The sequence below is a fragment of the Vigna unguiculata genome, chromosome 5 (genome assembly GCF_004118075.2).
Source record: "Vigna unguiculata cultivar IT97K-499-35 chromosome 5, ASM411807v1, whole genome shotgun sequence".
NCBI lineage: Eukaryota > Viridiplantae > Streptophyta > Magnoliopsida > Fabales > Fabaceae > Vigna > Vigna unguiculata.
The window spans coordinates 13,129,892-13,198,941 of record NC_040283.1 but is presented as its reverse complement, the minus strand read 5'-3'; the positions used below and the strand labels follow the sequence as shown (position 1 = coordinate 13,198,941).

At 31.0% G+C, this 69,050-nt stretch overlaps 4 protein-coding genes and 1 long non-coding RNA gene across 8 annotated transcripts; all 5 read left to right on the top strand.

The window, feature by feature from the left end:
- Nucleotides 1–6,278: 6,278 nt before the first annotated feature.
- Nucleotides 6,279–6,490, top strand: LOC114185443. The gene is made up of 2 exons (XR_003604792.1): nucleotides 6,279–6,341; nucleotides 6,433–6,490. It is a non-coding gene; the product is annotated as an uncharacterized LOC114185443 (long non-coding RNA).
- Nucleotides 6,491–7,135: 645 nt separating this feature from the next.
- On the top strand, nucleotides 7,136–8,469 carry LOC114184372. The gene is made up of 7 exons (XM_028071684.1): nucleotides 7,136–7,144; nucleotides 7,229–7,386; nucleotides 7,465–7,588; nucleotides 7,669–7,839; nucleotides 7,929–7,988; nucleotides 8,089–8,148; nucleotides 8,234–8,469. Exons 1-7 carry the CDS (start codon nucleotides 7,136–7,138, stop codon nucleotides 8,402–8,404), a joined length of 753 nt encoding a protein of 250 aa, XP_027927485.1. The 3' UTR covers nucleotides 8,405–8,469.
- Nucleotides 8,470–10,819: 2,350 nt separating this feature from the next.
- LOC114184371 lies at nucleotides 10,820–16,119 on the top strand. The gene is given in 8 exon segments (XM_028071683.1): nucleotides 10,820–11,255; nucleotides 11,511–11,543; nucleotides 11,546–11,942; nucleotides 12,023–12,936; nucleotides 13,020–14,240; nucleotides 14,331–14,535; nucleotides 14,580–15,454; nucleotides 15,542–16,119. Coding segments are annotated over 8 exon segments (4,659 nt in total).
- A 6,043-nt stretch (nucleotides 16,120–22,162) lies between these two features.
- On the top strand, nucleotides 22,163–27,146 carry LOC114185440 (pentatricopeptide repeat-containing protein At5g65560-like). 3 transcript variants are annotated; one of them, XM_028073160.1, is made up of 3 exons: nucleotides 22,163–25,283; nucleotides 26,147–26,227; nucleotides 26,676–27,146. In XM_028073160.1, exon 1 carries the CDS (start codon nucleotides 22,389–22,391, stop codon nucleotides 25,077–25,079), a length of 2,691 nt encoding a protein of 896 aa, XP_027928961.1. In that variant the 5' UTR covers nucleotides 22,163–22,388; the 3' UTR covers nucleotides 25,080–25,283; nucleotides 26,147–26,227; nucleotides 26,676–27,146. The 3 variants fall into 3 exon arrangements, with proteins under 3 accessions (XP_027928961.1, XP_027928962.1, XP_027928963.1); XM_028073161.1 differs by having other exon boundaries at nucleotides 26,673–27,146; XM_028073162.1 differs by having other exon boundaries at nucleotides 26,654–27,146.
- A 21,879-nt stretch (nucleotides 27,147–49,025) lies between these two features.
- On the top strand, nucleotides 49,026–52,687 carry LOC114185761. Of its 2 annotated transcripts, XR_003604889.1 has the most exons (4): nucleotides 49,026–49,194; nucleotides 49,274–49,371; nucleotides 52,110–52,319; nucleotides 52,407–52,687. XR_003604889.1 is itself a non-coding variant. In XM_028073666.1 (3 exons), exons 1-2 carry the CDS (start codon nucleotides 49,081–49,083, stop codon nucleotides 49,367–49,369), a joined length of 210 nt encoding a protein of 69 aa, XP_027929467.1. In that variant the 5' UTR covers nucleotides 49,026–49,080; the 3' UTR covers nucleotides 49,370–49,371; nucleotides 50,169–50,428. The 2 variants fall into 2 exon arrangements, 1 of the variants encoding a protein (XP_027929467.1); XM_028073666.1 differs by lacking the exons at nucleotides 52,110–52,319; nucleotides 52,407–52,687 and adding an exon at nucleotides 50,169–50,428.
- Nucleotides 52,688–69,050: the final 16,363 nt, after the last annotated feature.

The window sequence follows — 69,050 nt, the reverse complement described above, 5'->3', positions numbered from 1 at the left end:
CCCTTTCGCCTGAGCGAAGGTCCTTGGCTTGAGCGAGACTGATGTGGGGTTTTGCTCTATGACTGTTCTTTCCATGTGTTTTGGTTGTTAATTGTATGCTTGACCTGGATTACCCTATTTTAAGTATGAAGTATATGAATATGCATGTGAGATCTGATTATATGGGCTGAAATGTTGAGCTAACATGATTTTGGCATGAACTGAGTATGGAATGGTTGGTTATAAAAGTGACATGGGATTGGTATGAGAATGAATGTTATTGTTGATAAGTGGAACATGTTGTTGGTATGTTTAGGGCGTAATCCCACGATAGTTTCGTGGTGGTACCTCATTGGTTAGGGCGTAATTCCATGAATCTCTAGGTGAGATTTCATGGTGGTGCCTTAGTTGGTGAGGACATAATTTCATGACCTATGTTAGCGGAAGTTCATGGTGGTGCCCCATCTATATAGTTTAGTAAGGATTGCATCCTGACACTCTAGAAAGTTAGTTAGTCTCACATAGAGCGTACTGACTCGAGTGGTGAGAGTAGTAGGAGGCATGAAACCCATTAAGGGCTAACCTTGTGTGTGGGGGATAAGACACTAGAACATTTAGCTCGGTAGAGCAGTAAAAGCCACCACAAGTGCAAGCATTCGCTGAACTCGACTAATTATATGTATCTGGATGGGTCGTGTCTTAAGTCTTAATGTATTGTTTGTGAGTCATAACATGATTGGTTGATATATGCATTAGAATATGAAATTGTAAGTGACTGTATGATAAATCATGTTTGCTCTAGCTTACCTTTTCTGTTTGTTTGTGTTATTTGTGTGGTTCTCTCTTTTTGCGATGATCATCAATTTATTGATGTGAGCAGATGCGAGAACTCCCCGTGGTCATCAGGGTGATGGAGGTTTCGCTGCATAGCCATCTGGGCTGGATTTCTGTTCACCTGAGTTTCTTTTAGGGTTATGGCCCATGTATTTTCTTGTCTTTGGGCTTTATTTTGAAATATTGTTGATCTACTATTACACTTGGTTACTGGCATCGTTGTGTGCCTTAGGTCATTTCTTGTTTTTCTTTGGACAATTGTAAGGAATAGTGTTCATACTCCAAGACCTTGCTTCGATTACTATTTTGTGTAATGTTTCATTTAATTATGTTATATTTTAAATGGGACGTTACATTATATACATAATTAGTATAGCCATTAATTTGCCTAATTCAATGATTGTGTGTCCACTACCATTACATAAAACTCTTGCTATGTAATGTTTATACGTTTGAAAAATTTTCTTGTAAAATTTATTAAAATTAGTTTAAAAGAACTATTTATTTTCATGCAATAGTTTTGTTAGAATTTTATATCAATTAGATATAATGATTAAATTATAAAATTTATAGTGTACGAAAACATTAGTCAGGTTTTTAATATAATGTTTTTGAATTCGAGCAAAATGTTCAAGCTTTTCTGTCATGAACTCTTAAGTTAAGCTTTAATTTAGAAGAAAACGTCTGAAAAAATGGTGGCATAGGAAAAGTTGAACAAAATTTTTCTAAAGTGTTATCATAAATTCTATGTAGGTGAAAGATACCATTTAGATTTTGATAGAAGGAGAAGGGGGTTAACCCGGCCCTAATCCTGTCTCACCCTTTTACCAGGAGCTTTTGGGGCTGGGAACTTTGGAAAAGTCCCCTAATGTATGAGCCAATAAAATGGGACCTAGCTCTGTGTGGGTCGGGGCCAGTCCTAAGATTACTAATAAAGTTGACAGTTCTAAACAGGTGACAAAACTTTAATAAAAACAAAAATATGTAAGAAAAATCAATAAAAGATAAGAAAACATGTAGTACACATACAATTTGTAATATATAAAAAAAATGAGGATAATTGTGTAAAAGTACAATTTACACCTCTCAATACTATCACTTGAGCAAAGATATTGAAAGAATGTGATTTTGCAATTATAAAGTCGAAACTCCACACAAATTCTTCAAAGTGAATGTGTGACTTCCACGTTTGCTCATCCCTAAAAAATGTATTGATATTAGTGTATTAAAAATATTTTTAATATTTTTTAAAACTTAAAATCAGTGTAATGTTTATTAATGTATTTTGAAAATTCATTAAAAAATAACACTAAAAGTTAAATAGAAAATTCAAACTCATACATGAGTCTCAATAAGAAACTAAAATTTAATTATTTTTATAGTTTATGGACACTTATAATGTGGAGTTGATTTTGTATGTTAGTTTTTCCTTAGTTTTTCCTGATGATAAAGGACAATATATATTTGCTTAAAAAAACTAGGCTTAAATGGTCTTTTCATCCTAGTTTTGGACGACTTTTTTCACTTTGGTTCTACTTTTGAAAATGTTTTCAGTTTGGTCCTACCTTTCGTAATTTGTTTTCAATCAACTCCTTTTCCTTAACTCCATCTAAATCGTTAACGGAACAATGCTAGCGTGGTGATTTTGTGTGACGTGTCTGTTTGCACTGTGCTGACCATTTAATTGAAATTGCGGATTCTTTTTAGGGTTTAAGTTGGATTAAATTGGGTTTAGAGTTGTTTATGTCGAATTGTGGATTTGGGGGTCAAATTGGGGATTTTGTCGTTGCTCTTTGAAATTGTGGAATTTGGCCTTTCAGATCAATTTCTGGCATCCAATTTCGTTGCTCATCTTTGGACAATCATTGCGGAGGGAAAAAAGTTTTCATTGCGGAGGTATGTCCTGCTTTAAGGTATTATTTTTGGTCAGTATTGATTGGGTTTAGTGTTAATGATTAGGGTTTTGTTTATGCATTCCATGGAATATTTTAAATTGTAGTTGCTTTTTCGGTGGTGCATTGTTTATTGTTTTCGTTGGTGACCCACCATTTTTAATTGCTTGTGTTGTCGCTATTTGTGGTGGGGTGGGTTTCATGGTTAGTTGTCGGTTTGTCGGTTGTAGATGGAGTATTTGTTCCCCATTTAAACATTGTTTACCATTTGCAGGTTTTTTTCTATTTTTTTGTGTGTTTCCAATGTTTGATGAAAGGTTTGAGGTTGTGGTCCACCACCGTGGTGAATTTACTGAAAATGAGTGGTGTAAGTATGTTGGTGGAGAAACTACTCATTGGTCATGCGATTCTGACCGCTGGAGTTATTTCGAAATATTGGGGTCTCTTAAGGAAATGGGGTATCATAGCATAAAGAGGTTGTGTTATTGTGTTGAGATGTTGTTGCACTCCTTGAATGATGACAGGGGTGCACTTAATATGCTTCATATCGCAAGGCATTATGGTGAAGTGCATATGTTTGTTGTGCATGGAGTTGATGAAGCCCAGGTAGAGGATAATATAGTGGAACTTGAAGGAGATGCTGGGAGACCTATAGAGAGTGGTGGAAGCAGTCATGTTGTTAGTGAATTTGAGGTACTAGGAACTAAGATTGTAGTCTGATCTGCTCCACCCTGAAAATGTAAGGTCTGCTCCACTTGAAGATGCTAGGAACCAAGAGACTGAAATTGGATCAGACGAAGGTGAAGTGGTTGACAGTTTAAGGAGGTGCGCTTCTCCTGCTCCTGTGATTGTAGCTGACGATGTTGTGGGTGAAGGTATTGGGCATTTGGAAGAAGAAGTGGGAGTTCAGAATGTGGGTACAAGTGAAGAAGAAGTGGGATTTGAGAATGTGGGTACAAGTGAAGAAGTGGGAGTTTAGGAGATATACAACTCCATAGTTCTTCCTGCCAATGGTCAACTTTTTTGGGAAACAACTGTCTTTCCTGATGTTCTACCACCACTTAAAAGAAGACTGCCAGGGAGACCAAAGAAGAAGAGAAAGTTGGAAGCTTGGGAACTTAGAAAAGATAACACCCAAATGAGGCCAGGTGGTCATAGAAAGAGATGTTCAGTTTGTCGCGCACTTGGGCACAAGAGGAACAATTGTCTAGTACTTCTTGTCCATGGCTGTGAAGAACGTCCCACTGAAGCTGCAACACCACAACCAAATCAACCCACACAAAGTGAACCACCACCAAGTCAACCACATGCAACACCCACTCCACTTGCAGCACCCACTCCACTTGTAGCACCAACCCCACCAGCAGCAGCACCAACCCCACCAGCACTAGGACCACCACCCAACACTGCAGTACAATAACCCAGCCAACCAACTTATGGAATTAGAAAGATGAGGCCAAAAATGCAAATAAGAAGGCCACCACGTCCATCATGAGATTACTGAATGTATTTTGGGGGAGGGGAATATTTTGTTATGTATTATGAATGTGATAATTGGAAATCAGGATGTACTTTAAGAATTTTTGGATTTTGATCACTGATATTTTGATGGAAGGCTTAAAAGCCTTAATTAGTAATGCATTATGATTTGCACTTTTCAGAATTTTATCTGCCTTCTTCATTTTCAAATTGTTCGTTCTTCAGTTCATTCAAATTACACAAAAAATTACAAACAATTTTAAACAACTGAGAATATGTAATCTACTTTAAAACTAAGAAAACAAACTACTAGGGATGTTACCTTAATACCCCTATCTGATGCGCTGACACGTGTCCAATTAAATGGCTTTTTCGTCAATTTGGTGCCCTTTATGAATGGTTTGAGCAGCTGAAGACGGAATTCCAAATTTGTCCCTGTTTTCTGGTCCGTAGTTTAATTGGCTTAGGTTATTTCGTAATTTTGCATAGTTTTTAATGCATCTGAGACTGATTTGACGAGCTTTCATTTCCAGTGCAGGCCTTCTACTTGGTTTGAATGCGGAAGCTTGCTGTGGAAGGAAGTTTCACAGATAAATGTGGAAGAAGTTGTGTATTTATATTGTGTTTGTTGTTTTCCATTTCTTTCTTCGTTTACTGTCTTTGCCTTACTCCAGGTATTTTTGTATTTTTTCTGTGTTGCAGTGTTTTTGTTCATCATGGAATGTTGCTTGGATAGAAGTTTACGTGAAAAATATGAAGATGCTTTGTTTTTTCTCTGTATTTCTGTTTATTTTGGTTTGTTTAATGTTTATGGGTAATGATAGAATGTGTTCTGTTCAACTTTACGTGATAAATATCGAAGAAGTTTTTTGTGTTCTGTTCAAATTGTGTTTTTTTGTTTAACTTTTTTTCCAGTTTATTTTTTTGTGTTTGGATTGTTGTTTTTCTGTGTTTATGTTCATCATGGAATGATATTTGGAAAGAATTTTATATTTTATGTGCTCTGTGTTAAGATTGTTTTTCTGTGTTTCAGTGTTTTTGTTCATCATGGAATGTTGCTTGGACAGAAGTTTACGTGAAAAATATGAAGATGCTTTGTTTTTTCTCTGTATTTCTGTTTATTTTGGTTTGTTTAATGTTTATGGGTAATGATAGAATGTGTTCTGTTCAACTTTACGTGATAAATATCGAAGAAGTTTTTTGTGTTCTGTTCAAATTGTGTTTTTTTGTTTAACTTTTTTTCCAGTTTATTTTTTTGTGTTTGGATTGTTGTTTTTCTGTGTTTATGTTCATCATGGAATGATATTTGGAAAGAAGTTTATATTTTCTGTGCTCTGTGTTAAGATTGTTTTTTTTCCGGTCATTGTTTTCGTTTTGGTTTTAATTAGTTTGATAATTTTATTTTGTCGTTTATCGCTTCTATAGTTCTTTGTTGTTTTTTATTTAGTTTTATTTTTCTGATGTTAGTTTATTTACTCCAGTTTATATTTTTGTTCTTGAATTTCCAATTTATTTACTGTTTAAATTTTTAATATGTAGTTTATTTACTCCAGTTTATATTTTTGTTCTTGGTTTTTTGTATTTTCATATTTTTAATATGTAGTTAATGGTTGGTTTTTACGTAGGCTACATCAGGAAGTTTGACTGATTTTATGGTGTTTTTAGGAAGTGCAATGGCGAAGAAGTTGGATATGATTAAAGATATTGATGGTAAGAGGGAAACTCTGAAGTTGGGAGTTAGAGTTGTTGATCATTGGTATGTTCAGTCCCGTGATTCTACTCTTCAATTGGAGATGATTCTGATGGATGAAAATGTAAGTATTTGTTCATTAAACATTTGAGTTAGTTTTTGGATGTCTTATGTATTTTAATTTGTTCTGTTGATTTTTTATTGTAGGCGGACAAAATACATTGCATTGTTCGCAGGGAAGAGTTTGATTTATGGGATAGCAAGTTGATTGAGGGAGAAACATATATCATGCACAATTTCAAGATACTGAAAAATGAAGGGCAGTATAGGGTATGTGAGCATCCTTACAAGTTACTGTTTATTGGTGCTACATCCGTGAAGTTGCAAGCTATTGCTAAACTTCGCTTACAACTTTAAAAGTATAAAAGATATTGTTAGTGGCAATTTTATTCCTGACTTGCTTATAGGTATGACAAATATAATAACTGTTTTATTTTTATTTAGAAAAATTTCGTATGATTTTCATACTAACTGTATTTTATATATTATGTCATTGAGACTTGATTGGTGTCGTTGAGAATGTGAGAATTAAGCCTCAGTTTAAAAGTGTAGAGTCAAAAAACGTGGTGTTTACTTTGGTGGATCTCAGGTAAATTAATATAATTGTACTGTATTATTATGTTAATATTTTGATTTATTTGAACTGAAAAATTTGTATTTTTGCAGTGGTACTGCTATTTGTTGTACATTGTGGGATGAATATTGCAAGAAGTTTATATAGAGGTACAATGACGTAGCTAATTCGGAAAAGCTTGTGGTTGTCATTACTCAAGCAAAAATCAAACCAGCTGCAGGTATAAATCTTTATGAAATCTCTTCTTCGTTGATTGTGATTTTGATTTTTTCTAACATTGGTTTTCATATGTAGGTGAATGGCCAGTTTCTGTTTCTAATACGTGGAATGGTACAAAGTTGATAATGGAAAGTGATTTTCCTCAAATAGTTGATTTTAAGAAATGAATGAAGGAGTAAGTTATCTGAATATTAAGCCATCTTAATTATTTGTCTGGTAGTGGAGTTATTTTACATACTATCAAAAAACTATAGTTGATTTTGTATGTTTTATTTGACTTGCAGAATTGATCCAGATGAATTAATATTGAGTCAGTGTGCAAGTCAATTGACTCAGTCTTCCCAATATATTGATGCTGAACGTTTTGTATATAAATGTTTAGTAAAAAGTTTGTCTTAAATCCCATTAATGAAGAAGGTATGAAAGCAAGTGTTGTGAAATACTTTATTTCATTTGTTTTTTCTTATTGTATTTTAACTTAAATTTTTTCTTTTGATATAGGAAGTTGTATGTGTGACTGTTGCAACAACTGTTAAGTTTAACTTAGATAATGAAGGGTGGTATTATTTGGTTTGCAACAATTGCAACAAAAGGACTTATGAAGCAGTTTCTTTCAAGTGCACTTATTGTGATAGAGATAATGCATTACCTGTTTTCAAGTTAGTATATTGTTTTATTGTATTTTTCATTTTGTGATGTATGTTAGTTGTTAATTGCAATTTTTGTGTACTTTGCAGGTATAGGCTCCAGGTCCAGGTCTGTGATGATTCAAACAATTATGCTAACTTTGTTGTATGGGACCAAGAATGTAGCAACATTATTGGGTTGTCTGCTGCTGATTTGCAGAAACAAATGATTGAGGTCTACAAATTTATACTTTCATCGTATATATTTTCTGCTTTCAGTGTTGTTTATATTTGCATTGTTGTTAATTACAATAGGCTGGTGAAGATGATCCCCTTTGCTTTCCTGATGCATTGGATGTAATGCTAGGCTGTACATTTGCTTTTAAAGTTCGAACGCAACCAAGAACTAAGTGTGCATCTGTCATTAAAGTTTCAAATGTTTCAGAAATAGTGGCACATGTTAAAAGTCTTATTCCTCCACTTCAAGTAAATATTATTTTGAAATGATTTATGTATTTCTTTCCATATGAAATACATATAAATGTAAAATAATTTTATTTTATTTGTATATGTAGATTGGTGATGGTACTGATAAATGCAGTATGGATTTGGTTTCTGAGAGTTCCAGTGTTATGGTAAGTATATTAAGATGCAGTTTTGATTTTTTGTTATTCTGAATCACAATTTTTAAGTATATATTACATAAATTGATATGTGGTTTTATTTGTTTTGTAGGTTTCAGAATTACGTGGGAAAGCTATTTGTAATTTGGCTGCAGACACTGATACTGATATAGTATATTCTTATTCCATTATCTTTAATCATAATTAAAACCATAGAGTATTTTTACATGATCAATTTTCTATTCTTAATTTTGTAGATGAGTTTGAGTGCAACTGGTGATAATGAGTCGGATTATGTTGTAATTGGAACTCCAGGAAAGAGGTTATTGCCATGTAATGAAAATTGGAATGAATCTTCTCAGGACATCGATTCTGCTCAACTATCCAGCACTAAGATGAAGAAGCTTATTAAGAAGGAGAAAACTTAAATTAAGTTGTTCTGATTTGTATATGTTTGATGTATATAATTTTGGGTGCTTTGGAACAGTTATGGTTAAGCACTTTTTTAGCCATATATATTCTGTAAGTTGGGTTCAATTACATTGTCCTTCATATTTTGTGTGTTTTGTTTGATGTTAGACTCATTCTCGAATATATGAATGAACCATCTTTTATTATTATATAATGAGCGATTGATAAAATTATAGCTACCAATATTCAAACAAAGGATATACATGATTGATAATAAAGGAAATTAGATTAAGTAGATCTGCACATACAGAAACATATAGTCTTGCAAAAAGCAAATAAAAAAAAGCCCGTAAACTATTATCAAACTTAAGTCATAAATATTCGTAGTTACATTAAGTGATTAAAACATGAATTGTCCTTGAACGGTTTTTGTCAACTCCAAACATCACTTTGTTTCCAGCTTCAACTCCATTATCAATGCAGAACTGGTTCCATCCTTGAGTGATGTAGCATCCCATACCCGATCTGTTACTCCATCTGATATTACATTCCCATAAATCACCATTTTCATTGCTGAGGTTATAGATTTTTTGACTCTTTACCAAGGTTACATCAGCAAATTGTGCATCCAAGTACTGTAAAAGAAATTCACAATATGTTAAGTAATTCTCTAAATTCATGTAACATATACATTTCAGAAGGAATGAAACTTACCAGTGATGATGAGCGGATATCGTATTCAGTCAATGTTTTTTCTGTTGAAAAGTAAAATGCATTTTCATCGTTGCTTTCCATTGTACTACTGCATTCATCTGTTGATTTGGTGATGTAAGTGATTTCATCACCAGCCAAATCAAATATCCTTACTATGAATTTGTTATCTCCCATGTAAGTTAGCCTCAGTACATGATCATTTTTTATATCATAGTATTTAATAAACTGTGGAATTCCCTTTGTAATAAAACGCATATGCAAGAATCCTCTTGAAATGATAATTTGGTGGATGTTTCCTACTGGGTCAATCATCTCAAAGTTATCAGACGCAAATGTTGGACCCCAAAACCGTGAGAATGCATCAGCAAGGGTTATAGATTCCTGTACCATAAATAAATTATCTTTATGTTTATACTGAAATAATTATAAACCAGTTACATATGAATTATATGTATCGATAATGTTATCTGTTGTATGGATAATTTGACATTGAAACAGTTGAAGAATCTGGGCAATGGGATTTCTGGGTGGACATGTGTCGGATTTTTTGGGGCAGGGTATTGGATTTCAGTCATGTCAGTGTCAAAAATCCTTAAGTCAAATACTCTGTTTCCTAAGTATTTTATTGCAACAAAATAGTTTTCTTTGAACTTGTAAAAACTTGTTATTTCATAACCTCCACAAAAGAAGTTTTCAGGCACTGAAGTTTGACCTATGCGGATAACTATCTTATTTCCTCTTGGGTCCACTAAGTAGTTTAGATTGTGTCTAACTTCCTTTGACCAGTAAACAACGAAACCAGGGTCAAATTGAATGTATTCCTGCAATATGTATGAAGTAGAGGAATGAAAAATTATGGATGTACTACGCTCTGTGATTTTATTTGTGCAGATAATAAAATAGGAAAAAAACAGTCTAAAGAATGGGTTCCAGTTTGTAATATTATGTCCACAGAATGTATATTATAATTGCTCCTATGCATAAATCAAACTTATACTGAAGTTTTGCATTTGCCTTCTCACATCAATGGTTGAAAACAGATGGTACTAACTTTAAACCAAAAAAATTAAAAAACTTACCTTAGTTGGATTAAAGATTGAAACCCAAAATGGATGGCAGTACATCATAGCATTCCGGGAAGATGAAGCCATTGGAATAGATTTGAGAAATGCAGTGCAGAATGATTGGACAATGGAAAGTGAAGAAGTCGAAGGACATGACATAAATATTAAACTTTAAAAAAAAATTACCGTTTCAAATGACGGTTGGTAATGAAATGTCAGTGTAATTAATACTCTGACCTTTTAATTATTTAGTTTAAGTTTTAAATACGAAAAAAATATGAAGCACTCATTGCATATACTAATTTCATTAAATTGACACGACAATATATGAAATAGATTTATGTGCAAAAAAATCCTATCTTTTTTTTATTTGGCGCCATTTTAATTGACTAATTGCAATAACTACAGCATAAACATCTAAGTTATGTGGTCTGCAATGAAGGGATGATAATTTGCAGTAGCAACAAAAATAATGAAACTACTCCAATGCCTACAAAAATAAAAAAGTTAAACTACACTGCGTTGAGGTTTGTTTATTGTTGTTCAAAACTATAGTTATACATTGTAGAATATGTTTTTATTATTTATTTGATTTGAATCCAATGGTGTGAAATAAATTCTGAAGTGATTGTGCTGTATGTTAAAAACGCAGGAATGGAGGCTAATAAAAAAATATTGAAGATTGCTTGTGCCCAAGCAAGATTGAAGCGAAAAATGATTTTGAAAGAAAACAGGATCAATAAGAAATGTGTTAAAGAGTGTGGTATATTTTCTAAAAGCCAACATGGTAGAACATTGTGTACTCCACTGTCTGATGTTACAACTCAATTTTTGTCTGGAGGAAGACTTAACACTTCTGGAAGAGTACAATGTCATAAAAATAGAGATGCAGTTCCAGATAGTAATGCTTCTCATCGACAAAACCTATTGCCTAGGTTTGAGATTGTTTTTTCAGAGCAGGAAAAAGATAATCAGTGCTCATTGAATAAGAGTAGTAGTCAACATTCTTCCTTAACTGCATCTCATTTTCATATGGGTGAAGAAATAAGTCAACCATGTACTAATGCAGACAATCCAGACAATGGCCAAGGTATTAATTAATTTATCTACTACCAAATGGATATATTGTTTAATTCTGACTGTTTTCAATTATCACAGTTCAACAGATGGTTAAAATGCAAAAAAATCAACATATAAAGCAAAAAACATATACAACTTCGGACTCTGACTATTCCATACAATTTGACGAAAGATAAGATACTATTAATTACATCTTGACTTTACTATATTTAGTTTTTTTATAAATGTTTTCTAAAATCGAGATACACATTCAGTTGCTATGCAGATATAGGTGACCCAATTTATACGTGCCCCTATTGCAAACATGCATGTGGTATGAAGAAAGGATAGACAAGCATAAACATTCTGCAATTCCAAAGTTTAATTTGTGCTGTGAAAATGGAAAAGTGCAGTTACCTCTATTGAAGGATGCTCCTACTGTTTTGAAGCAATTATTGTTTGATTCCAATAGCATAGAAGGAAAAAATTTCCAACAACATATTCGTACATATAATATGATGTTTGCTTTTACATCACCAGGTGCCAAAGTTGATAACAGCTATAACAATGGTCATGGTCCACCCAATCTGAGGATCCAAGGCCAAGCTTGCCATAGAATAGGTAGTTTGCTCCCGCTTGCAGGACAAATTCCTAAGTTTGCCCAACTATATATTTATGATATTGAAAATGAAACACACAACAGAATCCAATCCTTAAGGTACGTGAAGCTAAAGTTTGTTTAAAACAGCAATTTGATATTTTGGATGTTGTATTAATTAAGATTCTATTAATTTTCAGCAATGACAACAAAATTGACGTGGATATTGTAGACAAATTAACAAAAATGTTAGATGAATTCAATGTTCATGCCAAATCATTCCGAGTTGCTAGAGACCGTTACAGAGAACAACCTTTCCATGATCTTAAATTAAGGCTAATTGCTGATAGGAATAAGGATGGAAGGTTATATAATATTCCTACCGTTTCAGAAGTAGCAGCACTAATTGTTGGTGACGTTGACAGTGCTTCCCCAAGAGATATCATAATGGAAAATAGAAGTGGAAAACTGCAGAGAATTAACGAACTTCACACGAGTTACCTAGGCTTCCAATATCCTTTACTATTTCCATATGGGGAAGATGGTTATAGGCATGATGTTAATCATCGAGTCACAAGTACTTCAAAAAACATGAAGAGAAATCGCTTGACAATAAGGGAATGGTTCTGCTTCCGGATTCAGAGTAGAGAATTAGAAGCACAGACACTACTAAGATTTAGGCGATTGTTTCAACAATTTGTTGTTGATGGATACACTATGCTAGAGTCTGAAAGGTTATCATTCATAAGAAATAACCAGTCCAAGCTTAGAGTGGACAAGTACGATAACCTCTTCCAATCAAAATCAAGTACTCAAGAAGAAGGATCTACAAAAGGCAAAAGAGTTGTACTACCTTCCACTTTTGTTGGTGGAACGCGATTTATGGAACAACTTTATTTTGACGGAATGGCCATTTGTAGTCATGTTGGTTTTCCAGATTTGTTTGTTACTTTTACATGCAATCCGAAGTGGCCTGAAATACACAAAATTTTATCACATCAAAATTTATCTGCATCTGATAGACCAAACTTGGTTGCAAGGGTTTTCCGAATCAAATTTGATCATCTTCTAGCAGATCTTACGAAGAATCATTTGTTGGGCAGGGTCATTGGATGTATATTCCCTTTTTCCTATTATTTGATAACGTAAATTTTTTTTTGTTCGTTCATATACTAATGGAATGAATTTACAATGCAGACATGTATACTATTGAATTCCAAAAGCATGGTCTACCTCATGCTCATCTGCTTCTCTTTTTGCACCAAAATGACAAATATCCAAGCGCTGATGATATTGATAAAGTAATATCAGCTGAAATTTCGTGCCCAATTGCAAATCCTAAACTATATGAATGTGTGAAGGATCATATGATTCATGGTCCCTGTGGAGTAGTAAATAAATCCCTTCCTTGCATGAAGAATGGTAAATGCTCACGCTTTTATCCTAAAAAATTTCAGAGTAGTACAACTATTTCAGAAGATGGATTTCCACAATATCGAAGAAGAGACAATGGGGTCTGCGTGGTCAAGAATCATGTTTCTTTAGACAATCAATATGTGGTTCCATATAATCCTAAATTGTTACTTAAATATGAAGGTCACATCAATGTTGAATGGTGCAACAAAAGTACTTCAATTAAGTACTTATTCAAATACATCAACAAGGGTTATGACAGAATTACAGCGGCTATAGTTAATAATACCAATGCAACTCATCTTCATCACCAGTCAGGAGATGAAATTAAACAATATCTTGATTGTAGATACATATCACCATCTGAGGCATGTTGGAGAATATTTTCATTTCCTATGCATGGCAGGAATCCAGCTGTTGAACGTTTATTTTTTCATCTTCCCGGAGAACAATCAGTGTACTTTAAAGACGACGAGTTTATTGATGAAGTCATAGGAAAAGCAACTGTAGCAGAATCAATGTTTACAAGTTGGATGGAATGTAATAAAAAGTATGAATTGGCAAGAACTTTGACATACCCAGAGATTGTGTCAAAATTTGTCTATGTCAAGAAAGACAGATGTTGGAAACCCAGGAAAATAGGAAACACAATTGGAAGACTTATTTGGGTTCCACCATCAACAGGTGAATTATACTATCTAAGGAGGATGCTCACTGTTGTCAAAGGTCCTTTATGTTATGAAGATATCAGAACGGTGGATAATATATTATATTCAACCTTTAGAGAAGCATGTGAAACCTTGGGATTTTTGGCAGATGATAAGGAATATGTAGAAGCAATCAAAGAAGCCAAAGATTGGGGCAGTGGAAATTATCTAAGGAAACTTTTCGTGACAATGCTATTGTCCAATAGTGTCAACAAACCACTAGATCTATGGGAAAAAACTTGGAAATGGCTATCTGATGACATATTATATAGGGAAAGAATAAAAGCTGGCAATCCAGGTATGTCTGTCTTAAAATTATAAACTTATAAGAGAAATAAGTTACTGAAATAACAGAAATGAATACTTAAGTAACTGAATTTTAATGCAGAACTGCAATTATCACTTGATATATTGCGAAACTTGACGTTATTCCATATTGAAGAGATACTACAAAGTAATAGAAGAAGCCTAAAACAATTCCCAACAATGCCATATCCAGATGGTTTTATTATAGCTCAATGTGGGAACAGATTGGTGTACTCAGAACTTGACTACAATCCTGTCACCCAAGCAAATCTATTTCAGCAAACAATTCCCAATCATGAGTACATTTTTTGTTTTCAATAATTAATATGTGAATTACAATTGTAGGGGAACAAAAAGACATATTTCAAAAAGTTACTGAAGCTGTTATTAAAAATGTGGGAGGAATGTTCTTTCTGTATGGCTATGGGGGTACCGGAAAGACTTTCATGTGGACAACTATTTCTTCAGCATTGAGATCTAAGAGAAAAATTGTATTAACTGTTGCATCAAGTGGTATAGCATCTTTATTGCTGCCAGGAGGAAGGACAGCACATTCAAAGTTCAGAATTCCAATTCCAACCATGGAAAACTCAATTTGTAACATAGAGCAGGGTTCTGAAGCTGCTGAGCTACTAAAATTAGCTTATCTCATTATTTGGGATGAAGCACCAATGGCACACAAATTTTGTTTCGAAACTCTAGACAGGACCTTAAATGACATAATGAAAGACAAAATGAAACCAAATTTAGTATTTGGAGGAAAGGTAGTAGTTTTTGGAGGTGATTTCAGACAGATATTACCTGTCATTCCTAGAGGAACTAGATCAGACATTGTACATGCAACAATCAATGCTTCTTACCTATGGCAGCATTGTCAAGTTTTGACATTGACAAAGAACATGAGACTTCTACAACCAGGTTTACCAAGCACTTCAACATGCGAAATTCAGCAATTCTCCGATTGGATTGTAAAACTAGGTGATGGTATCTTGTGCGAACCCAATGATGGTGTTGTGGATATCGAAATACCTCCAGAATTTTTGATCTCTGATTTTAATGATCCAATTGAAGCTATTGTGTTAAGCACATATCCTGATCTATTGGAGAATTATAAAAATGATAATTTCCTGCAGAGCAGAGCTATACTGGCCAGTAGAATTGAAACAGTAGAAGAAATCAACAAATACATATTATCTTTAATTTCAGGTAATTATTAGGATATTGTTAGTCACATATGTTACATATTGAATATGAATTATATATGCAGTAACTAATACTATGACTATTTTGCAGGACAAGAACAAGAATACCTAAGTGCAGATACAATTGATAAGACAGATAATCCAATAAACGATGAATATGATGTTCTTACTCCAGAATTCCTGAATTCATTAACTACATCAGGTTTACCAAGTCATCAAATAACCCTCAAAATCAGAGCTCCTATAATGTTGCTAAGAAACTTGGATCAATCAGAGGGGTTGTGCAATGGAAGCAGATTAATTATTACAAGGTTGCAAAAACATGTAATAGCAGCAAAGATTCTTAGTGGAAACAGAAAGGGTAACGAAGTTTACATTCCACGTATGTCTATGTCTTCATCTCAATCTCCTTGGCCATTTAAACTAATCAGAAGGCAATTTCCAATAATGTTATCTTATGCAATGACAATTAACAAATCACAGGGACAATATTTGTGTTCGGTTGGATTATATTTGCCAAAACCAGTATTTAGCCATGGTCAATTATATGTCGCAGTTTCTAGGGTTCAGAGTAAATCGGGATTAAAAATTTTAATCCATGATTCTGACAAAAAACCATTGTCTTCAACGACAAATGTTGTATTTAAGGAAGTCTTTCAAAATGTATAGAAATTCAGACTATATTAATTTCATTTTGATAACTGAGTGGGTTATGTATTTTGTATAGACAAAGCAGATATGAGAACTAATGTGAAACTCCATGTCCATTATCTAATGACTTTGAAGTTATACAGTTTCAGATACAAAGAAAAAGGATGATACCTGATAAAAGGAACAACTGCAGCATTGTATGAATTGTTGCATGAGCTAATTGCCTCAGAAATGGTTGACATAGTAATTCGAACTAAAAACTATGTCCTCATTTATTGCGAGACTAACCATGGTAAACACGTATTCATGTTCAATAAAGAATGCATTTATGTACTGAACTCTTTTTCTTTTTACACTACCGCCACCTCCATTTAATGATTTCTTTCACCAACACAGTAATAAATTGAAATGAAACATAACCATATACACCAATTAATGAGCGTGAAACGTATTTACCTTGCATAAACGCAGTATTTGTTTTTTCACATTTTATCAACTATTAAAATACAGGTTATAAGTATTGTTCCATTTTGTTTTCTAAATCCACTTAATCACTTCAATCCATCCTATTTATTGGAAACTAATCTACTTTCTATATGGAACATTTATTGTTTCAACAAGACGTGATCGAAAATGAAGGTTTACCATTATGTAAACTGATTCTATTAGTCGTTAGCTGAATTAACAAAATTGTTTAATATAGATACCCATACTACATCCATTTAAATAAAACGTTGGCATACATACCAAAATACAAGTGCCAACCAAAAAAATATGTCCTTGTGCGTAAACAGCACCAAAATATTACCACAGCATACACAAATTTAACATTCCAGTTAAATATTACAGCAACACACTAGATAACTTCTAACTTCTAACTTTATCCTATCACCAGCGCATAACTTATTTTCCGTGACAAATCTCCTCCATCCACACCCCAGATAGCATTCAGTGCGCGCCCTCTGAGCCCATCTAATTGAACACTGCCAGTACATTCCATTACCATTTGATAATAGGCATTCCTTCTTAGATGTCGAAAATGCATTGGCAACGAATGAAGCATTCAGATACTGAAATAGGAATTAAAAAGATTGTAAGTAACTACAAAGTTTTATAGAAATCAAATAAATTTACTGTAATAAATAAAACTAAGTCATACCAGTGACGATGCACCAACATCATAAGCAGTCAAACATTTTATTAAGCAATTGTCACTATCATCTTCTGGAACATCTTCAAGGTTTTTTGCAGTACCAGAACAAGATGCTGCATTTGGAGTATAGGCAATCTCGATTCCTTCCACTGAAAATAACTTAATTAAGAAAACATTGAGTGATACATAAATCATATGCAAGTAGACTTCATCCTTCAGATTATAGTATTTGAACATTTTCCGAATCGGACCACGAAAAATCGTGGTTGCATTTGGGGTCACATGAAACTTAAACTTGAAAGTTTTAGAATTCGGATCAACAAACTCCATCTCCTGGTCAAAAACTGTTTTCTTTTCCCAGAATAGGTGGAAATAAGGATCCAAGCTAATTGTAGGCTGCATTCCGAAAATCATACAATATTAGACTAAAATATGAAACAGTTATTTTTACACAAAACAAGAATGATAAATGCTACAGATTTACCTCTTTGGGAGTTAACAGAATCCTGAAAGAAGACAAGAACCTAGACCACACCAAATCTTCTTCTGCAATGTAACTATCAGCTATACCTCGGTATTCTATTTCAGTCCATTGTAAGTCGAAAATCCTCATGCGAAAATATCGATCACCACAAAATACAGTGCAGACATAATGCAAGTCTCTCAGATCATAAAATTCTTCGAAATAAGGTGGTATTCGAAAAATTCCCTTTCTTATCAGATCTTCCTCAAACTCTAAGTTCATAACATTACCCATTGGGTCAGTAAAATAATTGGTCCCAAGAGTAAGTTTGTTTCCCCATTCCAGCATAAAACCATCTTCAAAATCCCCAAACCCCTGCAACGTAATATATGCCAGGAAACGACAATAAAAGACATGCATGTAAGACAAAATAACAAATAATACATGAATAATATTCCAAACATCAATACAAACAAAATACAAGTACCGATTACAAAATAAAAGCTGGTGAAAAAGGTATATAGTATAATATCGCAAAATAAACTGCAAAAGTAAAATACTACTTACATCACCTGGATACAGCAAGCAGATGGAGTTTTGGAACAGATTTTTGAAGCTGTATTTACCCGAGAAAGACATCTTCTCCCACACCCACACAGCGAACCAGAGAAGCCAAGAACTGTGACTGAACTCAGAATGCAAGCAAACGTAAAGTCTAATGTTGTTCCTTCAAAAAACTGAATAAAATAAAATATACGTTTTCGGAAACATTTGATATATTAATCGCCTCCTTAAAATACAATTATATTATTTAAAACGAAAAGAAAATACTTTTATTGATTTTTAATACTTATTAATGCAAAACTATTATTTGAAGATGAAATTTATTATCCATAATTATATTAGGTTCCTTAATATATTTTTAAAAAGTAGGCAAAATGCAAAATATATGATAAGTTGAAATATACGCATTACCAATATTTCTTTCACTATACTTTTGTAATTACTATTATTTATTTTTATTATTTAAAAATTATTACTTATTCGATTAATAACAAAATTATTATTTTCTATCTCTAGATCTAAAATAAACCTTTTAAAAAAATTACAATTTTACGTACTATTTATCATTCAATGTTGTCTGTTGTCTTGAAATCCAAATATATATAGGAATCAAAATATCTAAATCTCTATATAACCAAATTTAAATTACATATTTTAAAACATAAATACGAAACTTAAAATCCCTTTGACGTATATATTTCATATATATTACTTTTGTCAACTATAATATTTTGTAACAATATTTATTGAAAAAAAAATACCCATCTACTTAAAAATTAATATTTTATTCTATCAAAAATACAACATTAAAAGAAAAAAAATCAGAAAGCACCACCCGTGCGTACGCACGGGTATAGCACTAGTTAAAGATAAAGGAATATCATTCATTCAAGTAATTATTCAAGATAGCCAACGACAATTACAACCCATAAAACCAACTACAATCATTACAATAAGAACACTTATCACAACTAATGACAAATGCATCCGTTTCTTCCAAACACTCAATGCATTTTCAATATAAGCAATCTTCTGCCTTTGCCTAGCGATAATGGCATCTCGCTCATCAGCACCCTCTTCGTAACACCACTTGAAAAAGTTGCATCCCAACACATCTTCACCACATCTCTACAACACAAAAAAACCATGAAGATGAAAGTGAAAGACTGAAAGTGAAAGAAACACCCAAAGCCGAACACTGGGAAACAAACCTTAAAGTACGCACAGCCCCAAAATTGTTTACCCAAGTTCTTTGTAGTTCTAGCTGTGCGCACCACTTCAATGTCTCCGCAATCGCAAATTGGGGGTGAGCCTGAAACCCTAGAACCACCATGGCAGAAATTGCAAGTTCGGTAAACCCAGCTATTGTAAGAAGATGAAGATGCCTCACGAGACATTCGTTTTTAGCTGAACTTTAATGGAACCCTAAACCACAATGAACACAAACCCTAAATTTCAATTTAAAATCTGGGCTATGACAGTGCAAACGAACATGTCACTGAATAGTATCCACGTCACACAAAATCATCACGCTGACATTGTTCCGTTAACAATTTAGACGGAGCTAACAAAAATGAGTTGATTGAAAACAAATTACGAAAGGTAAGACCAAACTGAAAATATTTTCAAAAATAGGACCAAAGTGAAAAAAGTCGTCCAAAACTAGGACCATAAAACCATTTAAGCAAAAAAACTAACAAAGAAAATATTGAGAAACTTGATAAACATGAGCTTTGTGACAAACTTATGATTCTAATTTCTAATAGGATTTTAAGTTAATTGATTTTTTTTATCGCATTTTAAGTTAATTAAGTTAATTAAATACTATGAAAATACAAATATCATACAAAGTAACCTAAACATGACTAAAGTAGTAGAAGAAAGAAGCAAAATAACAATAAATAAGGAACCAAAATAAAGAATGAATTCATAAAACATTTAAGAAAAATAAATACGAACTTATGTTAGAGTGTTATCAACGCTATTAGTCATATAAATACATGTAAAACAATAATAAATCGCGACTTCGGTTTCTACTATTTTGGATTCTTTTTATCCATTGGGATTTCAACATTGTCAATTATTACCAATATCTAATCACCATGTTATTTAACTTCCTCATCGGTCAAATATTATTAGTTATTTATATGTAGTTTAGTAAACTACTAAAGTCAAAATTGTGATTTGACTTTGAATTTTCAATTCATTGTTAAGATAAGTACAACAACACCAAATTGTTTCCATCACACATTTTTTTTTTATAAAAGTTAGGCACAAAAATAAAATGTTTTCTTTAATTCAAATTAGGCATCAAGTAAGTATAGAAGCATCCATAAAAATATTTGAACAATAAATTACCTTAGAATAATAAAATAACTAATTGGTACATGGACTTGAGCAATGCATCTTTTGTGTGAATTGTCTTTTGAGGAATGTATTTGGTCATGTTAAAACCAAAGGATCAAATAGCTTTAACCTAACAACTTTTTCTTTTCTTTTCTATGATAACAAACACCCATGAATAAGTTATATTTTTACCTTTCATACAATACTTATTTTATTATTTAAAGTTACGAGATATTCCTTTTAAGTAGATTATATAAGCAATTTATATAACTTTTACGTAGCTTCTCGTCCTTAAACTTATGATAAATTTAATTTGTATCTTATATTTTAAGTTAATCTTTTCGAAACTCATTCAATATCATATAGTAAGATATAATGATAAAATAAAAATAAGATAAATATTAACATAAGTGATAGAAGTGTTTGTATAATTATGATAGTAACAAAAAAGAGGACATACATAATAACACTAACTTTTGTTGTGATGATATATTGATACTTGAATATAAATCATAAGAATTATGATAATAAAAATGAGATAATAACGAAAGTACTAGAAATAGATGATTGTTAAGTGGCGTGAGAATATGATAAAAATCATACTTTTTATTTTATTTTTTAGTCAACTTAATATAAGAAAATAAATACACTATATTGATATGATATGGTACAAGAAATAGGATAGAAAAATTATTTCCTCTTAGGGTATAAAAATTATTAGAAGTTAAAAGGATAAAAAAACTCATTTAAAATTCTTCTTCAATAGCAAATAAAATATCATTATTTTATTATACAATTTTTTCATATAAATTTGTCAACGAGTTTATTTTCTTTTCTAAGTAGATAATTAACAATTTTTTTTTCTCCAAATTATGACTTAAAAAGTGGATCTTTTAAGAGTGGTAGTTTGTAATCTATTACAAAGATTGTGTTAAAAGTATTTATCATTAAAAAGTATATTAAAAAAATATTTAAAAATTGTAAGTTCTTTTCTTTCTGTTTAAGTAAAAATAAAAATAAAGTTCAATTTGTGACGAAGTAATAGTAGGATGGACCAAAAAGGTGAGAGTGTCCTGTTTTATCACCATTACTCAATCACATTAATAATTTACCTCTCTTAGAATACCAAATTCTCAATAGGTACAATAATCTACGTTATTTAGATAAAAGTTTAATGCTATTAAAAAAAGAGAAAAAATGTGCTATTTCGGAAAACAAATTACAATTTTTGTTTTATTTTACAGTTCTTTTATATGAATTCCTCAACGGATTTTTTTTTTCAAAGTAGACAATAAAACTTTCTTTGTCAAATTATGATTTAAAAGTGGGATCTTAATATTGGTGATTTGTAATCAATTACAGAGAGTGTCATACAAAATATTGATCATTAAAATATGATAGCTTAATAGTTTTTATATTTAAGAATAAGATGCTTCAAAACATATTTTCATAATCTGCTAATAATTTTATAAATATTTATTCTCATTTTATATGCTTTTGAGAACCAAAAGAAAGTACCATGAAACAAACCTTAGACGATTTAGATTAAGAAAGTGAAAACATAGAAAAACCAGAAACCTATGATATGAAAACCTTGGCCCAAATCACAAACCACCATCCCGCCTCCTCTTGTTTTTGTTCCTCCTTGCAACCCTTTTGAATGTTTGATTCCTCACCACCATCTTCATTCATCTCCATCCATTGGAGCTTCTAAAAGGGTTCATTCATGGATCTCTTACCCCCACTTTTCCATGCTCCAAGATGAGATTTTTGGCCTCCCTCACCATTCCCAGAGAAACCCTTTTGCTCCTCAACCTCACCAGACCCTTATCCACCCTGCACCCTCCCCCACCGGATCTCCCATCCCACCTCTTCACCCTACTCTCCCACCCCAACTGGCACCACCACCCTTCCCTCCCCCACTTGCTCCCTTTCATCACCCCCTTCCATGTCTCAACCCTCCTCCACCTCAAACCCTCCCCACAAACCGCATTGCAATTCTTCAATTGGGTCGCCACCAAACCCGGTTACAAGCACACCCCTTCTGCCTATGGTTCCCTGCTCAATCTCCTGGTGCCCCACGGGTTCCTCCGGGCCGCCGAGACCGCCCGGATTTCGATGGTCAAGGCGGCTGGATCGCCGGATGACGCCAGGTTTGTGCTGGCCTTTTTGAGGGGGATGAACATGAATTGTGATGAGAAGTTTAGGTTTAAGCTCAGTGTCAAGTGTTATAATTTGATGCTGATGCTGTTGTCAAGGTTTGAATTGGTTGATGAAATGAAGGGGCTGTATGTTGAGATGTTGGGTGACACGGTTTTGCCAAATATGTATACTTTCAATACAATGGTTAATGGGTATTGTAAGTTGGGGAATTTGAGTGAGGCTGGTGTTTACGTGAGTGAGATTGTGGAGGCGGGTTTTGCGCTGGATACGTTTACTTATACTTCATTGATTTTGGGGCATTGTAGGAGTAGGAATGTGGATGGTGCTTGCTGTGTCTTTGGGCTAATGTGGCGAAAGGGGTGTCCGAGGAATGAGGTTTCGTATACGAATCTTATTCACGGGCTTTGTGAAACAGGAAGAATTGGAGAGGCACTGAAGTTGTTCTTGCTGATGGAGGAGGACAATTGCTCTCCCACTGTGAGAACGTTTACGGTTCTGATTTGTGCTTTGTGTGAGTCAGGCAGGAAATTGGAGGCCATGAATCTTTTTAGAGAAATGAGTGGGAGAGGTTGTGAGCCTAATGCTCATACTTATACCGTCTTAATTGATAGTTCTTGTAAGGAGAGGAACTTTGATGAAGCTAGGAAGCTGTTAGATCAGATGCTGGAAAAAGGTTTGGTTCCTGGTGTGGTCACTTACAATGCGTTAATTGATGGGTACTGTAAAGTGGGAAAAAATTCAGAGGCATTGGAAATTTTGGGGTTGATGGAATCGAATAGTTGCAGCCCAAATTCTCAAACGTACAATGAGTTGATTTGTGGGTTTTGTAAAGTGAAAGATGTGCATCGAGCAATGTCATTGCTTAATAAAATGTTTGAGCGTAACCTATCTCCTACCCTTATTACATATAATTCGCTAATCTATGGGCAGTGTAGAGCAGGTCATTTGGATAGTGCTTTTAGATTGCTTAATTTGGTCAAGGAAAATGGTCTTGTCCCTGATCAGTGGACGTACAGTATACTTATAGATACACTATGCAAAAGAGGGAGAGTGGAAGAAGCTTGTGAACTCTTCAATTCCTCCCAGGAAAGAGATATTAAAGCAAATGAAGTAATGTATACTGCTCTGATTGATGGATACTGCAAAGTTGGGAAGATTGATGAAGCACACTCTTTGTTCAAAAGAATGGTCGATGAGGAATGTCCTCCAAACTCAATCACTTTCAATGTCTTAATAGACAACTTGTGTACTCAGAAAAAAGTGCAGGAAGCTTTATTGCTTGTAGATGACATGATTAAGATGAATCTGAAGCCCACAGTTGAAACATATACAAATCTTATCGTAGAAATGTTGAAAGATGGCGACATCGACTATGCTAATAAGACTCTTAACCAAATGATATCCTCAGGTTGTCAGCCTGATGTATTTACGTACACTACATTTGTGCATGCATACTGTAGTCAAGGAAGATTAGAAGAAGCTGAAAATGTGATGGCTAAGATGAAGGAAGAAGGAATTATTCCTGATTCTTTGGCTTACACATTTTTAATTGATGGATATGGGTGCATGCAATTGCTTGATTGCTCATTTGATGTTCTCAAGCGAATGTTTGATGCTGGCTGTGAGCCTTCTCATCATACATATGCATTTCTTTTAAAACATCTAGTGAAGGAAACGCAAACGATAAAAGATGGTTGCATTATCGAAGGTTCATTTGCTCCAGGTTTTGTTTCAAATGATTTAATTAATGTCTGGAAGACACTTGATTTTGATATATTATCTCTACTGTTTAAGAAGATGGTTGAACATGGTTGCAAACCTAATGTTAATACCTACAGCAAAGTTATTACCGGACTTTGCAGGGTGGGGAGGGTGAATGTTGCTCTGAAGTTGTTGAATGACTTAGAAGAAGCTGGAATGTCTCCCAGTGAGGTTATTTATAACGAACTCCTTAGATGTTGCTGCGAGTTGAAATTATATGAGGAGGCATTGAGTTTGCTATATGACATGGATGAGAATGGCCATTTGGCACATTTGGAATCCTACAAGCTGCTTATTTGTGGGCTTTGTGATGAAGGCAAAAGAGCAATGGCTGAATCAGTATTTCATACTTTGCTTTGTTGTCAGTATAATTATGATGAAGTAGCATGGAAAGTTCTTATGGATGGCCTACTTAAGAATGGCTATAATGATGAATGCTCAATGTTTCTGAAAAGTATGGAGAAGAAGGGTTGTCAATTGCATCCTCAGACGTATGCAATGTTGATTCAGGGACTTGATGGAACATAAGATTATGACCATTGCCATTTTTTCTTCTGCTGGTCTAAGTGCATCAGGGATATCAAATTGTTTGTGGGATGAGAATATATCATTGACACTGAAAATTCAAGTTTTCACAAATGGAACATTGGCTTCCTGGAATGCACCGGCTTTGGTTGCTTCTACAGCTAGTTGTTTCTGTGTCATTACAGAAAGAAATTTGAACATCAGGATGTAAGTCAGGTTTCACTTTCTTAAATTGTTTATTATTTTCTTAATCTTTTAATGTTTATCCCATTTAAATTTTGTCTTCTTTTTACTGCTTATTTGTTGTTTGGAGCTGTTAGTCTTCAAATCACTTTTATAGCATCTCTTTCAACCTTGAAAATTTTTGAAGTTAGAACATTGTCCTGTGTCTCTTCAATTACTGGTTTGGTCTGGTGAAAAGGTAAAGAAACACTGGACTATATTCGTATTATTTGAAAGCATAATTTAGAAATTTTATCATCACGATTAGGAAAATCAATTTGCCATAGTTGTTTTTATTGCAAGGTCTTTTAGTTAACGCTTATATTTAACAAAATATCAGTAAAAGTAAAATTTGGCAGTCACGTGTCTGATCTGAGTCTAATTTTGATTTGACTAACCATTACTGGAAATCAATTTAGTTAAATAGAGTATGTGTTGTTAGAACTGCAAATCAAGAAGCACGGAATGTGATGATTACTGATTTATATTTAAAAGATTGATATTTAGTGCTGTGGCTCGTAAAAGTTGAATGGACCATGTGCATTGTTTCTATATATTTGCAAAGATCATGTAGTGTTGTGATGCGAGTTAAGCTGTAAATTCAAAATTAGATATATAATATAGAAGAGAAAGTTACTGGATAATGTGAACTTGGTCAAATACAAGTCTCAATGTTTGCTTTTTCCTCCATTATGTGCTGTGTATGATTTTCTCTCATAAGAATACATTAATATTTGTCATTGATTTAATTTAAGCATAAATATATAATATAAAGCTCTTCTTATAGCAGTTTAATGATCATAGTTTACCTTAGTGCCCATTAGTTGACACTCACGTCATAATTTCAGGAGCAACAAGATATATAACAGGGACAATGTGCAGCCAGAGCATGTGGATTTGTCTCTGAAGTGCAAGCTGCTAGAGCAGATGTGAGTGTAGCATCATTTTTCATATTGAATACTTTATTGTATGTTTTAATGGTTGTTTTATTCTTGAACTCAAAATCAAAATTTGATTTACAAAAGGCATTTAGTTGTTGGGAAGTTAAGCAATCCAACCGTTTTACAAATGTGGACAATTTCTATGATGGTGTGTTATGGATTATGGAATTTATTTGAGACAAATAACATTAGAAGCTAATAATACCACTTAGTAATAAAACAACTTAGTGTAGTGTAGGTCCTTCCTGACTCAGGCAGTAGTGAACAATTTTTGCTTATTTGATATGCAGTTTTGGTATTATATAGGTGAAATATTAACTTTCCTGCGCCGCATATAGAATTTATATGTACTTTCTGTATTCTTCATTTTTTTTTACGAGCAACTTTTCTTATTCTTCATGGTTAATAATGCAGTTTTCAATTTTGAGTGTAGCAGGCTGAGGCGGCATGGATCTGACAAACAAGGTTAGGCATAAGATTAACATACTGATGTTGGTTAACATCACTCGGCAGACATAAGGTGAAGAAGTTATTCATTAAACACAATACCATAACCTTCAAAACAATTCTTTCATTTTTTTTATATACTAAAACCATCATAAGAGAACCAAATACATATACTTTTTTTACCAAGAGGCATGATATGGTGACAATTAGTCACACAGATTTTGCAGAGTTTCTTTAATGCATCTTTGAAAACAGAGATTAGTGTCCAAGTAGCAATCCTGCAGGGATTAGATGATATCAAGTAGTTGTAATAGAATTGATTCTGTAAATTCCATTTGTTAAAGTTATTAGATGTGATCTTTTTAGATCATTCAAGTTTGTTTTCGATCAATTATCCATGCCAATGTATGAAACATTAAGTTGGATCATCATTTTAAGAAATCCACACACACTGCTTACATTTGTTGTGAATGATTTCAGTTATTTGTAAATTATTTGAATATAAATCTCGTCCAATGATCGATTAATCTGTCAATTTAAACTAATGCTAGCCATTTTAAATAAGTGGAGGGTAATTTTTTGGACTTGACATCAATGATTAGTGAACAATTCATGCTATGCCTGCATTATTTAGAGTTTTAATCTTATTTATGTGGACAATTCATCATGTTATATTTAGAGTTTAACTTTTATTTATACACTTGCGCATAAATTATATTTTTTTTTGCCCTTTTTAAGACTGATTTCAATTTTCCTATCTTTTAGAGTCATTTAAGTTTTCAAAGTTTTGAAGCAAATTTGGCTTTCTGTCTATTTCACCAGAAACTTTTACATACTCACTTTGTACATACTGTTTTTTAATTTGAATCTATAAAATTACATTTACTGACTAAAACATTAAGCTCCACATTCAACATTTAACATTCTCTTTAAATTATACAAAAGTTCCTAAAAGAAATTTTCTAACCATTTTAAGATTAGTAAATACGTCACCACCCTCAAAATATTAAGAATAAAAATAATTGAGTTTTAAAGAAAAAGAAAATCCGTAAACATATCAACCTTGCTCAAATTTAAAAATAGAAAAAAACGTATAACTGGTTGGACAATCAATAGTTCATTTTATAAATAACAAATAAAGACTCTTTACTTTATTACTAATCTTAATCCCTTTAAGGTTATATAACCAATGGCATTTTCTTCCTTTAGATAAAGATGTTTAATTTTATTTTAATTAACAGAATCGGTCACAATAGCTTGATGTAATTTTTCATGTTTAACTTGTTAATCAATATTTACAGATAAAAATGGTATAATAATGACTCTTGGCATGTTTGGATGTACAGTGTAGTAGACACAAAACCACCTCAAAAAAGTAAAAATTTGGAAGTAGAAAAATTAGGTGTCTCTTCAACAGTCCGCAAAACAAAGTAAAATAAATTCAAACGTCTAACTTATTTAATCTACCTAAACTTTTCTTATATAGAAACTCATCTTAGCTTATAAGATCATTGCAGATTTTCTTTCAAATCTTGGGAAAAGTACAAATTCAATGGTCATGAATGGTAACAACAATAAATTTATTAATCTCCCTAGACACTGCATGAATCTCACATGGAGATTATGAATTCTAAAGTAGATGAAATTGAACTATAAAAATTCATAGGATACCAAAGACACTTTTTGAAACAAGTACCAAACATTCTACTTAGAAACAACCATCGCGCATTCCTCACTCACAAAACTCCCAAACATTCAGCAAAATAGCATCTTCAAGCTGTAAAAGAAATTCAACTTCAAAAGATTATCATGTAAACTAGTATCGATTGCTGATAACAGAACAAGTAGTGGTAAATAAACCAAATCATTGTGCATTATAAATTCCTAATCTGACATACCCACCCAGAGAAGCACCAAAAGGCCATAAATCTTAACCAATTATTCTTGCATCACTACAGTCTGGTAGTGAAACTACTCTTACTACTTTTCAAGTTGGACATAAATTTTCTGAGATGAAACTTTCCATGCGGAAAAGAACATACAAGAAAATTTAAAGGCTATATCGTAAAATTGTTTTTATTAAGAAATGAATTGAACATGACTAACAAAGCATACCTACCATGCTAACCTCATATTTGTTGAAAACTAAGACCTATTTGGCTAAATTTTTCTAGAAGAGAAAAATAAGCACGATGTACTAAACTTCTCTATAATCTAAAATCATTTTATGCAGCCTTGGAGAAGTTAAATCAAACGAGCCTGAATAAAAGTTTGGTATATAATCTAATTTAAACATAGTTCACAAGTTCAATTCACTTTACTTTCATTTTTTGTTGTTGCCATTTATGCAGAAATTAGTCTGAACAAGAACCACTGCCAAGAGATAAGACGGAAGGGAATGAACAAAAGTGGAATAAATTATAACAAATCACAATAGAATAAATCCATCAGTTCATAGTTGAACATATGCTAAAATAAAACAAAAGAAAATTCTCTGATAAATAACTACTACCGCTATTTTAAAAGTTGTAAAATATTATCACAGGCCACACCTGAAAACCCAATGTTGAAAACAGATAGAGGAATCGACAATAGGTAAGGATTAAGCCAAAAAAAGAAGTAAAGTGAATACCTTTAGGCCTCTCCAGGACTGAGAATGGAGGCAATCGCAACACAGCTTCTTCCGTCTCAATCGGGTCGGATCTGAGTATCTGAAACCGAAGGAGAAAGGTTAATTAAGAATGAAGAAAGAATGAAAGTGTAGGCACAAAGAAATCAAGGAGAGATTACAGGGTCTTGAAGCACGGGCTTGGTGTCGTCCTTTGCTGGCTTGAAAGGGGGTTTGGGTTTGGGTGAATTGTTGTTGTTATTTGGTTTTGTTGAAGATTCTGAATTCTTGTTCATGCTTTCTTGTTACTGCACTGTTTAGGTTAGGGCGTTTTGTTTTGTTGCAGATGTACTCTTTCTCTAAAAACAAAAATTCCCAGGCTTTCAAACTATATTTGAGTTTATGATGTTTATAATATTTTTTTAAAATGAAACTTTGACCGTTTGTTTGTTTGAAGAAACCAACAGCACTGATATACTGTGCAAGAAAATTGAAAGAGAATGGGCGAAAACAGAAAACCCGAAACACACACAAATTGAAAAGGAAAAAAAAAACAAAAACTTTTAACTCGCATTTAAAATCGCAAAGAAATGCTATAAAGTTTAGACTGTAGGTAATAGTTAGTGATACTATGTACACATGTGATAATCTCCTCGACCCGACATCGTCTCCATTTGTGTATACTACGTTACGTTATTTCGGCCGAACTACACCAACAACAGTAAATAATGATTAAATTAAGGTAATAATTAAAGTACATTATCAAAATATTTAACAAATTATTCAAGTGGATCAGGTCAATATAGATAAAAATTCATAAATTATTATATGGTTAAATATGTTTTTATTTTCTTAACTTTTGGTACAAATTGAAATTAGTTTCTTTTTGAAATTTTAGTTTAACTTAGGTTTCTAAGTGTATAATTGTGTAAATGATGTTTCAAATGCATTTCATAATAGTTTGTTAGATAATATTGGAATAAAAATGTGTCAAATGGTGTAAACAAGTTAAATACTATTATGAAAGTTAACTAAAGTTTAACAAAATTTGGTTGAAAGAATTATATTCACACGATTCTAAAGTTAAAATATAAATTAAACCAAAATTTTGAAAAAAGATAAGTTTTATTTTTTACTAAAAGTTAAGAGATAAAAAAGATATTTAGTCTATTACTATAACATTTATTGTTATTTAATCTACATCACTGACTTTGGAATGTCTTCTCCAAATAAATCTTTTCGGTCAGGAATGAATGACATATAAATCTTGTGCATCTCAAAGGTCGAAAGACATTGTGAAGAATTGTTGGTGAAAATTTTGATAGACTATTTAATCCTGTAAGAAAAAAAAAGAAAATTTAATTATACTTTTAATCCTTATTTTCTTATGAAAGTCTCAAATCAGTCCCATAATTTTATAGTATTAATTTTGAGATCCTGATTTTAATTTAGTATAGTTACATTTTCAATGATATTTTTAAATCACGAACTAGACATAGGTAAATAAAAATCCTCAAAAGCTTTTAATTGAAAAATCCAAAACATTGAGCTATTGTAAGAGTTAGGAAAATGACATGTCATTTTTTTAAAAAAAACAAAGAGATGTCACTTTTATTATAGAGAAAAAAACCAAAAAAAATGCCAAATGTTATCTTTAAAGTTGAATTAAAAGCGTATAACATTTTCTCATCTGGTGGGCTAAAATCATTTTCCTAAAGATATTATATATTTTTTATTTTTATTTATATTGATAGAAATATCATATATTTAATTTTTTATTATTATTATTATTATCAAATATTATATTTTATTAGGTTTTACTTTTCTTCTTATGAGACAGTTCTCTTTTAATTGATTTCACCAAACACTTAATGTGTATTTTTTTTTTCTTTTCATGATTTATATATATCTAGCACAATGTACTCTTTTATTTTTCTCTCAACGTACATTTCTATGAAATAGTGACCTAACTTTTAGTATTGATTCACATACTTTTAATTAGGAAATAAAAGGAATAAAAAGAGAAAATAATAAAATCTAATAATTTGTTTTATCAATGCATGCATTCATGGATAAATTTCATTCTCCTCTACACTTTTTTTTTCGATTATATTTTTGTTTTTCACCTAAAGGTGTAAAGTAAAAACAAAATAATATGAAATGTTATGAAATAAAGCGAATAACAGAGAATAATAGATAATAGAGAAGAGAAGAAACAATAGAGAATACAGAATGAGAGAATAGGGAGCAACTCATCTATGTATTATTATTGATAGGAAAAGTCCTATTTATAGATACAATATTGTGTTTACTTTTTTTAATTGTGTTTACTTTTTAAGGTTGGTTGATGCGTACAATGGTTATATCTTTTATTTAGTTTCCTAATTACCAAAATTATATTGAAAATTTTGAAATGAAATTGGTGATGAAAATGAAAGCAATATTGTGATGTGAAAACAAACTCTATCATTCTCAACAAAAAAAATTATTATGAAGTAAAGCATAATAGGGAGAAGAGAGAAAAATAGACAATAGAAGAAAGAATAGAGAATGAGATAATAGGGAGCAACTCATCTGTGTATTATTATTGATAGGAAGAGTCCTATTTATAGATACAACATGTAATCCATAAAGGAAACAAATCAACTTAGTTAATACAAATATTTACATAAAGAGTAATGAATCATATGAGTATCAATCATATGAGTAAATGTATCAAATCAATGGACAATCATTAATTCATAACACTCCCCCTTGAGTGTTCATTGATAAAAGAATGTGCCTCGTTAAAACCTTATAAGGAAAAACCCTTTAGGATAAAAAAAACCTAGTGAAGGAAAAAGAGTACAACATTCTGTATTCTTTAATACAATATTGTTCATCACATATTCTATTTCTCCCCCTCATGTAAGCTTATATCATTAAGGTGACAGAGTCCGAACTTGTGAATCATTTGCTCAAAAGTTCTTCTTGGCAAAAACTTCATAAATAGACCTGCCATATTTTCACATGAATGCATTTTTTGATATCTATATCATACTTTCAATTGAACAATACACTATTGTCTTCATATATGGTTGTTGATTCCATCTTTGTCGGGGATAGTCACAAGTTTCTTGCACATGTTGAATTATAGACCTTAACCAAACATATTCACAACTTTCCTCGTAATTCTGTATGATTAGACGATGTTGCTACTATGGTTTGTTTCATATACCTTCATGAAACCATTGTGCTACCACATATGAACAAACATCTTGTTTGTGATCAACCATTGTGACATTGTGGGAATATGTAAAATAACATGCATATACATAACCCATTGGTCTGAATCTGAATCATTTGGATGGAATAAGCTCATATTCATAGTACCCTTAAAGTAACGAAGTATATGTTTTACTTCAAACCATTTTTTTCTTGTAGTTAAAGAATTATATCTTGCTTAACAAATTTATAGCAAATGCAATATTAGATCGAGTATAATTAGCAAGGTACATTAACGATTCTATGACACTAAGATATGGTGCTTCTGGACCAATAAGGATAAATGCATTTTTTGTACACATGAAGTTGTTTTCCTGGGGTTTGTAGTTAGCTCAAAAGGGGAAATAGTTGATGAGGAAAAAGTCAAAGCCATTAGGGACTGGCCCATCCCTAAGAATGCAAGTGAGGTACGAAGTTTTCATGGTTTGGCTAATTTCTATAGGAGGTTTGTCAAGGATTTTAGCACCATAGCATCTCCACTAAATGAACTTGTTAAGAAAGATATGGGGTTTAAATGGGGAAAGTGTAAGACCCATGGAAATTAATTAATAAATGCGGGTAGGGAGAGCCTTTATGGAATTAATTATTGATTGATATGACGTGGAAAAGTACTAGCTTAAATGGTTGAGAGTACTTTATTGTGTGAGAGGACTTGGATTCGAGTTCTATGTAGGCCAATTATGTGTTGTTTGAATTATTATTAATTTTTTATAATATGCATGAGCATGTTGAGTGATAACCTAATTATAGAATTATGTGAATTATCATGAAACATGAAATGGTTGAATGGTTGTGCATTGATTTGATGAGGAGCATGTTAAGGGTTTGAACCTTGGTGAACCCAAATTTAACTCTCTTTTTGCTAGAAATTGGTTGTGACTTGAATGTGAAAAGGCATAGAAAATCCTAGCAAGGCAGCCAAGAAGGGTTGAAAAACCACTAAATAATGGTCATTGAATAAAAATTAAACCATCATTAAGCTTAATTTCGTTTTAGCCCATTAACCTAGCATTAAGGCCCTTTAAAAGGCAAAATTTGAGTAAGAAGAAGGGTTTTGGAGAGGTTGTTTTCTGAGAGCTCTACGAATGCATTATCTAGGAGGCATGCATTATTATCTATGGTTGAAACTAAAATACTTGGTTTTGAAATGTTTAAGGAATTGTATATGGATGACCATGATTTTGGTGAAATCTATAAAAATTGTGAAAAATGAGCTTTTAAAGATTTTTTCAAGCATGATGCATTTCTTTTCAAAGGAACAAAGTTATGTGTGCCTAAAGGGTCAATGAGGGAATTATTTGTAAAAGAAGCTCGTGAAGGGGGCTTAATGGGACATTTTGGTGTTCAAAAGACCTTAGACATATTGTATGATCATTTCTTTTGGCCTCACATGAAACATGATGTGCACTCTTTTTGTAATAAATGTATCACTTGTAAGCGTGCTAAATCTAAGTCTATGCATCATGGGATGTTTATGCCCTTACCTGTTCCTAACTCTCCTTGGACCGATATTTCTATGGATTTTGTTTTGGGTCTCCCAAGGTCCAAAGGGGGAAAAAGATTTTGTTTTTGTTGTGGTTGATAGGTTCTCAAAGATGGTCCACTTTATTCCTTGCCACAAGAGCGATGATGCCAATCATGTGGCCAATTTAATTTTCAAAGAAGTGGTAAGATTACATGGCCTTCAACGGATCATTGTCTCAGATATGGATGTCAAATTTGATAGCTATTTTTGGAAGGTCTTGTGGGGTAAGTTAGGTACAAAGCTTCTCTTCTCTACAACTTGTCATCCTCAAACATATGGCCAGACATAAGTGGTAAATAGAACTCTTTCGCAACTCCTTAGATTTTTTGTAAACAAAAATTTGAAAACTTAAGAGGAGTGGTTACCTCATGTGGAGTTTGCTTATAATAGGGTAGTTCATTCTACTACTCAAATGTATCCTTTTGAGGTAGTATATGGTTTTAATCCTTTAACTCCATTAGATTTGTTACCTTTACCTGATATTGATTCTATGACTAACAAAGATGGACTTGCCAAAGCAACCTTTGTCAAGAACTTACATAAAGAGGTAAAGGCCCAAATAGAAAAGAAGATGGAGAAGTTAGCCTCTAAGGCTAACCAAGGGAGGAAGCAGATCAAGTTTGAACCTAGCGATTGGGTGTGGGTTCACTTTAGGAAGGAGAGATTTCCTTCTAAAAGGAAATCTAAACTTTTACCAAGAGGAGATGGACCATTTCAAGTTCTTAAAAGAATCAATGGCAATGCCTATGTTGTTGATCTACTTGAAGATTATGGGGTAAAATCTAGTTTCAATATTAATGACTTGTCTCCATTTGATGTAGGTTTGAAATTGAGGATAACTTCGATTCAAGAAGGAGGGAATGATAAAGGACTATCCCTAGATTCCATATAAGAAGAACTTGAAGATGAACCTTTACAATTCAAAGGACCTATGACAAGGGCAAAGAGCAAGAGATTGGAAAATCACGTATATTCAAAACTCTTGATACTACAAGCAACTGCAAGTGAAAATTCAAAGGATATGAAGATCATGGCTTGGAGCACTTTTGAAGGATAATTATTAGGAAATTAATTTATATTTTTAAACTTTGGGTTTTCTTTTAGAAAATAAGTTATGTTTTTGGGCTTTGGGCTTTCTTTTATAAATTAGTTTATGTTTTGGTTTCGGCCTTCTTGTAGGGTTCTTAGGTTTTCTTAAACTCATGTGCTTATATATAGAGGTACCAAAAACTATTGTAGACACTTTTTAGTCATATATTGAATTTGATTCCATTCAAGAGAGGATTCTCCTTGTTCTTTGCTTAGGCCTTTAGTTCTTATCAAAGATTAACATCTTTATGGTGAATCTTCACTTGACTTATCAATCTGCTAGATTGTGGCATCCTCCATCTCTGTCTTATTCTGCGTTCTTCTCTGATTTATTCGTGTCGTGCCTCTTTAGAATTCAAATTCATAAACGATCATACTTTTTCCTGGATAGGATTGTATCACTATGTTTTTGGGGCTGTACGATTTTTTTCTAAGATACAATGATACAATTGTATACAAATGTTATTATAGAAGTACACGGTGCACACCACTTAAGTCTATTTAGCTCAGTTCAATATTGCTTCTTCCATCACCTTAATGCCTCCACTTGGATCACACGCCATCGTTACTTAGCTTGGCAACTGCTCTTCTTTATCACTGGTTTATATACTCTTAACACTTCCATTATCTCTCATATATGGGCTATCATCAATATGCTTCCTTTGTTTCTTTTGAACATCACAATTACCTCTCTTACTTTGTAAGCTACATATAATGCAACTGAAAAATTATTGCACGTTGATCTCATATAATATATGAATAAGTCATGTTTTTTTTTACCTATTTTTACCTATTTTTACTATTTAGATTTCTATGATGATATCGAAAATTATTAATTATCATTGATAGGCATGGATTATGATAAATTTAAAACCCAGTTGAAAGAGCACAATAATCATATAAATGCTCTTAAAGGCAACTTGCGATACGATCGTCGGGTCATGAATACGCTCATGAAAGACATTAGAAAGGAGATTGAAACATTTCATTCTAAGCATTCCAAAGACATAGAAGCAAGCGTTGATGCAAGAAAATGAGGAATTGTTGTTGTCACTGTTGTCAGGTAAATTTATTTATTTATATTTAAAAAAAAATTAAAATTTTTTATTTATTCGCTTTAAATTTTTATGTTTTTTTTTCAGAGGTTGAACTAGTGAAAACGAAGAAAAAAATGCTGGAGATATATAAACAAATGCTAGATAAGGAAATGGAAAAAATGGATAAAACTTTCAAAGAGCTAAAGACTTATACAATGGAGACAAGAATGAAGTTGGGGCGAATAAAAGACAATTTATAAAAACTAGAAACTGGTGTGAAAACATTAAACATGGATAATTAAGATATGATTGGAGATTTATCTGAAAAGGTTGAAAACTTGAAGTAAGTATGTGATTTTTGCAATTAGTCCAGAGTTCTGACCTTTATATTTGATTTTCAAATTTATAGCTGCAATGTAACACAATTGTTGATCTGAAAGATGTGAGAAAATAAAAGAGAAGAGACGAGTGGAAGCAGAAACAGGAGAGCAAGCACGAGGGGTAAAGAGAGAAAAGATATACGGTATAATATTGAAAAGTTTTACTAGAATAAGGTACCATAGAGAGAATATATATAAGAGGATGAAAGAACAGAATAAAAACACAAAAGTTAAATATAACATATTCGGTTAGGTAAAATGTCAAATCGTTGCAGAAGTCTAAGCAATGAGCAGAAGATGAGCAGCTAAGCTATGTTATCAGTCCATGAATTATGATAAATTTAAAACCCAGCTGAAAGAGCACAATAATCATATAAATGCTCTTAAAGGCAACTTGCGATACGATAGTCGGGTCATGAATACGCTCATGAAAGATATTAGAGAGGAGATTGAAACATTTCATTCTAAGCATTCCAAAGACTTAGAGGGAAGCGTTTATGCAAGAGAATGAGGAAGTGTTGTTGTCACTGTTGTCAGGTAATTTTATTTATTTATATTTAAAAAAAAGAATTGAAATTTTTTATTTATTCACTTTAAATTTTTATGTTTTTTTTTCAGAGGTTGAACTATAAAGACCAGCAAGTATATTGAGACTAAAATCTTATGCAGGCTAGAAATTTTTTTTATGGTTTCTTAACTATAAAGACCAGCAAGTATATTGAGACTAAAATCTTATGAGGGCTTTTTTTGCTAGTCTTCAGCTTGTGTGATTCAAACGTAATGCTTGTATAGGGTGCTTTGGTCTCTAGAATTTGTTTTGATTGTCGATTCATGCATAAAGTGATCAAACAACTTTATTACTTTCTTTTCGTTTTGTTACACTTCCTTGTGTTGTGTGTGTATCTATATGTTTCTTCTTCCCTATTGATTTTGTTAGAGGCATATGGATAATACAGCCTTTGTTTGTTGTGCAGAAAACTGCTAGAAGTGGTCTTCATATCTTACTTGGAGATTTGTGCTTTAGCAGTGGTGGTTTTCTTCCGCTTTGTAAGTGCTCTGTGTCCCTTCCTTTTGCTCCCATTGTATTTTACTGAAGAAGTTTTATTCAAATTTTGTTATGTATTCTAACATGACACTTTGATGGAACAACATTTATAAGTCACAAAAAATGTGTTAGTTTTATTAGAATTGGTGGGTAGAGATAAAATGATTGAGTGATGCATTAACTTATGTTGTTATTGCCTTGACATATGAATTTGTTATTATATCTATCATTGGAATAGATTATTTAAATTTCTTTATTAATTTGTTCATGTTTCAGATAAATCACAAGTCAAGTGGATTGATGCCAACTCTAGTTGCTTCATATATAGATGGTTGTGAGATATTGATAATGAGTTTGAGTTAATGAGCCATGGAAGAGATTTTGAACTTTGTAATCGAATGGGTGTTGTTGCATTCTATTTGAAGAGACTGTCAAAATTGCCATCAACTCTATAGTGTTTTGGATTTGTTATTTTTTAATGTTAGTGATATTGTATGAGGACGTAATGACTTTATAATCATTTTCATTACCAAAAGATTAAATGATTTTATATGGACAATTATATGATTTTAATTTTTTTTAATGCTAAGAATTTAAATAATATATTATTTTTAATCTTTAATACTATTAAATTTATAATATTTTTATATTTTTATTATTTTATATATTATTTTACTTTTTTTAAAAATATTTATGTATTGGATGAAATAATTATTTTATTTTTAAAATATAAATTTAAAATTAAAATTTAAAATTTAAAATTAAAATTAAATTTATAAAAAGTTAAGTTTCATTAAAAATGGATTTAGAAATAAATCTAGATTCTTAATTGATCCAAATATTTAGATAAGGATATCTAACTTGATCCTAATATTTGGATATAGATTTTAAAATATCCAAATTGTTTTTTCAACAAAAAAGTGGATATGGATCAAAATCTGAACCATATATTTAGATTCAAATTGGATTTGGAGCGGATATCTAATTATCCAATCCATGCCCACCCTTAATTATATCTATTATTATTATCTTGTTCATTCCAAATAACACCGATACATATATTTTAATTTGTTTTTCTTATTTATTATTATAAATTTATCCATAACTCTTTAGTATGATAAATTAAAACTTCAATTTTTTTTTAAATAATAACATATGTTTTTATATTACGAATCGATTTTTAATCATTTGTATCTTAGAATACACGAACATAGTGTTTTAGAAGTGAAAGAAAATACATCGGTATAGTTTAATGTTTTTTAATGAGAAAAATATATTTTATTCTATTAGTTGTAGGGCTTACCCCTTCACCTATTACAAACCAACAACATAATTTAAAACTTTTATTATTCTTGAAAACCATCAATTTTTTTATTCTGCACCCGTCAATTTTCAAAATGGCCGTTTACCTGCACAAAAGTGACTTCTGCATTATTAATTCCGGAAAAGATTTTTCAAAATAAGATTTTTAGAGTTTTTGGAATAAAACTTTTTGAAATGAAATTTCTGGAATTGCGAAATATAGTTTGGAAGACACTTTTTGGAACAGATTTTTAGAATAAACTGAAATATACATGATACCTTTCATGAAATACTCCTCACATGTATTTTGGAAATAGCTCTCCGAAGTATACGAAATATTTTTTCAAAAAATACTTTTCGAAACGAGTTCTTTAACATTTTCTCTCTCCTTTTTATGCAGTACGGCGATGACAATGCAGGAAGCAAATGTCACACTTTTTGAGTTCTAATAGGCTAGGCTAGTCCAATCAACGTTATAAATGGGCTGAAATCTTCTTTTTTACACGACCCAAACCAAAATTATTTACAATTTATTTTTTTTTAAATCTAAGAAAAATATTGTAAAATGTATAATTTAATTGTTGGTAACGTCCAAAAGTACTTTTTTTTTGTCACATAATGCTATTTCGAAAATAATTTAAAATATATTAAATAGATAGTCGATTCAATTTAACAAATATTAATATATCTTATTTTCTATATATCAAATGGTACTAAATTAGTTTTATCTTGCTCGTTTGAACAAATCATTCTGTACACAAGGATTTGCGTTGACGTATTTAAACAAAATTTATGTTCTCATGTATGATTTGAAAGAAAAGGGAAAATGAATTTACGGATACCTTCCGGAAATTCATCCTCCATTTTGCAAAATTACGAGAACATCAATAGACATTTTATGTTTATATTCTATTTAAATTTTATATAAATATACAAAATATATATATATATATATATATATATATATATATATATATATTCGTGAATATTATTCGAATATGTTGCTTCTATTGCTTCTTTTGCAATATGTTGCTTCTTCTGCAATTTCTTAACCATACCACAATCTGGTGAACTAAATGGGCTGCAAAGGAAAAGAAATAGTAATTAAAATAGTGTTGCAAATCAATGTATATACATTTTGCTTAACAGCACAACAAATTCAACCATGCTAAGCAAATGAAATATAGAGTCTAGCCACCAAATTATCATTCTTATATTTTCAATTTCTTACCAAGCACAAATTACTCCTCTAACATTTGTCCCTGCTAAAGAGTATACCAAACAACTATAATGGAGTTAAACTAGCATTCCAATTACACCCAAAAATAGTGCCTTTAATATAAGAAAATTAATAATAGTCATTGTCATTGGTCTATGTACACTAGTAGTCTCATGTTGCAGCCATAATTAAGGTTTCAGTACTTATAAGCCAAGGCACTGCTTCTGACTTTTTGAATCTTTAGACCTTATTTTGTAAGTATAAATGTCATCTCTCCACTCACAAACAGATGATCATGATGTTAGCGTGATTTTTTAACTTTAAAAGTATTAATAAGAATATTCTTGAAACCATATACTAGAGAAATAAAAATTAAAATGATATCCATTTATTAACAAAATATACTTCGAATCTTACGTACATCTCTATAATATCTTTTAAAATTTGACTATAAATCGCTTTTTAACTGTCTAATAACTATTATATTAGTGTTTCAAAAGTTATGCCACCACAATCATGAATAATAATACTTCAAGATATTCATGAATTAATTTGAAATAATTCTGGAAATTGTTAGTTGTTTCTTGGATCGCCAAGAAATAAAGGAGGCACAAAAATAGACAAAGAAATTGGTGACAGAACGTCGAGTTTTGGGGCATGTAGCTCAATTCGAGTTGTTATAATCTTTTTACTAGAGAGTGGTGTTGCTATGGAGAAAAATTCCAAGACCATGGGTGCTTTTCAGGTAGGAAGGATTTAGTTTGCAGCTTGATGATGCGTGGTGGTGGGGGAGGACACAAATTGACTAAGAGTGTTGAAGGAAAAAGTAATATTGGTCCTAATGTTTGTTAGATATATGAGACGTCTAAGGAGACAACGGTAGGCAGAAGCATCAACAATATTGAATGGTTCTCCAACAATGTCAGCTTTGAAAGAATGGGCCATGGGAATGGAAGCTGAAGAACAATCTAACATACTTGAGTCATGAAGAAGATCCAAGGTACATTTTTGTTGACATACATAGATGCCAGTATGGTTTCTTAAGATTTCCAGTCCAAGAAAATATGTGAGCTCACCTAAATTCTTGATGTGGAAGGTCATATCGAGGAGTTGGATAATGTGTTAAATGTGCTCGGGGTTGTTTCCAGTTAGGACGATATCATCCACATAGATTAGGAGAGCCATCATGGATTGGTTAACATAGTGGAGAAATGAGGAATGGTCAGTAGAAGAATATTGTAAATGATGATTGGAAGGCAATATCTCTTCGATGGATGTGCATGAGAAGGTCCTTGCAAAGAGGATTGAATCGATTGATTCTATGTATTTCGAAGTCATAAAAGCTTTGAGGGAAGAAAATGATAAATTTTATTTATTTTTAATTTTTTAAACAAAAAAATAATTGAAAATTTTATTTATTTGCTTTATTTTTATGTGTTTTCTTTTCAGAGGCGGAACCAATGAAGATGTTGAGTTAGGAAAGGAAGAAAAAAGGAATGAAGGAAAGGTTATTAAAGTTGGAAGTTGACATGAATATGGAGAAACAAATGATGTTGGAGGAAGTAAATGTCCATTTATCAAAGCTGAAAGATGATATAAAGACATCAGAAAAGAGTATTGCAACTATGATTGCAGATTTATCTGAAAGACATGATAATCTGGTTGCAAAGTTTAAGTTGGGATGTAATGTTTATTAATATTTACTTTAATTAGTCCCAAGTTCTAAACTTTGTATTTGATTTTCAAATTTATAGTTGCAATGTAACACAATTCTTGATCTGCATAATGTGAAAAAAGCAAAAATAAGAGACAAGTGGAAGCAGAAACATGAGATCAAGCACGAGAGGTGAAAAGAGAAAAGATATACGGTATAATATTGAAAAATTGTATTACAATAAGGAACCATAGAGAGAATATATACAATAGGATGAAAAAATAGAATAGAAAAAATAGAATAAAAACATAAAAGTTAGATACAACAAATTCGGTTAGGTAAAATGTTGAATAGTTGCAGAACTCTAAACAATGAGCAAATAAGTTATGTTATCAACCCCTCAAGCTGGGAATATATATTTAATGCATAATGTGGACCCTCAAGAGACGATAAGTTATTCAAGGTAAAATAAAACTAAAAGCCCCAACATGTAACTAATGGAAAAAATAAAATAAAATGAAACGGCTCCATCAATTTAGTATGTCTATTATCTATCCTTGTGCCATAAAACAATGATTGAATGAACCACTACACCTCAAACAATTGTAAAATGCAGTGCGTGATCTACGAAAATCTTCCACCATTCATGCTATAGGTTTTTACCACTTAAACCCCAAAACGTGATATTTAACCATAGAAAATATATCAGCCTGTAAGGAATGGAAAATATTTGTGTAGTTATGGCAGCACACACATGAAAAGGAAGGAAGGTTTTCATGCATGTGTAGTTATGGCAGCACACACACATGAAAAATGAATGAAAAACAAATCTTATACCAGCAAGATGATACTTCTCTCTTCTTCCTCTATGTTCTACCCTTCTCAAACCCTAAACATGTGCATCTTAGTCCGAAACCCTAAAAAAAAGAAATTTTATGTGGCTATCGTGAGTGGAAAAACAAATGACACATGTCATTCAATGAGTTGAGGAGGAGTCACTCAGATCTTTTCGAGCCTTTGGTTATTTGATCTTTGAATTGTAATTTAAAATTTGATAACTCGTGTCCATCCATTTTTAACCGCATCCAAAACTACCTAAACCCAATGAACCAGAGGTGTAAAATGGTCGGGTATAGTTTTCTGAATGTTAAATTCTGATTTTGTTGGATTTGACCTGTTAGGCTCGAATCCGGCCCAACCCGATCGATGCTCACCCTTAGGTGGAGAATACACATACTAAATTGGTGGAGACGTTTCATTTTATTTTATTTTTTCCATTAATAACATGCTGCAACTTTTAGTTTTATTTTACCTTAATAACTTCTCTTCTCTTGATATATATTCCCAGATTGAGGGGCTGATAACATAGCTTAGCTGCTCATCTTCTGCTCATTACTTAGTGTTCTGCAACTATTCGATATTTTGCCTAACCAAATCTGTTGTCTCTAACTTTTATGTTTTTATTCTGTTCTTTCACCCACTTCTACATATTCCCTCTATGGTACCTTATTGTAATACAACTTTTCAATATTATACCGTATATCTTTTCTCTCTTCACCTCTTATGCTTGATCTCGTGTTTCTGCTTCCACTCGCATCTCGTCTTTGCTTTTCTCACATTATGCAAATTAACAATTGTGTTACATTGTAGTTATAAATTTGAAAATCAAATATAAAGGTTAGAACTCAGGACTAATTACAAACATCACCTACATACTTCAAGTTTTCAACCTTTTCAAATAAATCTCCAATCATATCTTCATTATCCATGTTTAATGTTTTCACAACAGTTTCTAGCTTTGATAAATAGTCCTTCATTCGCCCCAACTTCATTTCTGCCTCCATTGTATAAGTTTTCAGCTCTTTGAAAGTTTCATCCATTTTCTCCATTTCCTTATCCAACATTTGTTTCTCTATCTCCAACATTCGTTTCTCCGTCTTCACTAGTTCAACCTCAGAAAAAAAAACACACATAAAAATTAAAGCAAATAAATAAATAATTTCAATTCTTTTTTTTAAAATGAAAATAAATAAAATTACCTAACAATAGTGACAACAACAATTCCTCATTTTCTTGCATCAACGCTTCTAAGTCTTTGGAATGCTTACAATGAAACATTTCAATCTCCTCTCTAATATCTTTCATGAGCGTATTCATGACCCGACGATCGTATCGCAAATTGCCTTCAAGAGCATTTATATGATTATTGTGCTCTTCCAACTGGGCTTTAAATTTATCATAATCCATGCCTATCAATGATAATTAATAATTTTCAATATCATCTTAGAAATCTAAATAGTAAAAATAGGTAAAAAGAAAAACAAGACTTATTCATATATTATATGAGATCAACGTGTAATAATTTTTCAATTGCATGATACTTAGCTTACAAAGTAAGAGAGGTAATTATGATGTCGAAATGAAACAAAGGAAGCAAATTGATGATAGCCCATATATGAGAGATAATGGAAGTGTTAAGAGTATATAAAGTAGTGATAAAGAAAAGTAGGTTCCAAGCTAAGTAACGATGGGGTTTGATCGAAGTTGGGGCATTAAGGTGATGGTAGAAACAATATTGAACTGAGCTAAATAGACTTAAGTGGTGTGCACCGTGTACTTCTATAATAACGTTTGTATATCGTTGTATCATTGTATCTTAGAAAAAAATCGCACAGCCTCAAAAATAGAGGCCAAACACTTCACGGCCTCCCCAATAATAATAATAATAACAATAATGATATTGCTTCAACCATCACCTTTTTACACTTGTCTAAACACTCTCATCTTTTCTAATTGCACCACTTTATTCCCTAAGCTCTTTATGTTTTCTCCTCGTACATATTATGGAGTACCAACAGAGGTTGAAACCATGCATGGTCTCATTTAAATCGATTTGGTAATGCCTCTACAATGACACAACCTTTTCCAACCGACCCCTAAACACTGTTGCAATATTATTACTCTGTGAATGCATTAATATTGCATTTGGAAACTTGAATTCAGAAGAGGCAAGTATGGGCCTATGAACTTTTGAGCCCGAAACTGGTTCAATCATTTCACGAAATCAGGGAGGAAGAAGTCGCCAAATTGGTGAAAAAGGAACAAGACTTTACTGTCATTGCAAGCTCTATTCAGTTTCAAATCATTAGCAAAAACTTCCTAATTTATTTTCCTTGACAGAAGTAATCCTTCAATTAGCAATAACTTCCTAATTTGGAATGCTTACAATGAAACATTTCAATCTCCTCTCTAATCAAAGCTATCTACTTTGATGGGAAAAATACCGCCAATGGTTATTGTTATATGCGTTACCAGAGTTTACGGATGGGAAAAATACCATCAATGCCCGAACGAAATCAGGTGTTGACAATGTCAAACAAATCCTATTTGAAATTTTATTAAACTCTTGCTTTAGCATACTTTTTTCTTTTATTAATATTTTCAAAACATCCCTTTTAATTGTATTTGTAGAAACTAAAGTAGCATCAAGATTCAAATAAGTTATCCAAGTTTTAAGCTCTTCATACCCCACAAAACTGAATGGTAAACCATGTCAGATAATCAAATATGCACACAATTCACAAGAAACCATTTGATCTATATTTTTTGCTTTCAACTTTCCTTGTCCGTCCATAATCATTTGTCTCACATCCTCACATTTACCTTAACTTCATTTTTCAATGTGACGTTTCAAATGAGAAGTGCCATCTTACCAATTTTGTATTTTTGGTTGCAGCCATTACACCTTGCCCTCTCTTTTCCATCATCACCAATCCCAATCCTAATCAAGTATTTCCAACAATCAGAAGTTATTCTCTTATCCCTTCTCTTATTAAGTTCAACACTTTCATTATCAATATCATCTTCAACGTCAACCTCATTCAGGGTTACATGATCTGGTTCATCAACATTTGTGTCATTTCCCGTAGGTTTACTAATAGAATCATCCATGATTACTAAATCCTATTATAGAAAAAAATTGAAATCCTAACGAGTAACACAATTGGGTCAGATTACAATTCACTCATCATACATAACTAACACCCAGATTACAAATTGTCATAATATTTGTAATATAAGGTCTCCAAATGCTAAAAGACATGCCTCACAGTTGTTAAAAATGAAAGGGACGAGTTGATCCCAAAAGGGTGCAAAACAGCTGGAGAGTTTGCATCGATTATAGGAGGCTCAATCAAGCGACCAGGAAAGACCACTTCCCCCTACCATTCATTGACCAGATCCTTGAGCGCTTGGTAGGTAAATCTCATTACTGTTTATGGATCCTACTTTGATGCATGTTTAAATAGTCTGGACAAAGTTTTGAATAAGTGCATCCAATTTAACCTTGTCCTCAATTTTGAGAGGTGTCATTTCATGGTAGAACAGGGCATAGTTTTGGGACACATCATTTCGAGTAAGGGCATTGAAGTTGATCCTGCCAAGATTTCTTTCATTTCACAGTTGCCTTACCACTCTTTTGTGCGAGAGGTTCATTCTTTTCTTGGCCATGTAGGGTTTTACATGCGCTTTATTCAGGATTTCAACAAGAAGGCCCTTCCATTGTCCAAGTTATTGCAAAAGGATATTGACTTCGTCTTTGATGAATGATGCATAGAGGCTTTTGATTGCCTCAAGAAGGCCCTAACCATTACTACTATCATTCAGGCGCCGAATTGGACAACCCCATTCGAGCTCATGTGTGATGCATCAAATTTTGCCGTGGGAGCTATCCCAGGACAAAAGATTGACAAGAAGCCTCGAGTGATCTACTACGCCTCCAGGATGTTAGATTCTACTCAAGCAAACTATACCACAACAGAAAAAGAACTCCTTGCAATTGTTTTTGCACTTGAGAAATTTAGATCATATTTGTTTGGTTCTCCTGTTATTGTGTTTACTGACAATGCAGTGCTGAAGTTCCTGTTGACTAAGGCGGAGTCCAAACCGCGGCTGATAAGATGGATGCTCTGACTCCAAGAGTTCGATTTGGAGATCCGTGATAGAAGTGAAACACATAATTTGGTTGCAGACCACCTAAGTAGGATAAAGAGGTTTGCTGATGATGTTTCACCTATCCAGGATGACTTTCCCGATGAAAGTTTGTTAACACTCTCTGCTTCTTTTCCCTTGATAACATTGTGAATTATCTTGTTGCTTCTGTTTTTCCTCCCCTAGCATCCAGTGCTTAATGTGATAAATTCAAGAGCGATGCTAGGTATTATATTTGGGATGACCCCTATTTGTGGAAGATGTGTAGTGATCAGGTTACTAGTAGATGCATTCCGGACCATGAGATTGACTCGGTCCTCAAATATTGTCATTTTCAGAATTTCCAAACGAAATCGTTTTCCTATTTAACTGATTTTTTCTTAGTATTTTTCTATTTTTAGTCAAACTTTGTGTGTTTTGTTCGTGTAGTTAGGATTTGCAGTTAGCCTTCAAAATTTTTGTGACAACTGTTCATGATTTTAGAATTTTTGTCAAAAATTTTCAGGTCAATCTGATGTACTTCAATTTATGCCATTTTTACTCCTGGTTGACTTTTTGTTGACTTTGGCAGTTTTGGGTTCATTAGTGTATGACTAGGGGGAATATTGGTATTTTACAATCATTGGATCCTGAAATTGATAGAACATTCCATAGAGGAGTTAGGCATAATAGGAATCCATCTTTGCATCCTACATATTCTGTGACCTTTCTTGATTCACCTGATACTTTTGTTTCTGTGCATTTTGATCATTTTGAGCATACTGTGCATTCTAATTATTTTGACATTCATTTTGAAATTGATAACATGGCTCAACCTCCACCTCATGAGAGGACAATGAGTGAGCTGACTACACTGGAGTTCACGTATCACTCATTGTGCATTCAGTATCCTGAGGAGGAAATTCTTTATGTTTTAAAAACTGGATTAATCCATTTGTTGCCAAAATTTCATGGACTTGCAGGTGAGGGCCCGTGTAAGCATCTGAAGCAGTTCCATGTTGTGTGCTCTACCATGAAGCCTGTAGATGTCCAAGAAGATCATGTGTACTTGAAAACTTTTCTTCATTTCTTGAAGGACAATGCAAAAGATTGGTTGTATTACCTTGCACCCAGGTCCATCACGAGCTGGGATGACTTGAAAAGATTGTTCGTGACCAAATTATTCCATGCGTCCAGAACAACAACCATAGAAAAGGAGATATCTGACATCAAACAATAGTCTAGGAATACTTTAATATAAAAATTTGTGTACGGGCAAATTTGCATTTTTTTTTCCAAAATGGATGAATCTAAACTCTTAACATCGAAGGTATTCTTTACGATTGAAATGAAACCATTAACATAGAAGGTCAATTAACGGGATAGAGTTTATTTAATTATTTTAACATAAAAATAACCTTTTAAATATCAAATATTTTTTGAAAACGATTTCCTATTGATAGGAAGAAGTGCTCTACTAATACATCCAAGTATCTGGGTTAACATAACTTTACGTCTTTTCTATCATAAATGGACAATAAAAACGGATAGTGATCGACTTCATGTTATTTTGTTTTTACTTTACACCTTTATGCGGAAAACAAAAAGATAACTGAAAAAGCGTGCGGAGGAGAATAAAATTTATCCATGAATGCATGTAATTGATAAAAAAATTATTAGATTTTATTATTCTGTTTTTCTTTCTTTTATTTCCTAATTAAAAGTATGTGAAACAATACTAAAAGTTAGGCCTATTTCATACAAATGTGTTGTACCCACCCAACGAAGTGTATGTTGAGAGAAAAATAAGAGTATATTAGGTGTCAGAAAAGAATATGTTTTTCTATTATATTTTCATAATATATTAATTATTACTAATTTTAATATTTAAAAATATATTAAAAAATATTTAAAATATCAGCATAATATACTTTTTAAAGTTCAATAATGACAGAAAAAAAATTAATAAAAAATTTGGACTCGTCAGGAAAACGAGTTTAGCTCACAAACATGGAAAATGTTATACGCTTTTAATTAAACTTTAAAGCTAACATTTGCCATTTTTTTTTTTGTTTTACTCTTTATTATAAAAGTGACATCTCTCTGTCTAGAAAAAAAAACAAACAAACGGCATGTCATTTTTTTAACTCTTGCAATAGGTCTATTTTTTGGATTTTTCAATTAGAAGGTTTGGAGAATTTTTATTTACCTATGTCTAGTTTGTGATTTTAAAATATCATTGAAAATGTAACTATTAAACAAAACAAAACGTCCTAACCTTAACAGGGCAGTAACAAGAAAGCATGAACAAGAATTCAGAATCTTCAACCAAACCAAATAACAACAACAATTCACCCAAACCCAAACCCCCTTTCAAGCCAGCAAAGGACGACACCAAGCCCGTTCTTCAAGACCCTGTAATCTCTCCTTGATTTCTTTGTGCCTACACTTTCATTCTTTCTTCATTCTTAATTAACCTTTCTCCTTCGGTTTCAGATACTCAGATCCGACCCAATTGAGACGGAAGAAGCAGTGCTGCGATTACGTCCATTCTCAGTCCCCACTTCAACTTCTCCACCTGGAAAGGCCTAAAGGTATTCACTTTACTTCTTTTTTTTTGGTTTAATCGTTACCTATTTTCGATTCTTCTTCCCGTTTCCAACAATGGGTTTTCAGGTGTGGCTTGTGATAATATTTTACAACTTTTAAAATAAAGGTTGTAGTTATTTATCAGAGAATTTTGTTTTGTTTTATTTTAGCATATGTTCAACTATGGAACGGGTGATTTATTCTACTGTGATTTGTTTAGACCAGTTTCTGCATAAATGGCAAGAAAAAAAAATGAAACTAAAGTGAATTGAACTTGTGAACTGTGTTTAAATTAACTTATATACCTAACTTCTATAGAAGCTTTTTTCATTTAACTTCTTCAAAGGTGCATAAGTGTTTATTTCAGATTATAGAAAAGCTTAGTACATGCTGCTTATTTTTCTCTTCTAGAAAAATTGAGCCGAATAGGTCTTAGTTTTCAACAAATATGAGGTTAGCATGGTAGGTATGCTTGGTTAGTCTTGTTCAATTCATTTCTTAATAAAAAAAATCTTACGATATAGCCTTTAAATTTTCTTGTATGTTCTTTTCCGCATGTAAAATTTCATGTCAGAAAATTTATGTCCAACTTGAAAAGTAGTAAGAGAGTTTTACTGCCAAACAGTAATGATGCAAGAATAATAGGTCAAGATGTACGGTCCTTTCGTGTTTCTCTGGTTATGTATGTCAGATTGGGAATTTAGAATGCTCAATGATTTGGTTTATTTGCTATTACTTGTTCTGTTATCAGCAATTGATACTAGTTCACATGATAATCTTTGAAGTTGAATTTCTTTTACAGCTTGAAGATGCTATTGTACTTGTATTTTGCTGAATGTTTGGGAGTTTTCTGAGTGAGGAAGGTGGGATGTTTGTTTCTAAGTAGAATATTTGGTATTTGTTTCCAGGAGTGCCTTTGGTATCTATGAATTTTTATAAAATTCATAGTTGAATTTCTTCTACTTTAGAATTCATAATAACTCCATCTGATTCATGTAGTGTCCAGGGGATTAATAAGTTTATTCTTGTTACCATTCATTTGATCATTGAGTTTTTGTGAAAGAGACAATTAATTTTTTACTATCATATTTTTTTATTTGTAAATATCGATTAACAAATTAAACATGGAAAATTACATCAAACTGTTGTGATCGGTTCTGTTAATTAAAATAAAATTAGAACATCTTTAAACTAAAGAAAGAAAATGCCATCAGTTATAACCTTAAAGGGATTGAGATTAGTAATAAAGTAAAGAGTCTTTATTTGTTATTTATACAAGGAACTGTTAATTGTCCAGCCAATTACATTTTTTCTATTTTTAAAATTGAGTAAAGTTGATATTTTAATGGATTTTAAAATTGGTATAATTTAAAGAGAATGTTAAATATTGTGTGTGGAGCTTAATGTTTTAGTCCGTAAACTAATTTAACAGATTCAAATTATAAAGAAGTATGTGCAAAATGAGAATTTAAAAGTGTCCGGTAAAAATCGACAGAAAATCAAATTTGTTTCGAAATTGTAAAAACTTAAATGACTCTAAAAGATAGTAAAATTGATATCAGTCCAATAAGGGACAAAAAAATTATAATTTATGCGTAAATATATAAATAAAATTAAAAATGACTAGCATTAGTTTAAACATTGACAGATGAATCTAGCTTTGGATGATTTATGTTCAAATAATTTACAAATAATTCACAACAAATGTAGGCAGTGTGGATTTCTTAAAATGATGATCCAACTTAGTGTTTCATACATTGGCATAGATAATTGATCTAAAACAAACTTGAATGCGCTAAAAATGATCACATCTACTTTAACTTTAACAAGTGGAATTTACATAATCAATTCTATTACACAAGATCACCAGAACAAAGTGCAAAGGTGCCAAGTGTGTGTGGGTGGCCATACTATTGTATTACTAATAAGGGTCTTACTGCACCTCCAAAATTTCTTTTACATCTTCAAATTGTTTTTAAATTCCTAAAAAACTCTTTGACCATTTAAGGAAACCCACGAACATCACACTCCCAAAATTACTTTTGGATGTCGACTTCCGGAGGTCAAAATATATAATTTTCGGAAGTTAAAATATATCACCGGAAGTCAACTTCTGAAAGTTAAAATACATCACCGGAAGTCAACTTTCATAAGTCAAAATACATCACTGGAAGTCAAAATGTATCACCAGAAGTTGACTTTCGCAAGTGAAAATACATCACCGAAAGTCAAAAATTATTACCGGAAGTCGACTTTCGGAAGTCAAAAATTATTACCGGAAGTCGACTTTCGGAAGTCAAAAATTATTACTAGAAGTCGACTTCCGGAAGTCAAAAAATATTACTGGAAGTCGACTTCCGAAAGTCAAAAATTTAATTCTAATTTAAATATTTTTAATTCTTTTTAAAATTTATGTTTTCTAACTTTTAATCGTTTTTTAAAATATTTAAAATAGAATTAATTTTTTGACTTTCGGAAGTCAACTTTCGGTAATGTTTTTTGACTTCCAGAAGTCGACTTCGGGTGATATATTTTGACTTCCGGAAGTTGACTTCTGGTGATATATTTTGACTTTCGACATCATAATTACCTCTCTTACTTTGTAAGCTAAGTATCATGCAATTGAAAAATTATTACACGTTGATCTCATATAATATATGAATAAGTCTTGTTTTTCTTTTTACCTATTTTTACTATTTAGATTTCTAAGATGATATTGAAAATTATTAATTATCCTTGATAGGCATGGATTATGATAAATTTAAAGCCCAGTTGGAAGAGCACAATAATCATATAAATGCTCTTGAAGGCAATTTGCGATACAATTGTCGGGTCATGAATACGCTCATGAAAGATATTAGAGACGAAATTGAAATGTTTCACTGTAAGCATTCCAAAGATTTAGAAGCGTTGATGCAAGAAAATGAGGAATTGTTGTTGTCACTATTGTTAGGTAATTTTATTTATTTTCATTTTAAAAAAAAGAATTGAAATTATTTATTTATTCGCTTTAATTTTTATGTGTGTTTTTTTTTCTAAGGTTGAACTAGTGAAGACGGAGAAACGAATGCTGGAGATAGAGAAACAAATGTTGGATAAGGAAATGGAGAAAATGGATGAAACTTTCAAAGAGCTGAAAACTTATACAATGGAGGCAGAAATGAAGTTGGGGCGAATGAAGGACTATTTATCAAAGCTAGAAACTGTTGTGAAAACATTAAACATGGATAATGAAGATATGATTGGAGATTTATTTGAAAAGGTTGAAAACTTGAAGTATTTAGGTGATGTTTGTAATTAGTCCTGAGTTCTGACCTTTATATTTGATTTTCAAATTTATAACTACAATGTAACACAATTGTTAATTTGCATAATGTGAGAAAAGCAAAGACGAGATGCAAGTGGAAGCAGAAACACGAGATCGAGCATAAGAGGTGAAGAGAGAAAAGATATACGGTATAATATTGAAAAGTTGTATTACAATAAGGTACCATAGAGGGAATATGTAGAAGAGGGTGAAAGAACAGAATAAAAACAGAAAAGTTAGAGACAACATATTTGGTTAGGCAAAATATCGAATAGTTGCAGAACACTAAGTAATGAGCAGAAGATGAGCAGCTAAGCTATGTTATCAGCCCCTTAATCTGGGAATATATATCAAGAGAAGAGAAGTCATCAAGGTAAAATAAAACTAAAAGTTGCAGCATCTTATTAATGGAAAAAATAAAATAAAATGAAACGCCTCCACCAATTTAGTATGTGTATTCTCCACCTAAGGGTGAGCATCGATCGGGTTGGGCCGGATTCGAGCCTAACAGGTCAAATCCAACAAAATCAGAATTTAACATTCAGAAAACTATACCCGACCATTTTACACCTCTGGTTCATTGGGTTTGGGTAGTTTTGGATGCGGTTAAAAATGGATGGACACGAGTTATCAAATTTTAAATTACGATTCAAAGATCAAATAACCAAAGGCTCGAAAAGATCTGGATGACTCCTCCTCAACTCATTGAATGACATGTGTTATTTGTTTTTCCACTCACGATAGCCACATAAAATTTCTTTTTTTTAGGGTTTCGGACTAAGATGCATAGGTTTAGGGTTTGAGAAGGGTAGAACATAGAGGAAGAAGAGAGAAGTATCATCTTGCTGGAATAAGATTTGTTTTTCATTCATTTTTCATGTGTGTGTGCTGCCATAACTACACATGCATGAAAACCTTCCTTCCTTTTCATGTGTGTGTGCTGCCATAACTACACAAATATTTTCCATTCCTTACAGGCTGATATATTTTCTATGGTTAAATATCACGTTTTGGGGTTTAAGTGGTAAAAACCTATAGCATGAATGGTGGAAGATTTTCGTAGATCACGCACTGCATTTTACAATTGTTTGAGGTGTAGTGGTTCATTCAATCATTTTTTTATGGCACAAGGATGGATAATAGACATACTAAATTGATGGAGTCGTTTCATTTTATTTTATTTTTTCCATTAGTTACATGTTGGGGCTTTTAGTTTTATTTTACCTTGAATAACTTATCGTCTCTTGAGGGTCCACATTGTGCATTAAATATATATTCCCAGCTTGAGGGGTTGATGACATAACTTATTTGCTCATTGTTTAGAGTTCTGCAACTATTCAACATTTTACCTAATCGAATTTGTTGTATCTAACTTTTATGTTTTTATTCTATTTTTTCATCCTATTGTATATATTCTCTCTATGGTTCCTTATTATAATACAACTTTTCAATATTATACCGTATATCTTTTCTCTTTTCACCTCTCGTGCTTGATCTCATGTTTCTGCTTCCACTTGTCTCCTATTTTTGCTTTTTTCACATTATGCAAATCAAGAATTGTGTTACATTGCAGCTATAAATTTGAAAATCAAATACAAAGTTTAGAACTTGGGACTAATTAAAGTAAATATTAATAAACATTACATCCCAACTTAAACTTTGCAACCAGATTATCATGTCTTTCAGATAAATCTGCAATCATAGTTGCAATACTCTTTTTTTTATGTCTTTATATCATCTTTCAGCTTTGATAAATGGACATTTACTTCCTCCAACATCATTTGTTTCTCCATATTCATGTCAACTTCCAACTTTAATAACCTTTCCTTCATTCCTTTTTTCTTCCTTTCCTAACTCAACATCTTCATTGGTTCCGCCTCTGAAAAGAAAACACATAAAAATAAAGCAAATAAATAAAATTTTCAATTATTTTTTTGTTTAAAAAATTAAAAATAAATAAAATTTATCATTTTCTTCCCTCAAAGCTTTTATGACTTCGAAATACATAGAATCAATCGATTCAATCCTCTTTGCAAGGACCTTCTCATGCACATCCATCGAAGAGATATTGCCTTCCAATCATCATTTACAATATTCTTCTACTGACCATTCCTCATTTCTCCACTATGTTAACCAATCCATGATGGCTCTCCTAATCTATGTGGATGATATCGTCCTAACTGGAAACAACCCCGAGCACATTTAACACATTATCCAACTCCTCGATATGACCTTCCACATCAAGAATTTAGGTGAGCTCACATGCCCCGAAACTCGACGTTCTGTCACCAATTTCTTTGTCTATTTTTGTGCCTCATTTATCTCTTGGCGATCCAAGAAACAACTAACAATTTCTAGAAGTTTCTTTGAAGCGGAATATAAAGCTTTGGCTGCCACCACATGTGAACTCCAATGACTCATGTACATTCTTCATGACCTTCGTCTTCCCATCTTCAACCATCTCTCATCTATTATGACAATCACTCAACCATTCTTATTATTTCCAACTAAATCTTTCATGAATGAACCAAATACATTGAAATCGATTTTCATGTGGTTCGCGAGAAACCTAACTATACATTCATCAAATTGCTTCATATCTCCACCTACCAACAAGCTGTTTATATTTTCACCAAGACTCTACCTCCTACCACCTTCCAATACCTTCTTTCCAAGCTGGAAATGAAGAATCTTTATTCCCAGCTTGAGAGGGTTGTAAAACCTAACTTATAACCCTCGAAAGGTGAAGGGAGAAAAAGATATATGATATAATATTGAAAATTTGTATTACAAGATGGTACCATAGAGGAAATATATACAATGAAAGAAAGGGATAAAAACAGAAAACTAGATAAAACATTGATGTTTTTATTAGTATAGCAGAATGAGAGAACATGAAAAAAAATATTATTCAACTTAGGCACAACTCTTAAAGATATGTATTCTTCAGTATGGATTATAGCAATGAGCATAGTCCAATACATAGTTTCTCGGTATCACTAGTTTTTTTTGTTCCTATTTAAGATAGTTTTTAAAAATGTATTTAAATATTTTGAAAATTATAAAACTTTTTGTCTCAATACAATATAAGAATAAAGTTGGTTAGGCAGTCTATTTTTACATTTTAATTGTGTTTACTTTTTAAGGTTGGTTGGTGCGTACAACGGTTATATCTTTTATTTAGTTTCCTAATTACCAAAATTATATTGAAAGTTTTGAAATGAAATTGGTGATGAAAATGAAAGCAATATTGTGATGTGAAAACAAACTCTATCATTCTTAAAAAAAAATAAGTTTTAAAGTTATTAATAGAAAATAATGTTAATAGAAAAAAAAATCATAAATTAACCGATTCGTGTAACAATAAAAAACATATAAATTTAAAATTCAAAAACATTTTTAAGTAAAGTTGAATGTTAAACACAAATTTAAATAAACTTAGTTATGTTAAAAACATATAATAAAAATATCAATTTGAATAAAAATATCAAATTTAATAAAAATATTTGTATAACATTTATATAAATATTAATTTTTGTTTCAATTTGGAGAAGGACGAAATTGCACTATTTTTACAAAAATAAGGACTAAATTGAGACAAAAATTAGAATACAGGAACCAAATTGAGATTGAGGAAATGACACATAACATAATACTGACACCTGACATTATCACTGCCACATCACTCTGTCACTGACATGTGGCACGATGACAGTTTGACATGTGGCAAATTTTTTTATTTTTTAAAAAAAATTCAAAAAAAAAATCAAAAAATCGATGAAGTGACATGTGGCACCCCATTTAACGTTGATATTGTACCACTAATGAAGAAGACTAAATTGAGATTAAATTTTCCAAAATAATGACCAAATTGAGATGAAAAGAATAGAGAGACCAAATTAAGATTTCGCTACGAGAATGGAACCAAAGGTATGATTAAACCATTTAGTAACCATCCATTAATGATGGTTATCTTGCCAACAGAAAAAATCCTCTTTAAAATGGACTTGTCTAAATATTAAAAAATTTATTTCTGAATAAATATTATGATATATATATATATATAGATATATATATTATAGGTAAATAGTACTTTCAATGTAATATATTTTATCTTTAGAATAATAATAAAAATTTGTTTAAAAAATTATTTTTGTTAATTTTTGTTAATTTTACTAATAGTTGAAATAATTAAGTATGATTGTTTATAATTGTCAAATTTATCAAACAAATAAAAAAAATAGTATTTAACATGCAATTAATTTTTAGTCAAAGCTCTTGAGTAAATCTAAAATATATGAGTAAAGTTGGAATAATTATAAAATTATTATAATTTTCTACCTATTACTAAATGCTAAATGCTAAACACTTGTTTGGTTATCTCAATCATCAATAAATTTAGTAACACTAAAAGTTATTTGTATTAAGATTATATCTTTTGTTATATAAAAAATAAGATATATTAATAATTATTAAGTTGAATCGACTATCTATTTAATATGTTTTAAATTATTTTAGAAATATAATTATGTAACGAAAGAAGTATGTTGGATGTTACCAACAATTAATTCTAAATTATACATTTTACAATATTTTTCAGAATTAGATTTTGAAAAATATTTTTGTAAATAGTTTTTGATAGGGTCATGTAAAAAAAATCAGCTCATTTATAGCGTTGATTGGACTAACCTGGCCTATTAGAAAATCAACTCAAAAAGTGGGACATTTGCTTCCTGCACCCCATCCTGCACCCCACATATCAAGGAAAATATTCAAATATCCTTGGTCATTGCATCTCACCACTAATGTGAGAGTTAGTCCCATTTAGGAAAGTAGTGCCAAAGGACCTTTGCTTGATTCGACTTCAGCCTTGATGTGCGTCCTCCTTTTTCAATATGAAATTCGAGATTAAGTGAGTTAGTTGGTGCGTCACAAAAAAGGAGTAGTGAATGGTTCGGTTGCATTAACTTCTACGAACAAGAGGGATAACTCGCTATTCTTAAAACTCATATCTCTTGCCTATACTTGCTCAAATGCAGATAATCTTGAATGTCAGCAGTCAAGATTTTCTTTCTTCCTACCTTGGTAAGTGAGTGCTTTTCTTTGTGGGTGAAGGTTGTTTTGATTGTATCTAAAGTAGGCATTTTGCCCTTCTTTCTTTTTTTAAGGATTGGAAGTCGAAGTCCTTATGTTGAACCTTAGAAGTAGTCCAAGTAAATTTTGATCGTATCCAGGTCTTCGCTCCCAAGATATTGTTCGCTTTAGAGCGTGAAGTTCCGTCAAAGTTTTGTCTTTAAAAGGCGTCTCAGAGGGTAGAGAGAGAAAGAAATATTTAAACTACGTTTGACTCCAACTCTTAAGCAATGTGAAACTTATTGAATGTATCGAAACAGTTAGGATTATGCCAATAAGATTCACATATTAATTTTAGTTAACACCACCAGGCAGGCATAAGGTGAAAAAAGTTATTACCAAATACATATGCATTTTTTACCAAGACGCATGACAAACATGGTGGAAGTTAGTCTCAAATTTTGTAGAGTTTGTTTAGTGAATCTGATGCAATACAAGGTTGGGCACTTCTTCCTTCACCCTCAATGATTTCTTCAACACCCTTAAATCTTTCAAAAAAATTCAAAATAGCCTTTTATCTTTTACCCAACTCATCTATATGCACTCCTAAAACAAATTTTAAGAAGCTACTGGATTTCGAAATCTAATTAAGCAAATTACCAAATTTTGAAATTCAAATAAGAAAATTACAGGATTTACTAAATCCAATTAAACAAGCTACCGAATTTTGAAATCTAGTATATATAAATATAGTTACAAGATTTCGAAATCCAATATAATATATATATATATATATATATATATATATATAATTTTAATATGTTATGTAACGAACTTTTGTTCAATCTCTATCCTCACCGGATATATACTTGTACACATATTCGTATCCACTTTCTTACTTTTATTAATTAATTAATTTTTACAAAAAAATTTACGGTAAATGACATAATATTATAAAGAAGTAATAATTGTATACATTTCACATTAGAATACCAAATAAAATTTTATGAGAATTACAATATTTATTAATTTTGTAATCATTAATGAAACCTAGTTGATAAATTTTAAAAATATTTTTTTAAAAAAATATAAAAGGAAAACAAATATTCAAATTAAAATATATTTTAATTTTTTTACTTCAATTTTTAAAATTCTAATGAATATCTTATTTATATACAAATTAAAGTTATAATACATCACTTTATCAAAATCACGTAAAGAACAAAGATTAAAGGTTAAAATACTTCGTTGGTCCTCTTTTTTTAGCAAAATCTCAATTTGGTCATCGTATTTTTTTAGTCTCAATTAGGTCCTTATTTTTGTAAATTAATATCAATCAGGTCCTTTTCGTTAATAGAGAACTAACACCGTTAAGTAGGTGCCACGTGTCAGCTCCTCGTTTTTTTGAATTTTTTGAATTTTTTTTAATTTTGTTTAAATTCTTTTTTTATTTTTCTTTTTTTTTTATTTTTTTAAATATTTATGCCACGTGTCAGTTTTGTAGTGTGCCACGTGTTAATCTAATATGGTGACACATGTCAAATTATTTTATGAATCTCAATTTGGTCCTCATATTTGTTAATTTGATTTAATTTTAATCCCAAATTTTTTTAAAAAATTTAATTTCATGTGCTCCAAATTTAGAACAAATTTAATTTTTTTATAAATGTAATGATGATACTTTTATTACAAGTAATATTTTTATTACATATTTTTAACGATATTTAATTTATTTAAATTTATATTTTACATTAAAATTTATTTAAATTTTATTTTAAAATTATAAATATATAGATTAATAAATTTATATTCAAAATATTTGTATAATATTCTATATCAACAATATTTTAGAGTTGGCTTAAAAGTAACAATTTTATAAATTCAAATGTAAAATTTTAAAATAATTTTATAAAAAATTAAAATAAATATATTTAAAATTTTAATATTAAAAACAATTAATATTATTAAAATATTTAATAAAAATAATCATAACATTATATAAAAGTAAAATTTGGTCTAAATTTGAAGTGCCTGAAATTGAAAATTTAAAAAAAAAAATTGGGAATCAAATCAAATAAAATTAACAAATATGAAGACCAAATTGAGATTCATACAATAATTTGGCACGTGTCACCATATTAGATTGACACGAGGCACACTACAGGTGACATGTGGCATAAATATTTTTTTAAAAAAATTCAAAATTTAAAAAAAAATTCAAAAAAATGAGGAAATGACACGTGGCACCTACTTAACGGAAAGGACCTAATTGATACTAATTTACAAAAATGAAGATCTAATTGAGACTAATAAAAATATGAGGACCAAATTGAGATTTTGCGACAAAAACACGGATCAACGGAGTATTTTAACCAAGATTAAACTAATAATAATATAATTTTAACATAGATCTTGTATATTTTGAATATCAATATACGTTGGATGGTAATAAAAATAAATTAATGGAAATTACATTAAATTTGTATACTATAGTAAATAAAATTTATTTATACAATTATAGTGACAAAATTACAATTTGATAATGATTTAGAAAATAAAAAATAATTATATAAAATATATAAAAATAATATTCTACATATAAACAACAAATAAAAATATAAAAAAATTATCAATTGTATGTCTTAAAAATTATTGAAGGAAATCGCACAAAGAAAAACAAATGTATAATTAAGGGTATGATAAAATGAAAAATACTTTAGAGATCTAAGAAAATTTTTTAAATATCAACATAGCCAATAGTTGAGAAATAACAAAAATTTTTTTAACCAAACAAAATAGCTCTTCAAATGAAACAAAAATTATTAATAATAAAGTAAAGAAGATAAATTTTTTATATTACCTAATAAATGAAAGATTTATGTTATTGAACACTTAGATTGAGAGTGTTAAAATTCTCATGTGAAAGAAAAATATACAATAAATAAAATATTAAAAAATAATAAAGGGGATACGACGAAAAATATATTAGAGATGTGAATGAATTTTATGACAAACCAAAAAATTAGAAAAAATAAAAAATAATAAGTGTGTAATAATATATATATATATATATATATATATATATATATATATATATATATATTTAAGTTTACTTAATTGACTATGAATATTTTAACAATTTAAACGGGACTAAGATATAGTGGAACGAGTATTATGACAGGAATGATGAGGACGAGTTCTTCATAACCATACCTAATCAATATGAAGATTCTTCGTCACAACGAAAACGAATTTGAATAATATTCACGAATATATATATATATATATATATATATATATATATATATATATATATATATATATATATATATATATATATATAAAATTTAAATAGAATATAAACATAAAATGTTTATTGATGTTCTCGTAATTTTGCAAAATGGAGGATGAATTTCCGGAAGCTATCCGTAAATTCATTTTCACTTTTCTTTCAAATCATATATGAGAACATAAATTTTGTTTAAATACGTCAACGCAAATCCTTGTGTACAGAATGATTTGTTCAAACGAGAAAGATAAAACTAATTTAGTATCATTTGATATATAGAAAATAAGATATATTAATATTTGTTAAATTGAATCGACTATCTATTTAATATATTTTCGAAATAGCATTATGTGACCAAAAAAAAGTACTTTTGGACGTCACCAACAATTAAATTATACATTTTACAATATTTTTCTTAGATTTAAAAAAAAATAAATTGTAAATAATTTTGGTTTGGGTCGTGTAAAAAAGAAGATTTCAGCCCATTTATAACGTTGATTGGACTAGCCTAGCCTATTAGAACTCAAAAAGTGTGACATTTGCTTCCTGCATTGTCATCGCCGTACTGCATAAAAAGGAGAGAGAAAATGTTAAAGAACTCGTTTCGAAAAGTATTTTTTGAAAAAATATTTCGTATACTTCGGAGAGCTATTTCCAAAATACATGTGAGGAGTATTTCATGAAAGGTATCATGTATATTTCAGTTTATTCTAAAAATCTGTTCCAAAAAGTGTCTTCCAAACTATATTTCGCAATTCCAGAAATTTCATTTCAAAAAGTTTTATTCCAAAAACTCTAAAAATCTTATTTTGAAAAATCTTTTCCGGAATTAATAATGCAGAAGTCACTTTTGTGCAGGTAAACGGCCATTTTGAAAATTGACGGGTGCAGAATAAAAAATTGATGGTTTTCAAGAATAATAAAAGTTTTAAATTATGTTGTTGGTTTGTAATAGGTGAAGGGGTAAGCCCTACAACGAATAGAATAAAATATATTTTTCTCATTAAAAAATATTAAACTATACCGATGTATTTTCTTTCACTTCTAAAACACTATGTTCGTGTATTCTAAGATACAAATGATTAAAAATCGAATCGTAATATAAAAACATATGTTATTATTTAAAAAAAAAATTGAGGCTTTAATTTCATCATACTAAGGAATTCGTAATATAAAAACATATGTTATTATTTAAAAAAAAATTGAGGCTTTAATTTCATCATACTAAGGAGTTATGGATAAATTTATAATAATAAACAAGAAAAACAAATTAAAATATATATATATATTGGTGTTATTTGAATGAACAAGATAATAATAATAACAGATATAGTGATTGATTTAAGACCCAACCACGTAAAGTTCTTGTTTTAGGATCCTAACAAAATTCTCTTATTTTTTGGTACTAACTTATTTTTATTAAATTAATTAGCATAAACACAGGCGCTATCACGTCTTTGTGTACACATTTTTTTAATATGCATGATATTATATTAGTAATAGATGATATTGTAATTTTATTAAGTTAATAAACAAAATTATATTATATTTATCAAAAATAAAGTAAAATGTATGGAGAAAATATGAGAAAATAATTGTTGATAAATAGGAGAAAAAAGAAAAAAGAGATAAGTAAATAGTGTTATAAAAACTTATAAAAGTAACCGTTAATTTTTAAATATTTAACAAATAATTATATTATAAAGGGTAAAGTTAGAATTATGAAATGTGAACACAAAAGAGAAAATTCTCTTTATATATAGTTATAGATTATAAAATTAATTTAATTAAAATATTTTGAGTGACTAATAACTTTAATATGTATTAAAAAAAGATTTTAATGGCTTAAAACTTTTTTCATAGATCATAATTTTGTTTAAGAAGAAGATATTGATTAATTATCTTTATTATCTTACTAATCAATTTTATTTTTTTTCTTTGTGACTTTTGATCTATTAATTCTACTCATTGGTTCATTTTCTTCTTGAACATTGATTCAACAGTTAACTTTGACACATTAATCAATGTCCATTAGTTTATTATAATCTCGTATGTATTCTGCATGTGTCTTCGTATCTATATTTCAAATAGTTGAATGGCATAATTGACATCTCTTCATCTTCCAAATAATTATTTTTTATTTTATTAATGATTAGTATCAAAATAAACTATGCACATTTATGAAAAAGTTAAAATCAAATTTAAGTACTTACTAAAGAAGAGAAAGAGATTTCAACATAAATGTTATACTAATATTTTTTTTATTAAAAATAACTTTTACCATATTACATTATTGTATATTATTAATTCATATTTTATCAATGTATTCTTTGACCACTAAATTTTAATGTAAATATCAATACTTAATTTTGTAAAAATATTTATACTTAATTACTTTTAATTTTATAAAATAGTTAATTAAAAAATATACTTCAATTATTAAAAAAAATTGGGACAAAATTGAACCAAAAACACAAAAATGGGAACAAAATTGAAACAGTGATATATATATATATATATATATATATATATATGAATACTAAATTGAAATCAGTACAATGACATTTGTCACACGTGACATTATCCTTCTATGTGGCACTAACATTGTCACGTGTCACAACAAGAACTTGACACGTGGCAACAACAAATTTTTGCAAAAAATGAAAATAAAAAAATCAAAGAGTGACACGTGGCATGCCATTAACGGCATTAATTATTTTGTTATGAAAGAGACCTAATTGAGACACAAAAGTGGGGACACAATTGACATTTTTTTATCCACAGATACCAACAAGAACTTGACACGTGGCAACAACAAATTTTTGCAAAAAATGAAAATAAAAAAATCAAAGAGTGACACGTGGCATGCCATTAACGGCATTAATTATTTTGTTATGAAAGAGACCTAATTGAGACACAAAAGTGGGGACACAATTGACATTTTTTTATCCACAGATACCAACTTGACATACTCCTATCAAAGTGGGTATGTAATTAAACCTTCTTTTTTATATACTTATCTTTAGTGGTGTTTTACGTAATATAATTATTTTTTTCATATAAAAAAGTTATTGACACACACACACACCTTTTAAATGCTTAAAATTTGAAAAATCATCGAAACATAATAATTTGTTGGATCTTGATAAATTGAATTTATTTTTATAATTAAATATCTTGAAGAAAATTATAGATTGTAAAATTTCTTCAAAATTACTTTTTTGAATTGATTGCATTTTTATCCATCGTAGATAAAACATTTACTATGCTTCAAAATAGAATTGAAAATTTTAAAATATATGAATATATTTTTTAATTTTTATGTAGTGTTAAAAAATTAAAGTCATTTGATTGTATATTTTTGAAAAAGAAAAAACTTAAACCTTGACAAATATTTGAAACATAATAATTAGTTGGACCTTGATAGATTAGATTTATTTTCATAATTAAATATCTTGAAGAAAATTATAGGATTGAAAAATAGTAAATCAATAGATATTTTTAATTATATAAAAAAGAATAGATATTTTTTCAAATACATATATAACTTAAAATGTTGACAATTCCAATATCAATTATTTTAAAATTAAAACTAATAAATACGAATTTAAGAAAAAAATATTTCAAGATAGATTAAACAAATTGTCTTTATTATCTATTAAAAGAATATATTAAATAAAAATAATTATGATAATTTAATAAATAATTTTGTGTTAAAAAAACTCTAAAATATTTTTTTAATAAAATTGTTGTTGAAAGGAGAGCCTTTCATCCATAAATGAAGAAATTAAAAAACTAATATCCTTGTTAAATGTTAAGTAAATGTCTCTCAGTGAACTGTACTCCCATGATTTTTGGGATTTATACCGATTACTAACTAACACCGTACATATTCTTACGCCCCTTGACAAGATAGTGAACATGTATTTTTCATTTCTATCTTGGTTACAATTCTGTCAAATGTGGTGTTGTTCAACCCTTCTTGAGATTTGTGCAAGCTCTTCTTGAGTGGGTACATGTAGAGCAATTGATAAGCCAATATCAAGTTTCTCCTTGCTAAGATGCCTATTCACTTCAACCTTCTTAGTCCTATCATGTTTAACAAGATTATGAGCTATGTCGATTACTTATTTATTTTCACATTAGATTTTCTCGGTCCTTTCAAAGTGGAAGAATACGTGTAAACATTATATGTTTTTATAGTTTTTATTCTTGAACTCAATTTGACTTATAAAAAATGCATTTAACTGTCGGGAAGTAATTCATTACCGAATTTTATGCACTTAATAAACTTTGACGTAAAATAAGACAAGTTAACTAAGTTAAGCAATCCATCTAGCAAGGTTATGTTAAAAAAACATCTAGTAGTAGTTGCTGCTCTAGTTTTGTTGCCTTGGGCAAACATTGGTTTCCCAAAAAAGTGAAGTCTTTGTTTTAAGAGTTTGAAAAATGATGCATGAGAGAAAATTGGAGCTGGTTTGTAGTACATTGCATACTTGTTTGTTTTATAGTTTGGGGTGAACATATTTTTATTAAAATTGGAGCTAGGTTACAATTAATTTTATTAAAATATGTTACAATTAATTTGTCCAAAATTTTATTCTGGGTTACAGCTTACATTTGATTGGGTCGTATGTTAAATTTCAGCAAGGTCCACCAATGTTTTTAGTGACTTATAACCTATGCATTTATTAAAACAAATTAAATATTGTTTGTCTTCAAAGGGGGGAACAAACTGGGGTCCAGCAATACTCTGGGATAATTATTTTATTAAAATATGCTACAAGTAATTTGTCTAAAAACTCTATCATGGATTACAACTTATTTTTTATTGGGTCGCATGTTAAATTTCAACAAGGTTCACCGATGTTTTTAGTCACTTAGAACCTATGCATTTATTAGAACAAATTAAATATTGTCTGTCTTCAAACGGGTGGAACAAACTGGGGTCCAGCAATGCCCTGGGATGATTATTTTATTAACAAATGTTACAAGTAATTTGTCCAAAAACTATGTGCTGGATTACAGTTTATATGTGCTTGGGTAGCATGTTAGATGTCAGTACGGGTCAGCCAGCAATTCCGACAATAAAAATTAATACTTGGTCGACCAAAGGTGTGTGTGTGTGCGGGACGATGGTTGTGGGGCGGCGGTTTCGGGAAGAGGTCGACCAGAGGAAGGGTTTTGTGGTGCGGGAAGGATTTTGTGGGGCGGCGGTTGCGGGAAGAAGGCAACCAAAGGTGTGTGTGTGTGCGGGAAGGGTTTTGTGCGCTTTCGATTGAGTGTTCTGTGATGAGTGGCGAGTGGCGGGGGAGGGTTTGTGGGCACTTTGGAGAAACTGGAGAAGCTGTGGAGCGGTGGAGGAGAGGCGTTTTCGAAAACGAAAAAAATTTGCACGGACTGGTGTGTGAGGAGTGGGCAAGTGGTTGTGACTACACGCGTGAGAGCGGGGAAACAAGCTTGATCAGTTTCTTTTCATTTTTCAGTTATAAAAAAAAAATTAAATCAAATTGCTGCTGCCACGTCAAGTGGTAATGAAAGTGGTCATTTTTGGGTGTCAATGTATCATTTCTCTTGTCATTTGTTTATTGTGTTTGCGTTTTTTTATTTAGAATGACAATATGAATGTAAAATGAGTATTTAATCTTGACAATTGTAGTTAAGTTAGTGTTGGCGAGGCTTCACTACAAGTCTTGCAGCACTTTTCATTGATGACAAAGTCCTAGTCTCACAACTTTGTTTCTGTTCCTGGTAATCATCTTAAAATGTTTCTATTGTCTGTTATGTATGGAGGTTATTCCCTCAAATGATGCCTTCACTTTTCATATATTTTTAACTTAGTTAATTTTTCATTTTTAGAATGTTTGATACAAACTTATGATTGTGAGTCATTTGTCCCTATATTTAAATTAAATGATTGGAACTCAGTTGTACACTTGTACTAGTATGTGCATATCTTGTCATTATGATTTTGGTTGATTTCTTGGTCTTCTGATAAGATGTCGAAGGTATGATGTCTATCTTTGTTATTCTTATGGTCAATTCACGGTGTTGGAGGGGATTGAGAAATATGTAGGTGGATGTTAGTTATACATTATGTTGCATTAAGAAGTTTTTAAAAGAGTATTCTACAATTAGGAAGTTTTTTATATTCTCTTAAAAGAAGGTAACCAAAGAAGATTATCTCAATGTTTTTATCCTCTGGAACTTGGCATATCCTTTTGTACCTTGTACATCAGATTTATATATTATTTGCTTTATCAAGTCTATATCAAAACTACTTAATAGATTTTAAACCCAATTGAGGTTCCTTCACATGATGAAATATAATGTGGTAAGAATGAACTAACAATGTGAGATTTGCTAAAAATTACTGTTATTGGTTTGGCAACTAGAACAAATGTTGATGACACTTGATCAAATACAAAATATAGTTATTGACAAATGCTTGTGACAATCAGGGGGACATGCCATTTGATTAAACTGCAAAAGCAATGCAGTATTTAAAGTTCTTTTTGCAACTATAAAATTTAGTATATTAATAGGTCAAATTTATGTTCTTTTTTTGCATTAGTCACGCTCCCTTATTTGCGTAATGGTATCTGCTAGACTACTTGTTGTTCTGCATGTTTCTTTAGTTAATTGTTTTATTTAGGTTTATAAGCGTCACTGGATCATTGGTTTGAACTACCAATACACTTGTAGCTAAAGTCATTATTTATTTTATTGGTTGAACTGAGCCTTTTAATGGCCATTAATCATCAAATTTGGTGATTTAACTAGTTTTCTTATACAAAAACTCTCATGAAAATCAAGGGTTGACTGGTTGCATCATGAAGATGGCAGGTTTTACATGATTTTAGAACTTGAGTGTTAGTATATGAAATATGACCACATGTATATTTTAAGTTGTAACAATGATTCTGTTTGATAATTTTTTATAATTTTAAGGCTAAGAATCGGTTTTTCTACATCTTGTGTATTTCTCAGAATATTTTGAAGATGTAGATCGAACCTGGGAGACCTTTGAGAAAACGCTATGGGGACATATTTCCAATTTTAGGAAACTTTCTAAAGAAAGGTTGGTGCACTGTTTTGAATATTAACATCTAGAATAACATGGGCTATTGTTTGGATGAAGCTATCTGACTTGGCTTCTATTGAGTGCTACCTGTGATATTTGAAACTAATGCATTTTCTATTGAGTTTAGTTTGTAGATTTGAGTCATTTGCTTGTTTAATTGGTTATTAGAATTTTGAGACTCGGTGATATCAGTCTTGTTTTCTGCAATCATGAAGTGACCACTATTTTTCCTAGATTTTAAATAATTAAGGCTATATATATGTAAATGTCATGCATGAGTAAATTTACCCACTTTATACACTGCCATCATTATGCAAAACATAAATTAGATTGCACAAAAAGTCAAAGAAATAAAATACTTAAAGCCCTGCAAGTCAAGAAGCATTTTCAAGATGCCATTAAAAAATCTTTAAAATATTTATTAGCTTTCAATTATATTTTTAAGAAAAATATAACATCTTTTTTTAGCAAACTTTCAAGTTAATTATTTTAAAGTTACAAGGCATTACATTATTCTTTCTAAAATCTTATTGCTAAACTAGTTTTGCTTAAAATTTCTTTATATTAGTCTCTTAAAAGTTTGATCGGCAAATTAGTTTCTCAAATTTTAATTATTTCAAATTAATTCATGAATATCTTGAAGTATTATTATTCATGATTGTGGTGGCATAACTTTTGAAACACTAATATAATAGTTATTAGACAGTTAAAAAGCGATTTATAGTCAAATTTTAAAAGATATTATAGAGATGTACGTAAGATTCGAAGTATATTTTGTTAATAAATGGATATCATTTTAATTTTTATTTCTCTAGTATATGGTTTCAAGAATATTCTTATTAATACTTTTAAAGTTAAAAAATCACGCTAACATCATGATCATCTGTTTGTGAGTGGAGAGATGACATTTATACTTACAAAATAAGGTCTA

Bases quoted from the DNA above. Each gene is read 5' to 3' on its own strand.
- LOC114184372 (XM_028071684.1), top strand. The intron at 7,589-7,668 runs GTCTACAAATTT...TAATTACAATAG, and splicing joins TGCAGAAACAAATGATTGAG to GCTGGTGAAGATGATCCCCT. The intron at 7,840-7,928 runs GTAAATATTATT...TTGTATATGTAG, and splicing joins GTCTTATTCCTCCACTTCAA to ATTGGTGATGGTACTGATAA.
- LOC114185440 (XM_028073160.1), top strand. From the start codon at position 22,389: ATGAGATTTTTGGCCTCCCTCACCATTCCCAGAGAAACCCTTTTGCTC.
- LOC114185761 (XM_028073666.1), top strand. From the start codon at position 49,081: ATGAACAAGAATTCAGAATCTTCAACCAAACCAAATAACAACAACAAT. The intron at 49,195-49,273 runs GTAATCTCTCCT...CTTCGGTTTCAG, and splicing joins AGCCCGTTCTTCAAGACCCT to ATACTCAGATCCGACCCAAT.